The 58,390-nt window shown below is 44.9% G+C and overlaps 5 protein-coding genes across 10 annotated transcripts; 1 reads left to right on the top strand and 4 right to left on the bottom strand.

Annotated features, from left to right (window-relative positions):
- Nucleotides 1-6,299: 6,299 nt before the first annotated feature.
- Nucleotides 6,300-7,425, bottom strand: Gpx1 (glutathione peroxidase 1). The gene is made up of 2 exons (XM_036193278.1): nucleotides 7,089-7,425; nucleotides 6,300-6,869 (listed from the first exon to the last, which is right to left on the bottom strand). Exons 1-2 carry the CDS (start codon nucleotides 7,332-7,334, stop codon nucleotides 6,510-6,512), a joined length of 606 nt encoding a protein of 201 aa, XP_036049171.1. The 5' UTR covers nucleotides 7,335-7,425; the 3' UTR covers nucleotides 6,300-6,509.
- A 1,331-nt stretch (nucleotides 7,426-8,756) lies between these two features.
- On the bottom strand, nucleotides 8,757-39,152 carry Rhoa (ras homolog family member A). Of its 3 annotated transcripts, none has more exons than XM_036192734.1 (6): nucleotides 38,759-39,152; nucleotides 29,734-29,807; nucleotides 16,926-17,083; nucleotides 13,237-13,357; nucleotides 11,263-11,393; nucleotides 8,757-10,045 (listed from the first exon to the last, which is right to left on the bottom strand). In XM_036192734.1, the coding sequence occupies exons 3-6, from the start codon at nucleotides 17,079-17,081 to the stop codon at nucleotides 9,872-9,874; spliced, it is 582 nt and encodes a 193-aa protein (XP_036048627.1). In that variant the 5' UTR covers nucleotides 17,082-17,083; nucleotides 29,734-29,807; nucleotides 38,759-39,152; the 3' UTR covers nucleotides 8,757-9,871. The 3 variants fall into 3 exon arrangements, with proteins under 3 accessions (XP_036048627.1, XP_036048628.1, XP_036048629.1); XM_036192735.1 differs by lacking the exon at nucleotides 38,759-39,152 and adding an exon at nucleotides 38,222-38,519; XM_036192736.1 differs by lacking the exon at nucleotides 29,734-29,807 and having other exon boundaries at nucleotides 9,300-10,045; nucleotides 38,759-38,962.
- Tcta (T cell leukemia translocation altered) lies at nucleotides 38,944-42,124 on the top strand. Of its 3 annotated transcripts, XM_036192737.1 has the most exons (4): nucleotides 38,946-39,172; nucleotides 39,291-39,589; nucleotides 39,882-39,984; nucleotides 40,846-42,124. In XM_036192737.1, exons 2-4 carry the CDS (start codon nucleotides 39,367-39,369, stop codon nucleotides 40,886-40,888), a joined length of 369 nt encoding a protein of 122 aa, XP_036048630.1. In that variant the 5' UTR covers nucleotides 38,946-39,172; nucleotides 39,291-39,366; the 3' UTR covers nucleotides 40,889-42,124. The 3 variants fall into 3 exon arrangements, with proteins under 3 accessions (XP_036048632.1, XP_036048630.1, XP_036048633.1); XM_036192739.1 differs by having other exon boundaries at nucleotides 38,944-39,589; nucleotides 39,930-39,984; nucleotides 40,818-40,880; XM_036192740.1 differs by having other exon boundaries at nucleotides 38,954-39,589; nucleotides 39,930-39,984.
- An 862-nt stretch (nucleotides 42,125-42,986) lies between these two features.
- Nucleotides 42,987-48,876, bottom strand: Amt (aminomethyltransferase). Of its 2 annotated transcripts, XM_036194067.1 has the most exons (9): nucleotides 47,568-48,876; nucleotides 47,301-47,468; nucleotides 46,778-46,858; nucleotides 45,687-45,818; nucleotides 45,223-45,301; nucleotides 44,792-44,937; nucleotides 44,201-44,381; nucleotides 43,712-43,867; nucleotides 42,987-43,613 (listed from the first exon to the last, which is right to left on the bottom strand). In XM_036194067.1, the coding sequence occupies exons 1-9, from the start codon at nucleotides 47,655-47,657 to the stop codon at nucleotides 43,435-43,437; spliced, it is 1,212 nt and encodes a 403-aa protein (XP_036049960.1). In that variant the 5' UTR covers nucleotides 47,658-48,876; the 3' UTR covers nucleotides 42,987-43,434. The 2 variants fall into 2 exon arrangements, with proteins under 2 accessions (XP_036049960.1, XP_036049961.1); XM_036194068.1 differs by lacking the exon at nucleotides 47,301-47,468.
- A 273-nt stretch (nucleotides 48,877-49,149) lies between these two features.
- Nucleotides 49,150-54,026, bottom strand: Nicn1 (nicolin 1). The gene is made up of 6 exons (XM_036193110.1): nucleotides 53,813-54,026; nucleotides 51,781-51,957; nucleotides 51,078-51,191; nucleotides 50,595-50,666; nucleotides 49,722-49,826; nucleotides 49,150-49,648 (listed from the first exon to the last, which is right to left on the bottom strand). The coding sequence occupies exons 1-6, from the start codon at nucleotides 53,942-53,944 to the stop codon at nucleotides 49,607-49,609; spliced, it is 642 nt and encodes a 213-aa protein (XP_036049003.1). The 5' UTR covers nucleotides 53,945-54,026; the 3' UTR covers nucleotides 49,150-49,606.
- Nucleotides 54,027-58,390: the final 4,364 nt, after the last annotated feature.

The following is a 58,390-nucleotide window of genomic DNA, read 5'->3' as shown; positions in this document are numbered from 1 at the left end:
AACTGAGGAAGGGATGAGGTCTGCACATTTTAATTTTTTTCCTGGGACAAAGATTGTGTGTCCTGAAAACCTTTCTCCAGTGAGTTCTGCACAGGTTTAGAAGCACAGATCTTCTGAAGGAAAAAGTAGGCCTCCATAAAGGAGGAGGTCAGGTAAGCTGGTGAGTCTCCACTTCGCAGGCAAATCCTGTCTTGAACAATAAGGAAAATAAGACAATTCTTGGGGATGGGCATAGGCGGGGCTCAGTAGGAGAGCCACAGGCAAGCATGTGCAGGCCCTTGTTTCTTAGCAGCCCTAAAAAAACAACACCCAATTCCCTTACTTTCCTACAATCTGTTATAATACAGATCTTAAAAAAAGATATATTTATTTTATGTGTAAGTGTGTGCGCCCTGCATAAGTTTATGTGTTCCACCTGATGCAGGTGCCCTCCACGGCTAGAGGGCATTGTACCCCCTAGATTCTAGGGCCTAGAAGTAGTTACAGGCAGTTAGGAGCCACCTAACAGGACTGCTAGGAACTGTCCTTGGTTCTCTGCAAGTTAGCCATCTCATCAGCCCCTGTCTATGAAACCTTGTAACTTGGATTCACTCTGGCTTGTCTTGAAATTGTTCCTTATGGTATAGGATCCAGCTTTCATCAGTGGAGTTTCCCAGAGAGAAAGGGAACTCCTCAGGCCTCGTGATTTGGGCCTATGTCTCTCCTGTACTGTTGATTGTTATGCCCAGATCTCAGGGACCCCCAAAAGACCACCCGTACGTAAAAGCAAAGAGCCTTTATTCCCTTCAAGCTCTGTGAGCTTGGTCTCCCTCTGTCTGTCCTATGTAGCAGTGTGAGCAGAGGGCCCCAAGCTTAGGTGGGGTGGGATTTTTAACCATAGCAGAGGTCGAGGGGAGGGGATTTCTAGAGTTCAGGACCCTGATTGGCTGACAATTGACTAGGGGTATCTGTCAAACAAAAATAGGTGTGCTAGACTCAGACATCTGGCCACCTTATGTAATGGTTGGGATGTTTGGGATGTCAGGTATTTCCTCATCCCTGGGTGGTATCAGTTTAAGGCTTTTCCTGGATCTGGGTGTTGCCTTCCAGTAAGCCTGTCACAGAAGCTGTGTCTAGGCCCCTAAACCTATCATGGCTCCTGTGTGGTCAAGCTGTTTTGGGGCCCCTCCACATTGATAAGACCTTGTCTCCGAACAAGGGGTGGAAAGACAGCTCAGGGTAGAGTACTTTTGCCCTCCCGAGGACCCAGATTCCCAAGTCAGATATCTCATAACTGCCTGTAACTACTGCACCAAAGGATCTGATGTGCCCCTCTGGCGCCCGTGGGCAGCTACACAGAAGTAGCAGACACACACACACAGACACACTCACACTCACACTTGAATAAAAAATAAATCTGCCGGGCAGTGGTGGCACATGCCTGTAATCCCAGCACTCGGGAGGTAGAGGCAGGTGGATCTCTGTGAGTTCGAGGCCAGTCTGGGCTACCAAGTGAGTTCCAGGAAAGGTGCAAAGCTACACAGAGAAACGCTGTCTCGAAAATAAATAAATCTTAAAAAATGAAAGTAGCAAATCAAAAAGTCTTTCATAAACCACTCCCGTGGGAAGTTGTGTGACAGGAGTCATTAAAGGATGTAAACTGCAGACTGTAGGAAAGCCAGACAATGTAAAAAAACGATGACTGAGTAGCATTTGAGTATGGTCCCCAAGATATGCTGGAAGGAAGCACAGCTATGAGGAATCTTTCTGACATACGCAATTCAGGATCAAAGAGTGGGGATCAGGCCAAAGGGACAGCAAAGGGACAGCACTGACTATTAAAGACCTAATGAGATGGAAAACCAGACAGGAAGCGAGTGGGGCCTGAGGCTTGCCTTGAGCGGCAGGCATGCATTGGTGAGTTTGGAGCGGCAGGCATGCATTTGGTGGTTTTGGAGCGGCAGGCATGCATTGGTGGGTTTGGAGCGGCAGGTATGCATTGGTGGGTTTGGAGTGTAGTGTCAGGCATTTCACAGCTGAGATGCATCCAGGACGTAGACCCATTATTGTGGCTTGGGGAGAAGAAACTGATTAGTGCTGGGATGGGAAAAGGGTAACTGTTCAGTGACAGTGAGAACAGTAACTTTTTAATGTTGAGTTTTAGCTAATTGACATAATTTACCCTGCATGGGACATCTGTCCTAGACTTATAAAAGAGATGTTGGGAAAGTTAAATGTGTACTTAAAACAACCTTGAAGCTAAGAGTGCTAACCATTAATCCCAGCACTCGGGAGGCAGAGGCAGGTGGATCTCTGTGAGTTCGAGGCCAGCCTGGTCTACAGAGTGAGTTCCAGGAAAGGCGCAAAACTACACAGAGAAACCCTGTCTCAAAAAAAAAAAAAAAAAAAAAAAGAGTGCTAACCCGTGCCAGTCTATTATCCCACCTTACAGAAGTAAGTTGAGACTGAAGGATCTCAAATTCCAGACCAGTGTGACTGCATAGTAAGACCTTGAAAAAAAGGGGGGAGGGGGAGCCAAGGGTCTGAAAGGTGGTGGCTCATCTGCTGCCAAGCCTGGTGACCTGAAGTCCTTCTTGGGGATTCACTTCCTGGCAGGAGAGGACTGACTCGCAACTGACTTCAGAGACAGCTCTCTTCTGGCCTACACACACAAAATGAATAAATGTAACTAATTCAATGGGAGGGCCAATGAGATAGCTCCCTGAGTAAGATGTCTGCCGCAAGCCTGATGACCAGAGCTCGATCCCTGAAACCCACATGGTGGAAAGAGCTAATTCTTGTCTCCTGACATGCACACACATAATAAATAACTAAATAAAATGTAACAAAAAAAGAAAAGAAAAAAGTAACAATGTAGCCTGTAATCCCACTATTGGTGACCTGGAGGCAGAAGGGTTACATAGCAAGCCAGAGAGCAGTCTTGCTTCCAGGGGATCCTGTCTCAACAAAATAAAAGTATAAATAAATGTAAGACAGCCTAATTCTGTACTATGGGAAGCCAATCTGGTAGTTCCTTTTATAATAGTTCTTTGATGGGCTGGAGAGATGGCTCAGAGGTTAAGAGCACTGGCTGCTCTTCCAGAGATTCTGAGTTCAATTCCCAGCACCGGCATGACAGCTTACAACTGTCTGTAACTCCAGTTTTAGGGGATCTGACACCTTCACACCAATGCACATAAAAAAAAAAAAAAAAGAAAAAGAAAAAGTACATACAGATAGAGCACTCACATACATAAAATAAATAAAATTAAAAAAAAAAAAGAGGGGTTGAGCTGGGTGGTGGTGGCAGTGGCGCACGCCTGTAATCCCAGCACTCAGGAGGCAGAGCCAGGTGGATCTCTGTGAATTCGAGGCCAGCCTGAGCTACAGAGTGAGATCCCGGAAGGAAAGGTACAAAGCTACACAGAGAAGCCCTGTCTAGAAAAAAAAAAAAAAAAAAAAAAGAGGGGTTGGGCATTTAGCTCAGTGGTAGAGTGCTTTGCTGGGTTCCAACCTCAGCGCCTGGTATATAGCTCAGCGCCAGAGTACTTCTCAACCATGCACAAAGTCCTGGCCTCCATCTTCAGTACTACAGAATAAAAGACTTTGCAAAACATTACCATTAATCTTGCTATTTATGGAAAAAGAAAGCCGTTGGTGACATTAGTTTAGAACCTACGTTAAGGGTGGCAGCTTCTCTGTTCTTTTTTTAGTGTTTTCTCCTACACCATTTATGGTAGTTTTCAGGAAGTAGGGCATGTCCCCAGAACCAATTGAGAGGGGGAACCTCACTTTTATAAAAATGAGAAATGTGTTGTTTGGGGAACTACATTGGGATAGAAGACATTTGAGCAAAAACTAATTTTGCCAGAAGTATCTGACCTCTTTTAATCAATTTGTCGTTTTAGCAGACAAAGGAAGGCAGCACTTTTGCTAGAATTGATAAAATGGAAGTTTTTGAACCTGATTAAGTAACCACAGGGCCCACTGACTTTTCAGAAGGTCTATGACCTAATGCTGCTGCTGCGAGTTCCCAGAGCAAACAGTGCCCTGCAGTCTTGTCGGCCAGAGGTCAAGGTCCTCCAAGAGCTCAGTACAATGCTTGTTTCAACTGCTGAATCAGGAGTTTGTTGGGCACAGGGCAGGGCCAGAAGCAGTTACTGGATGGAATGTGTGTGTGTGTGTGTGTGTGTGTGTGTGTGTGTGTGTGTGGTGTGTTGAGGGGAGGTGTTTGCTTGGAAAAATACTGAAGTGGTAGTGGGCAGTATTCTGATTGTCTCTGAAGACGGGATTGAAAAAGAGTTTCCTCTGAGGGAGAATGAATGCTGCCTGGTGTCTGAGGATGAACGCTCCCACCCAGGATCAGCCACGTTAGGAGGTTAGAACTTCCCTGTCCTGGCAGCCCAAGGCATTAACTAAGAGGGAAAACAGTGGGGGAGGGAGGGGTGAGTCATCACCCAGCCTGAGGGAAGAGGTTGAAATCTTAAAGTTCCTGGGCTCCCATCCCTTTCGAGAGAATGGTTCAGCATACTGGTCTTATAAGGGTAAGGAGAACGTGGAAAAAAACCTATTCTTCCTTCTGGATGAGAGATCACTGAGAAGAACAGACTTTCCAGTTAAGTAGCTTTGAGGGCTACAGAACATGTTAAAAACATATTTAAACATTAGAACATGTTTAAAAATTATATTAAAAACTCTCCTTTAATCCCAGTGCTCAGGAGCAAGAGCCCATGAGTCTGAGGCTAACTTGATCTATAGAATGAGTTCTAGGCCAGCCAAGGCTACATACAGTGGTTTTTTTGTTTTTTGGGTTTTTTTTTTTTTTTTTTTTTGGTTTTTTGAGACAGGGTTTCTCTGTGTAGCTTTTGCACTTTTCCTGGATCTCACTCTGTAGACCAGGCTGGCCTCGAACTCACAAAGATCTGCCTGCCTCTGCCTCCCGAGTGCTGGGATTAAAGGCGTGTGCTACCACCGGCCAGTGTAAAAAAAAAAAAAAAAAGTGTATATATTTTTGTGTGTACTAGGCATGATGGTACATGTCCATAATCCCAGGATATAGGAAATAGGCAGACAAGTCCATCAGGGGTTTGAGAACAGACCTGATCTCCAAAAGAAACAGAGGTAGACTGCACCATGGGACGAAATGGTTCTCACCTGTAATCCCAGCATTTGGTAGTTTAGGAGGATGGTATTATAGGCTAGCCAGATGTTGTGGCAGTCAATAATCTTGGCACTCAGGAGACAGAACCAGAATTGATGGGAATTGGGGGTTACCTTAGGCTTCCTAGTCTTTTTATTTTTTGGCTACATAGTCTTAAAACAACAAAAAGGGCTGGGAATATGGCTCAGTGGTGAGAACATTGTGTGTGTAGTAGGTATGAGGCTTTAGGTTTAGTCCCTGCCTAAATGCACACACACATTTCTTTAGATGCACACTATAGGTGACTTCATATTGCCCACAAATCTCTGGGTTCATAGTCCCAAGAAAAAGCTGAACTTGGTTACTGAAGAGTCCCCAGGAGGCTGTGATAAGAAACAGCTCCAAGTGTGTCTTGAGATAATAAAGGGGTGAGACCTGAGGAACAGCCAGTCCTATTCTAGACCTAAATGTGGAAGTGCACCCCAGTGTTAAGTACTACACCTCCACCCGAAACAGTACAGTGTAAACTCTACATGTTTTGTCAAAAAAAAATCTCCCCCCCCAATAATCCAGGTTGATCTCAAATGTTCCTCCCCACTGTAGGTATGCCCACCACCTTTCCTCACTCTGAATCCATCAACCCCCAGCAGAACTTAAAAGCACTGGGTAGCAGTGTAGAAAGACAGCCGAGCTGTTAACGTTCTACGAGGCTGTGGTAGCTGTGTAAAACAGACTCATGTGGGTCTTAACACCTGGGCAAAGATCTGTACTCTAGAGGTTTTTTTCAGTTTTGGCCTTTCTCCCAGAGCTGAGGGTTGAACCCAGGGTCTTTTCATTTGAACTCTCTACCACTGAACTAAATCCCCACCCCCTGATTTGAGTCTTAAGGTAACAAGGGGCACATGGTCATTTCCGAATCCAACAAAACTCAGAAAGGAGAAGTTGACTGTTGGTGTCAGGGCGGCCCTAACCATTAGACAGTTAGCCCCAGCCTACTGCCTTCCTCTTTCTGGAGTAAGGACTCTGCTGTAACAGGAACTTGGTACCACCCTTAAGCATGTCCTGGTAAAGGGAGAAAGAAAAGCTTAAGATGCAGTCAAAAGGGATGTTGAAACTTGGGTACTAAGTCCTTATCCCTGACAATGAGGTTATAAAAAAGGTGACATTGACACAGGACACATACAGTTCTTGACATTCAGCTCTTTATTAGTGGTGAAAATCACCTTTGTTTAGGCAGAAAGGCAGCGGGGATGGACAAGACCAGCGCCCATCCGAGGGATTTCCCTGGAAATCAGGTGTTTCTCCATGCATATTTAGAGATAACACCATCATGGAAGAACTTCCCCCAGAGTGCAGCCAGTGATCACCAAACCCAGCTGCCAGGAATGCCTTAGGAGCCGCTGGGCTGCTGGGGCAGCAGGGCTTCTATGTCAGGTTCAATGTCGATGGTGCGAAAGCGGCGGCTGTACCTGCGCACTGGAACCCCGTCGGGGCCCACCAGGAACTTCTCAAAGTTCCAGGCAATGTCGTTGCGGCACACTGGAGACCAAATGATGTATTTGGGGTCGGTCATGAGCGCAGTGGGATCGTCACTGGGTGCTGGCAAGGACTCCCGCAGGAAGGTAAAGAGCGGGTGAGCTTTCTCACCATTCACCTCGCACTTCTCAAACAATGTAAAGTTGGGTTCGAACCCCCCACCCGGTCGGATATACTTGAGGGAATTCAGAATCTCTTCGTTCTTGGCATTCTCCTAGGGGAAACAAAGGCATTAATGGTTTAGGATGTCAGAAAACACGGACCTTCTAACTGCAAACCAGGAGTTTTCCATGAGTCACCAGGAAGTTGCCCTCCTTACACAACCCGCAGGACAGGCCTGAATTCCAACTGCGACCAGCACCAGAGGGAAAGTGAGCGGGTGTCTCGCCTCTGGGAGCCTTGGGCCCATGTCCGCCCCACCCTGCCCGCACACCTGATGTCCGAACTGATTGCACGGGAAACCGAGCACCATCAGGCCACGAGGCCCGAGGCGTCTTTGCAGATCGTTCATCTCGGTGTAGTCCCGGGTCGTTGTGCCTCAGAGGGACGCCACATTCTCGATGAGCAGCACTTTGCCACGCAGGGAGCCCAGGCTCACAGGCTCCCCGCCCGCCAGCGGGCGCGCGGAAAAGGCATACACGGTGGCCTGAGCCGTCGCGGAGAGCCGAGCTGCACACATTCTGCAAGAGATGCGCAACTCAAAACAGAACCCAGACTAGCGCCGTCTGAGTGCAGCAGCTCCCTTTAACTGGTTGATGCTGGGGTCACGTGGCATCCGCTTTTTCCGGCCCACAGCCCGCACTAGGTCCCAGGGTTCCGCCTCATCCGGCCTCTACCCTCCCCCAGCTAAGGACAGGCCAGAGGGTGCGGCCGGGCTGAAGCGCCTGGCAGAGCCTTGGGCATGTCTGGTCTAGCTCAGGCAATGTATTACTAATTTGGAGGCAGCCGCCTAGGCTCCCGCCAAGGCCGGGATCCCCCAGCTCTGGCTGACTTCTCGACGGTTTCTTAATTAGTTTAGGGTTCCACCTAGGAAGCTGGCCGCTGTCTCAGCAGCTGAAGCAGCTCATGCATAGCTACTCCCTTACATTGTGCAACTTTACCCTCCCAGTCATAAGGTTGTTCAGGGTTGGGGTGTTTTTTGTTTTTTTTTTTTAAATGTGCATTGCTGTTTCGCCTGCATGTCTGTCTGTGTGAGGGTCTTGGATCCTGGAGTTACAGACAGTTGTGAGCTGCCCTAGGAATCAAACCTGAGTTCTCTGGAAGAGGAGTCAGTGGTCTTAGACTGCTGAGCCATTTCTCGCCCAAAAATTGTACAGCTTTAAAACCAGAAAGAGCTGGCCTGGAACTCAGAAATCCACCCGCTTCTGCCTCCCAAATGCAGGGATTAAAGGCATGTGTGGTTCTTTTTGTGGGGGTAAAGGGGCCTGGAGACAGGGTTTATCTGTCACCTTGGCTGTCTTAGAACTAGATCTGTAGACCAGGCTGGCCTCAAAATCAGACCCCTGCCTCCTGTGTGCTGGGACTACAGAACTAAGGAGTGTACCACCACGCCTGGCTCTGTGGTGTTTGTTTTCCGAGACAGTGTTTCTCTATGTAATCTTGTTGTCCTGGAGCTAGCACTGTAGCCCAGGTTGATGTGGAACTCTCAGAGATCTGCCTGCCTCTGCCTCTGCCTCCCAAGTGCCGGGATTAAAGGTGTGTGCCATCACTGCCCGGCTGTGTAGTGTTTTTAATAGCACTTGTGGCTGTTTCAGAGAGTAAACTGGAGGCTAGACAAGAGAGGCATTCAGTTCCAAGGCAGCCCTTATCAGTAACCCCCCCCCCCCAGAGCACTTTTAACATCAACACCTCTGGTGGTCCTTCCTGTTTTTCTGCCCCCAGGTCCCCGCTTCATCTCACTATGGCATTCCTCTCCTCTTTTTAGATTTGAATGTGTACAGGATAGTCATTTTATATTCTTGGGAGGAGCCAGGTTAGTGAGTGTGAGAATGGAAGGAGCTGGTGTGATGCAAGGCACCTCTCCAGGGAGAGGTGCCGCCAGTGAGGCTGTCTTCCCATCCTCCTGCCCCTAGCCCAGTTGAAAGCAAAACACACACCAGGATACAGGAAGTTTAGAAAACTGCCTTTATTCTATTAGTTGGAAAAATTAACTGGTACAGAAAAAAAGTTTAGTCAGCTGGAGAGAAGAGAAAACCTCCCTTGCCACCCTTAAGAACTGGTGGCTCCTCTGGGAGGCAACTTGGATACAGTGTGGATAAAGGAGCACTGTGACTTAGAGAGAGCCAGACCCTGCAGTCCAGGTGAGAAAGGCCATGCCACCTCCAAGGAGTAACTGCCTCAGGCGTGAAACCAAAGTTCTATTCACTTAGTCCAGTCTGGAAAGGGGCACTGGGAGGACATAGGGTTGAATAGGGAAGATATGGCCATTTTTATTAGAGAGAGTGAAAAAAATGGGAATTTTAAAAATGAAATTTCCATCTGACTTTATTTCCAAATACATTTTCTTAAAAAAAAAAAAAAGAAAAGAAAAAAAAGAAAAGAAAAGAAAGAAAAAGAAAAAGAAAGAAAACAACAATACACTTTCTGTGGGAATGACAAATATCAGTATTAGGAAATCCAATTATACAAAAAATACTACATCTAGTCTGGGGTAGATATATTTATTTTTGGTAACATACATTAAGTGGCACTAATTACACAGTAACTATAAGGTAACTAACATGAGACCACAGAACTGTAACTCTGCCACAGCTGCGTGGACTTGGGCCTTTCTGGCTGAGCAAGTTTCAAAAAACTGGATGCCTTGATCTGTTAAGGAGGAAAGCCCTGAAGTAGTGACTCACCAGAGTTCCTTGCAGCTGACAGATGAGAGGCAGGACATGTTAGTTATAAAGTAGTTACAGCCTAATTCACAAAAGTTACCAACTGTTTCTTTCTAGAAAGAAGCAAGAAGTTAAGAAATTCTTTGACTTAGCGCCTGGTGTCAGGTGGAGTGCAGAGAGGGCTGTTAGAGCAGTGTCAGAAAGACCCTGGCTGGGCAGACAGGTTGGACATCATTAATAATCATGGTTGGCTTCTAAATACTGGTAGCAAGATGACTTCTGATTTGTAATCTTAGGTAAATTATAGATAAATGAAAAGGCCAGTAATCATACACTAAGATTAATAAACAGCACTTCAAAATTAACCGCAGGAGGGCTGTGCTTGCACAAGGCTTCACAAAATGAGGCACCCAGATTTTTTCTTCCCACGTCTGGCTTGCAGAGCAGCTCTTGTGGCCATTTCAAAAACCTCTCTCACTCCATCTTTGGTCTTTGCTGAACACTCCATGTACCCGAAAGCGCCAATCCTGTTTGCCATATCTCTGCCTTCTTCAGGCTTTACCGGCTCCTAATAGAGAGAGAAGAGTGTTTCAGCTAAGTCTTACTCATAGAAATATACAGCATTTAAGATTTTTTTCCCAATGGTTTTGTTTGAGACAGGGTATCACTATGTTGCTGAGGATGACCTGCCTCAACCTCTTAAAGAGCTGGGACTACAGGTACATGGCACCACTCTTGGCTGAAAAAAATTCAAGCAACCCAGATTTAAACTGTTTTATAAAATTCTCAAACTTATATGCATATCTACAAAATATTATTTCTATTAAACCTGCTCTCTCTCTTTCACTCTTTTTCAGGATAGGGTTTCTCTGTGTAGCTTTGTGCCTTTCCTGGAACTCACTCTGTAGACCAGGCTGGCCTCGAACTCACAGATCCTCCTGCCTCTGCCTCCTGAGTGCTGGGATTAAAGGCATGTGCCACCACCGCCTGGCTAAACCTGCTCTATTACAGGCAGAGAGAGGAGGTCACAGAAACTGGGAGACTGAGTAAGGAATCCAGAGCAAGCTGTAACCTTTATTCCCAGCCCAAGAATAGTTTATTGAGTACAGTGCAAGGGAGCAACAAATTAGATAACAACAAGAGTACGTACTGCCTGTATCTAGCTTTACAGAGACCAAAAACCCACAAATGGCTAGTGCCTGCCCATGACACTTAGGTGAGGAGTGTTCTTGTGGGTTGAAGACATCAACACTCCTTCACCAGAGAAGCTCTGACATCAGAGCCCCCGGTATCTGAAAGGGTGAGGTTTATTTATGACAATGGAATTTGGACCTTCTCTCTGGACGAGTAACTACCTTTAGGATTTCCTGGTCCTTTGGCCACTGGACAGAGAAAGGAGGAGTCTGCATTGAAAGCAGAACTACTGCTGGGGTGGTTCATTCCCAGAGTGGCAATCCTTAGGAGCAGGGCTAACTCCTAAGAGACACCTCATCTCAGTGAATAAGGAGCCTTAGGGAATCCCTCCCCATGGTCAGGCCCCAGCCAGGAAAGGCTGGGTGGGCAGAGAACAACTTCCGGGATTCTAAAACAGTACGGTTTGTGAGGGTTTCTTCTGGGTGATAAAGTTTAAAGACCACGTACTATAGGAAAGCTAGGTGTAGTGGTGCAGGACTTTAATCCCAGCCCGCAGGAAGCAGAGAGGTAAGCAGGTCTCTAAGTTCCAGGTCAGCCAAGGCTACACATGAGACCCTACTCACTCCAGCTCCTCCTACCCACACACCATACCTGCTTCATCTTGGCTAACTCCCGTCTTGTGTGCTCATCATTCCGAAGATCCTTCTTGTTCCCAACCAGGATGATGGGCACATTAGGACAGAAATGTTTGACTTCAGGAGTCCATTTTTCTGGGATGTTTTCTGAAAGAAAAAAAAGTGTACAGAATTTGATAATAAATTCTAATCCCATTTGAAGACCTCCAAGAACTCTAGGTGAAACTATCAGGGCATTTTCTTTCCAATGTTTCGAAAGCACACTGGAGGCTGGCAAGATGACTTAGCAGGTAAAGGTGCTTGCCACAACGGGGACCCAAATGTTTAGAAGACAACTGTCTCTTAATGTCTTCCAACCTTCATGCATGTCATGGCATGTATACACACACACACACACAATTTCAGGCCCTAGCTGGGTGGTGGTGACACACACAACCCCAGCACTCGGGAGGCAGAGCCAGGCAGATCTCTGTGACTTTGAGGCCAGCCTGGGCTACAGAATGAGATCCAGCACAGGCACCAAAAAGACACAAAGAAACCCTGTTTCAAAAAAAAAAAAAACAAAAATCAAAATAAAACAAAAAAGGCAGGCAGCCAATTTTGGTCCTAGATATACCACTGCATTAGAGACCTCTTACATTTAGTTATCATGTGTGCATTTGTCTGTCTGTCTATGTGTCTGTGTGGAGGTCGTCACTGTGTCACTGTGTGTCGAGATCAGAGGACAACTTGCAGGTGTGATGCTGCTATCATTTTAAAGTCCCAGGAATTGAACTCAGGTCCTCAGGCGGGGTGGCAAGCACTTTTACCACCTCTGCAGTCTCACCAGGCCCAAATACACATTTATACACAACACAACACCTAGAAGGAATGGTAGGGCACTTTCTAAGCATGTGGGAGACCCTGAGGTTTAATTCTAGCAGTGTGAAAACACTTTTTTTTGAAGCTGAGGATCGAACCCCAGGCCTTGCGTTTGCTAGGCAAGCGTTCTACCACTGAGCTAAATCCCCAACCCTGTGAAAACACTTTTAAAACTCTATCACTTATTACTATTACTCAAATCTATTACTCATTTACTAGTGTGTACCTGTATGGGCACACACGTGCTACACAGTACATCTGTGGAGGTCAGACAACAATTTGCAATAGACATTTCTCTCTTATTGTGGAGGCGCTGGGGACCCAATTCAGGTCATCAGGTTGGTTACAGTTGACTGTTTACCTGTTGAGCCACCTCACTGGCCCCCGCTACGTGAACACACACAAGTCAAGAGACCTAGAATGAAATGAAACCCATAGGCTCACGCCCTAATCACAAGGCTCCAGAACGCTGAGTACCATAATTCCTTTTCTATATTTCTTTCTTTGTAAAGATTTATTTATTTATTATGTATACGGAAGAGGGAGCCAGATCTCATTACAGATGGTTGTGAGCCACCATGTGGTTGCTAGGAATTGAACTCAGGACCTCTGGAAGAACAGCCAGTGTTCTTAACCTCTGAGCCATCTCTCCAGCCCCTGTATTTGTTTCTTGAGACAGGGTTTTTGTGTAACTGCCCTGGCTACCCTGAAATTCACTCTGTAGACCAGGCTGGCCTCAAACTCACAGAGATCCACCTGGCTCTGCCTCCTGAGTGCTGTGATTAATGGTATGTGCTACTGGGCTGGAGAGATGGCTCAGAGGTTAAGAGCACTGATTGCTCTTCCAGAGGTCCTGAGTTCAATTCCCAGCAACCACATGGTGGCTCACAACCATCTGTAATGAGATCTGGTGCCCTCTTCTGTATACATAACAAATAAGTAAATCTTTAAAAAAAAAAAAAAAAAAAAAGGTATTTGCCACGATTAAAGGCATGTACCATCACTACCTGGCATGATTCATTTTCTGAAGGAATGTTTTTCAACCACTTGATACCCAAAAAGATCCAAAAAACAGAACTTTCCCATCTAAATAAACAGTAACAACCAACCAGACTACAAGGCTACTCACCTAAACTATCAGGGCTGTCGATGGAGAAACACATCAGAATAACATCAGTGTCTGGATAGGAGAGAGGCCTCAGGCGATCATAATCTTCCTGTCCAGCTGTGTCCCACAAAGCCAACTCCACCTGTGATAGGAAAAACAACCACAGAAGTGCAATGTTATTATTATAAACCATTTTTCAAATAAGGGTCACTCACTATATACATTCAAATAGAAGACTGTCCAAAATAGTAAAAACAGCTATTTATCTTTCTGAGAATCAAATCCAAATACAGGATATTTAAACAGTATTATTTTATCAAAATAGCAAATTTATAAACAGAACAAAAGTGCTACAATTTAAAATGTCCAGTTAATAAGACACTGTAGTTTATAAAACCCTGTACAAAGAACTAAGGACAACTCCAGTTGAGAGCTGGAGAAGCAGCCTTCCCCAGAAAAGGGTGCACCAACTAGTTATCAATTCCAAATGGTCAGCTCTGAAAAACAAAGTTAACATTATACAGACTGAGTACGTCATATTTATGTAATTAGAAATCACATGCATTTGAAGAGAAAGAAGGGATATGTGGGAGGGTTTAGAGCAGCAAGTCTCAACCTGGGGTCAAATGACCCTTTCACAGGGTCATGTATCAGATTTTTAAAAAAAGATTTATTTATTTATTATATATACAGTGTTCTGTTTGTATGTATGTCTGCACACCAGAAGAGGGCACCAGATCTCATTACAGATGGTTGTGAAGCCACCATGTGCTTGCTGGGAATTGAACTCAGGATCTCTGGAAGAATAGTCAATGCCCTTAACCACTGAGCCATCTCTCCAGCCTGGATATTTTACATATCAGATATTTACATCATAATTCATAACTAGCAAAATTACAATTATGAAGTAGCAACAAAATTTTATGGTCACAACATGAGGAACTGTTAAGGGTCACAGCACAGCATTAGGAAGGTTTAGAAGGAGGAAAGGGAAGGGAGAAATAATGTAATTATAATTTCAAAAAACTAAAGGAAATAATTTTTACAAAAATATTTATTAGATTCACATTATGCTATGAAAGAAAGGACACTCAAGAAAGTAAATCAGGAGCTGGAGAGATGGCTCAGAGGTTAAGAGCATTGGCTGCTCTTCCAGAGGACCTGAGTTCAATTCCCAGCACCCACATGGTGGCTCACAACCATCTGTAATGAGATCTGGTGCCCTCTTCTGGCCTGTAGGCACAGGACTGTGTACATAATAAATAAATAAATCTTAAAAAAAAAAAAAAGTAAATCAATCTTTGAGTAATAGATTAAGTAATTTTTGTCATTCAGTGGCTCCTGAGTCACTCTGAACTACAGTACCTATGGCTACACTTTCAGATCAAACTCCCTTATTTCAGAGGCCTTTTCTTGAATGAAGAACTCTCCTGTCTTTCCTGGGTAAGTCCTGTTTAAGGTTAACAGGACAGGAATGGTAATTATGGACCATTACTCAAAGACTTTAGTAAAAAGTACTAATTTATATATATTTTTTAATCAAGTTCTAAAAGAGAATCTAGGGCCTCATGCAAACTAGGCAAAAACTCTACCAACTGAGATACATCTTCAATCTTGTCAATAAATTTCCTATGGGCAAGATCCTGGTTAATCTAAGATATCCAGGCTAAGATAGAGAACATATTGTTGGCTCCCAAAACTATGTTTTTAGTGGACAGTTATAAAAATACAATACCTGACAGTTACTTTATACAAATAGAATGTCATAACAAAATCAGTAATATTCACTAGGCCTTTGAGAAATGAGCTTCAAAAATACTAACCTAACCATACTTTCTTCAAATTAGTGAAAATATATATATATATATATATATCATACTAATCCTAGACAAGAGGGGTACTACTATATGACAGCAGTCAGTCAAAAAGATCTCAGCAAATTTCCACCTAGTTTATCACAAATGGGGTACTATATATGACACCTGCCAAAAACCAGTTTCCTTGGCCAGGTGGTGGTAGCTCACTCCTTAAATCCCAGCACTTGTGAGGCAAAGGCAGGCTGATCTCTGTGAGTTTTGAGGCCAGACTGGTCTATGGTGCAAATTCCAGGATGGTCAGGCTACACAGAGAAACCCAGTCTCAAAACACAAACAACAAACAAAATCAGCCTACTTATCAGGTCCACAGAAAAACTTGCTTCCAAGCATCCATGCATACTGAGGTGGCAATATGCTGCAATGGTGGTCCTAAGTTGTTTAACTGGCCTTGATTACAAGGCCTTTGTCCCAACCTTCTGACAACTACAGGCCTATACCACCAGGATTATTTCATTCTAGGTGGCAGGGTTTTACTATGCAGCCTACTCTGGCCTCTAACTTGCAATCTACCTGCCTCATGCTGGGATTATGTGTGTGTGCCATGTGCTAGACTGGAAAACCTTTATATTTTGTTTTGTTGTAGATATAAGTTCTCATATACTTCAGACTAGCCTCACACTTGCTATTAGCCAAGAATGACCTTAAATTTCTGACTTTCTTGACATGCTAAGCACTAGGATTAGAAACAATGTGTGCCACCACATCTGGTTTATGTGGTGCTGGAGGTTGAACAGAAGGCATTCATTCTATCAGCTGAGCTGTATCCCCAGTTCCATTTACTCACCTATTTATGTATTTTTGTATTTATTCATTATTTATTTAATGGGCAACCTCTTACTCTCTAGCTGAGGTGGCTCTGCAACTTAAAAATACTCATTCTTGCCAGGCAGTGGTGGCCTTTAATCCCAGCACTTGGCAGGCTGATCTCTGTGAGTCTGAGGCCAGCTTGGTCTGCAGAGTGAGTTCCAGGACAGGCACCAAAACTACACAGAGGAATCCTGTCTCGAAAAGCCAAAAAGAGAGAGAGAGAGAGAGAGAAAAAAAAGAAAGCAAACAAACAAACACCTCATTTTTATATTATGTGTGTATGGATGTTTTACGTGTTATGTAATGTGTGTATGTATACATACCATGTATGTGCCTGATGCCCATGTGGGTGCCAGGAACTCAACTCAGGTCCTCTAAAAGAACATTTCTCTTCCTTCCTTCCCTTTTTCCCTTCCTTCCTTTTTAAGATAGTGTTTCTCTGTGTAGCATTGGCTGTCATGGAACTCACTCTGTAGGCTGACTTCAAACTCACAGAGATCCAACTGCCTCTGCCTACCAAGTGCTGGATTAAAGATGTGTGCCGCCACCACCTGGCCAAGAGCATTTAACTTTGTCATCTTTCAGTCCCCTGGATTTGGAACTTACATATAGGGTTTCAGACATGAAATTGCCACGCCCAGCTTGTATTCTCTGTATTCGAATCTACCACACACACTAGTTGGGAATTACTGCACATACCTGTACAATTATCTCATGCAGTGGGCAGAGAAGGACATTCCTGAATATATGAGACCCCATTTCAGAAATAAACAAGACGCAGCCTAGAAAATCAGGGATTCAAGGCCAGCCTTGGTTCAACAGTGATATAGAAACCAGCCTGTGCTATATGAAACTGTCTCACAAACCAACCACTAATAAATCAACCAACCCAAATCCCAAAAGAAAGGTGGCAGGAAGAAAATGGATTTCTAACATTTTTGCTACAGTGTGTACAAAAAAAGCCTAATTCGATTAAATAGGCACCTAACATACAAAACCATCAGTTATTATGGAACTTGAACTCACCTGCTTTCCATCCACTTCGATATCTGCCACATAGTTTTCAAACACTGTGGGCACATAAACCTCTGGGAATTGGTCCTTGCTGAAGACTATGAGCAAGCACGTCTTACCACAAGCTCCATCACCAACAATCACCAGTTTCTTCCTGATGGCAGCCATCGCTTAAACGTAAAACAAAAGGTATTAGCTTACTTCCAGCATCAAGCCATAGGTCTACCTAGTCTGTTCCAGGCCAGTGTAAGCCGTAGTATATGTTATCTCAAAAGTAAATTTCACAAATCACAGTGGGACATGACTTTTTTGTTTTGTTTGTTTTTGTTTTTGGAGATAGGGTTTCTCTGTGTAGTTTTGGTGCCTGTCCTGGATCTCACTCTGTAGATCAGGCTGGCCTCGAACTCACAGAGATCTGCCTGTCTCTGCCTCCCAAGTGCTGGGATTAAAGGTGTGACCACTTTGGTCTACAACAATCAAGGCAGGGAAACCCTACCTCAAAAAAAAAAAAAAGTATGGTGGTATATGCCTGTATTCTTAACACTTGTGGGACTACCCCAAACTTGAGCCTGATCTACAATTATCAAAATCTGGTTAGGACTATACTCAATTAGACTTGGAATTTCACGCCTCTTAAAATCAAATGTGGGCAGCACGATGACTTAAGGCATAAAGGTACTGCTGCTGGGCTGTAGAGAGGACACAGCGTTTAAGAGAACTGGCTGTTCTTTTAAAGGACCTGGGTTCAATTCTAAGTACCCACATTAGTTCCAGGAAAAGGGTGCTTGCTGCCAAGCATGATGACCTGAGTTCAATGCCCAAAACTCACTCTCACACTCTCTCTCTCTCTCTCTCTCTCTCTCTCTCTCTCTCTCTCTCTCTCACACACACACACACACACACACACACACACACACACACACACACACACACTAGCTACCCTGTTACTATGGCAGGGCTCCAATCACATCTTGCCCACAGGCCTTCAGGGTATTCTCAATGCCAAAATACCTGGCATTTAAGCTCTTCTAAAATTATAACACAAAACATTTCTCTTCCCATCTTTTTTCTTATTCTTTGAAAAAATTTAAAAACTACATTGACTCATTCATTTGTTGAAGGGAAAGCAAACATGTCAGAGAACAGGTGGTGAGTGGTCAGAAAGCAACTTCCAGGAACTTTCTTTGCTACCATGTGCTTTCCAGGGATCAAACTTAGTTTGTCAGTTTGGAGACAACTGTCTTTCCTTACTGAGCCATCTTGCCAGCCAAGTCTTCCACCTTTTTAAACCACACACCTTTATCTACTTACTAACTAGCCTTGAACATCCCTTTTTTTCTTTTTCTTTCTCTCTTTTCTTTTTCTTTCTTTCTTTTTTTTTTTTTGTTTGGTTTTTCAAGACAGGGTTTCTCTGTGTAGCTTTGTGCCTTTCCTGGAACTCGCTTTATAGCCCAGGCTGGCCTCGAACTCACAGAGATCCGCCTGCCTCTGCCTCCTGAGTGCTGGGATTAAAGGTGTGCGCCACCACCGCCCGCCTTGAACATTTCTAACTCCCCCAGGGCAAAGAAACAGCTTTACTGAAAACCCCTTCCCAGAAAGAAGGACCCCACTTGCCCATTCAATTTTGTTCCAAATACCCATTTCTTTCCCTAAACCACCCTTTCCCCAATTACATGTTGCCTCCAAGTGCAGCCCTGGGCCTTTCTTAGAGCTTATATCATAAAACCATGGCTTAGCTGGACATAGTAGTCATGAATGACTTCAATCACAGCGCTAGGGAGGCAGAAGCAGATGGATCTCTGAGTTTGAGGACAGTCTGGTCTACACAGTGAGACCCTGTCTCAAAAAAATAAAATAAAATAAAATAAAATAACAACAAAACCCACCCACTCTGACCTATCCTACGAAGGGAGGCAGAAGTCTTCTTTTCTTGGGCTTGACTTACACTCATCCTGAAGTCTAGGTTCTTTGTCTCAGGATAAGGAGCATATAGACCTATCCATCTGCACCTCTCCTTACTTTCCATTGCATCCAGCATGTCATGAACACGATCGATGATATAATCATACATACATACAGAAGGAATAAAGTCACAAGAAGGACATGCTTTAAAAAACACTGATAGAGCCGGGCAGTGGTAGCGCTCGCCTTTAATCCCAGCACTCGGGAGGCAGAGACAGGCAGATCTCTGTGAGTTCGAGGCCAGCCTGGGCTACAGAGTGAGTTCCAGGAAAGGCGCAAAGTTACACAGAGAAACCCTATCTCGAAAAAAAAAAACAAAAACAAACAAACAAAAAAACCACTGATAGAATATCTGGCTTGTTTATACTTATCACCAGCTTTCTCAAGGCAATGATCTGTTGTTGAGACGGCCTGGAACTCAGCATGTAGTAGAAGCCAGCACAGATCTCACTGCCTCTACTTCCCAAGTGCTAGGATTAAAGTATGTACCACCTTGCTGGTTTTTGTAGTGGCTGTTTCTCACAGGGCTATGAATACATTAAATTTTTTAACAAAAGAAAACAAAATTGTGAGACAAGAAAGAATCAGAAAACAGTTGGGTAGTAGTTGCACTCAGGAGGCAGAGGCAGGTGGATCTGTGCAAGTCTGAGGCCAGCCTGGGCTACATAGAGTTCCAGGGAAGGCACAAAGCTACACAGAGAAAAAACAAAAACAAAACAATAATGCAAAGATGTGTTGCATTTGTTTAACTCTATAAAGCTGTGCTACTTTGTCTGCCTAAAACACCCGATTGGTCTAATAAAGAGCTGAACAGCCAATAGTTAGGTAGGAGAGAGAAATAGGCAGGTCTGGCAGGCAGAATAAATTGGAGGAGAAATCTAGGGAAGAGAGGAGGAGGACACTAGGGGGTCAGCCCACTTAGCCAGCCATGGAGTAAGAAGGGAAAAAAGATATATAAAAAAAGGTAAAAAGCCCAGAGGCAAAACATAAGGAGCTCACGGCTGTCTGGAACTACAGTTCCAGGTGATACGAAGCTCTTTAGCCAGTTGTGGTGGCACACACTTTCAATTACAACATTTGAAAGGCAGAAGCAGGTGGATCTCTGTGAGTTCGAGGCCAGCCTGGTCTACAAAGTGAGATCCAGAACAGCCAGGACTACACAGATTAAAAAAACAAAACACAAAACTCATATAGGGTTGTGTGTGGCACTCCATCAACTGACTTACATCTCTAGTCCTTTTTCTCAAAAAAGTAAGACTGTAACAGTTGACAGTGACACTGAGAAAGGATTTGTACTAAAAAAGAAGTTACACTATTCTACAAACAAGGTAATAAATTGTAGAACTGCTAGGCAGGAACAAGGGTCACCTTAGAAGACAGAGGGCAATAGTCAAACATGAGACCACTTACTATACCCTGGCACTCTACTGCAGGTACAGAATTAAGTGAAGAGTTGGATTTAACCATGGCTGAAATTTCACCGGATAAAATAAGAAAGGAGGAGAAGGCTGAAGGATGTAGCTCACCAGGTAGAGAATTTGTCTAACACACGCCTCCAATTCCATGGCCACCACCACAGAAACCTAGTGTAGAGGCACACATGAGACACTGTCTCAAGGGTGAAAGAGAGGTGGGAGGAGAGAAAGAAATTGGGGGAAAGGTTAAAATACTGAAAACAAGGAGATGATAATTAGAGCAATAAACTGAAAAGGAGGAGAATGACAGGATGGCAGATCAATTAACTCTTAAGTCCCTGTGTGGTGGAAGCATTTCAGTGTTTAAATGTTTGAGTACACAATGACGGTACAACTCTAGTGATCACACATCCTTCTGTAGCATCTCCATTTACCAAATGAGATGACAAACACAAATTTTAAAATGCACCGACTTGAAAACAATTTGTAGATCAAAGGGATTAGAAACAAAGTATATCTATCTTAGCTTACTATGCTTTGTTTGTTTGTTTTTTTCTTTTTTCTCTTCTAGTTTTTCCAGACAGGGTTTCTCTGCTTAACCACTCTGGCTGTCCTGGAACTCCTTTGTAGACCAGGCAGGCCTGGAACTCAGAGATCCACGTGCCTCTGCCTCCCGAGTGCTGGGATTAAAGGTAGGCACATTCACCACCTGGCTTCATTTATTTATTTTTGAGACAGATCTCTCTATGGTCAAGGCTGTCCTGAAGCTTGATATGTAGCCCAGGCTGGCCCTGAACTCAGAGTTCTCCTGATTCTGGCTCCCAAATTCTGGGGGTTAAAAGGCATGCTCCACCACGCCCAATCTGTCTGTCTGTCTGTCTGTCTCTCTCTCTCTCTCTCTCTCTGAGTGTGTGTGTGTGTGTGTGTGTGTGTGTGTGTGTGTGTGGTTTATTCAAGACAAGTCTTACTATGTAGTTCTGGCTGGCCTCAAAACTCTGAGATCCACCTGCCTCTGCCTCTCTCTGGAGTGGTGGGATTAAATGTGTGTATCATCACGACCCATGTACAAGAAAAGCAGGCTGAGTAAGCCAATGGGGAGCAAACCAGTAAGCGTGCTTTCCTCCAGTCTCCGGCCCCCAGCTCTTGCTCTGGCTCCTCTTAATGATGAACTATATGTGACTTGTAAACTAAAATCAACCCTGTCCTTCCCAAGCTACTTTTGGTCATGGTGTTTACCACAGCAACAAGAAGCAAACAAGAACACTAGTCCAGCCAATACTGGTCACTCCCTACAAGGAAGTAAAACAAGATTTACTAGGCCAGGCAGACCTTTAAACCTTTAATCCTAATACCAGGGAGGCAGAGGCAGGTGGATCTCTGATTTGAGGCCAGTCTGGTCTACAGAGAAAATTCCAAGACAGCCAGGGCTGTTACACAGAAAAACCCTGTCTAAAAAAAAAAAGGGGGGGGGGGGTAATCTGTTTTTGCAGAGGACCTGGATTTTATTCCAAGCACTCACATGATGGCTCACAACCAAACCCTAACTCCAGTCCCAAGGAATCTTATACCCTCTTCTGACCTCTGTAGGTACGTAGGCATCAGGTATACATGATTCACATCAATACATAAATATATTCAGGAAAACCATTTATATAAATTTTTAAAAATTACAATTAAAAACCACAGAGCTTTGTAAATGAGATAGATTCGTAGACACTCTTGTCACAAAAAGTTATATTTGATCCTTGAATCCCACAGTAGAAGAGGACTAACTTGAAAGCTATAACAGCTAATGCTTATGGTTTTTTGTACACACCACTGTCTGATCTATAGTGTCTAATAACAAAGAGCTATATTTTAATTCTTATATTCTCTATAATACTTAGCAGGGTCAAAAATAGCATTGAATAAGTATGTATAAGATTAAGAAACGGGCTGGAGAGATGGCTCAGTGGTTAAGAGCACCAACTGCTCTTCCAGAGGTCCTGAGTTCAATTCCCAGCAACCACATGGTGGCTCACAACCATCTGTAATGAGATCTGGTGCCCTCTTTTGGCCTGCAGGGATACATAATAAATTAATTAAAAAAAAGAAAAACAAAACACCTTTCCTTAAAAAAAAAAAAAAAAAAAAAGATTAAGAAACTTAGCATTTCCAAATAAACAGATATAAATGTGTTGTTGGTATATGAAGAAGGTTTTAGGTTTTTTTTATTTTGTTTTGAGACAGGAGTCTCATTATGTAGTCATGGCCTGGAATTAACTATGTAGACCAGGCTGGTCTAGAACTCAGATCCACATGCCTCTACTTCCACATTTAGCCAAAGAGTTTGTTGTTTTGGGGACACTAGAACATGAACCAAGGACCTTGTATATGTAAGAGCTCTGCTGACACTGAGTGACAATCCCTGTCCTTACTTTTTTTTTTTTGAGACAAACTAGGCATGGTGGTGCATGGCAGGAAGATCTCGGAGTTGGAGGCCAGTCTGGTCTACAGCGTGATTACAGGACAGCCAGGGATATGCAGAGACCCTGTCTCCAAAAATTAAAAGAACAAAAGAACATACCCAGCCCAAAGTAGCTTGAAACTCAAGGCCTTCTTGCCTCAATCTTCTGCTTACTGGCATTACACATGTACATTTGTTAGAGGTGGTTTTAACTTTTTCTGTTTGTTTTTTTCTTTCGAGACAGGGTTTCTCAGTGTAGCTTTGGAGCCTATCCTGGAACTCACTCTGTAGCCCAGGCTGGCCTAGAACTCACAGAGATCCACTTGCCTCCACCTCCTGGGTGATGGGATTAAAGGTGCGCGCCGCCACTGCCCGGCAGTTTTTAACTTTTGCAAAGGACACTATCAAATAAATGTTCAGATAATAAAGTTAGACACTACTCTTCAAATTTACTAAGTTACTGCCCTTCTTTTCTGAGTCTTAAAGTCTCATTATTGAAACATGAAATTACTTCTTTCCAAACAAGACCTACAAGTAAGTAGGAAGCATGTGTCAATCACGGTATTAAAATTTCTGTAGTTGGGCTGGAGAGATGGCTCAGGTTAAGAGCACTGGCTGTTCTTCCAGAGGTCCTGAGTTCAATTCCCAGCAACCACATGTGGCTCACAACCACCTGTAATGAGATCTGGTGCCCTCTTCTGGCCTGCAGTCATACATGCTGTATACGTAATAAATAAATAAATCTCAAAAAAAAAAAATCTGTAGTCCTTACAGTCATATCTAAAACAAAGTCTGAATATCTAGTTATCATCTCAGATATGACAAAGCTGTAAGATGAATACACCTTTAGAATATTCTAGAAAGCAGGCTTTTACCAAAATGAAGTTCATTATGAAAGATTAAAGCTCTTGTTATTAACAGCTAAGCACTGAAGACTGCAAATACTTTTTTCATAAAGTAGAAGAGAATTGGTTACTAAGATAGGGTATTTTTCCTAAAATGAGACCAATCTTTTCCTCCAACACTTCTTTCTTGCACTGTAGGAAGCATTCCTAGGAAAAAGAGAAAGGGCCTGGAAATCATGTTGCTATTCCTATATCTGATTTTGTCATAGTCATGGTAAATTTACTGTACTTGGAGGGAGATGTGATCAGATCTGGAATAGATTAGCTAACACACTCCTACAAAGAGGTACAGGTTGACTCTCCTGGGCTCCACCATTACCACCTAAAACACCACTATACTTGACCAAACATTTCATTTAGATTTCAATTCTGACATGTTTTTCACTAGGACACATCTATCACATGACTACCAACAAAACCAAACATCAGCTGCATAAGCAAGTTCTGTATAATCAGCTATAATTTAGGTTTTACTAGAATCTGATTTTAGTTATAAATAGTTAGATAACAACAGACTAGAATGTCAGTGGTTTACAGCAATAGTTAATCAATCAGCTCTGATTAGATTGAGAGTACCCTAATCTCTCACTTTGGTGTTTTCAGCATCAGTTTCCTTTATTTGTCAGATGATGGTAACAGAAATAGTACAAAACACAGCCAGGGAGATGGTTCAAGGGGGTAAAGGCTGGCCTTGACCCACTTATTCTGGCACCTCTACCCCCAAGTGCTAAGAATACTGGCATGTATCATACCTGGCTCTTCTAGAACTTAATTAGCTGGATAATTTTAATGACTTTTTAGATTCAACATAGATCATAATACTTTTTCTTTTTTCTTTTTGGTTTTTCAAGACAGGGTTTCTCTATGTAATAGTCCTGGCTTTTCTAGAATTTGCTTATGGAGACCAGGCCAGCCTCAAACTCACAGAGATCTGCCTGTATCTGCCTCCCAAGTGCTGGGATTAATACTGTTTAACACTGACAACCTATCTATCTCTTCAGTAATTTTTAGCTTATTTTTGACATATCAGAAGCCAACAAATACATCTGAGGTGGTCCTACTAGTTAGTAATAAATGCATTAAAGACACTTATTAGTCAGACATTATCAGCAGGCACAAAACAGTTCTCCAGCCAAGAAGCAGAAGTGGAAATAATTAATCTGAATTACTATGCCTCTACAGGATCAAGATTTTAGGAAGATAATGAATAATTCCCATGTAGATAAAATAACCATAGCTTTAAAAATGACTAATTCAGCATACTTAAGATAATTATAATTTTACCTCATGTATCTTCAAAAGGCTAATTATGCAGAAGAAACAGTGATGATTACAGCAAGCTTTCTACCATTTCTAGACACTTGGACACCAAACAAAATGCAAAACAATCTCATTTTTCAAGGGCTCAATAATGAGGTCGGGGTTTAATTCAGCAGCAGTGCTTCCTTCTGGCACATGTGGAAAGCCTTGGGTTTGAACCTTAGCACTACAAAAAATAAAGTGAAACCTCTAATATTCAAGATATAACATTAAAAACTGAGGTTATAACTTATCCTATTGACATTATTTCAAGTATGTAATTCTGAGGCTTTATCTCTCAAACATGTATGCTAAAATCTATACATCTTTGTTTTTTTTTCCTAAATAAAAAGAAAATATGTATGATGCTGATGACTATTAGAAAAACAAAAGTTGCTGGGTGTGGTGGCTCACACCTTTAATCCCAGCACTTGGGAGGCAAAGGCAGGCGGATCTCTGTGAGTCCCAGGCCATTCTGGGCTACAAAAGTCAATTCCCAGAAAGGCTCCAAAGCTACACAGAGAAACTCTTTAAAACTCTTTTTTTAAAATCACATGACTCAGCTAGGTGAAGTGGTACATACCTTTAATCCCAGCACTTGGGAAGCAGAGGCAAGTGGATCTCTGAGACCAGCCAGGTCTACAAAGAGAGCTCCAGGGCCGGACAGTGGTGGTGCACACCTTTGATCCCAGCACTCGCCAGGCAGAGCCAGGGGGATCTCTGTGAGTTCAAGGTCAGCCTGGGCTACCAAGTGAGTTCCAGGAAAGGCACAAAGCTACACAGAGAAACTCTGTCTCAAGAGAGAGAGAGAGACAGAGAGAGAGAGAGAGAGAGAGAGAGAGAGAGAGAGAGTGTGTGTGTGTGTGTGTGTGTGTGTTTTCCAGGACAACCAGGGTTACACAGAAACCCTGTCTCCCTCTCTCCCAAAAAACAGCCTGATATATATACATTAACACTTCTTCCGAACCTGGATTTTTTTTTTCAGTATTAATTTCTTTTAAAATTTATTGATTTTTATTTTATGTGTATGGGTGTTTTGCCTGCATGTATGTCTGTCCACTCCTCTGGTGCCCACAGAGGCCAGAGAAGAGCACTGGAATCCTGGAACTCCTAGTTACAGAAGGTTGTAAACCCCATGTGGGCACTGGAAACTGAACTTGGTTCACTGGTTCTCAACCTGTTTGAAGACCTTTTCACAGGTGTTACATGTCAGACATCCTGCATATCGGATAACTACATTATGATTCATAACAGTAGCAAATTACAGTTATGAAGTAGCAACAAAGTAATCTTATGGTTGGGGTCCCATTAGGGAGGTTGAGAACCAACACTCTAAAAGAAGAGCATGTGCTCTTAGCAGCCAGGTTCTCTCCATCCTCCAATGTTTATTTTTTTAAAGATCTTTTTTGTGTTTTATTTTATGTGTAGGTGTGTTTTGCCTGTGTGTCTCAATGTAAACAGAATAAAAAACACCTTGGTTGAATTCTGGGTAGAGTGTTGACTGCAGACAAGAAAATAACCAAAAATTCTGGAGACATTAATTTCAGGAATTCTAAAACCCGCAGCCTATAACTACTACTGTCAACACAAGTATCTATCCTTCCCTACTGGTTAAGCCCATGCTTAGAGCTCCATCGTATTTCAAGGCCTTTCCTCAGCTCCCAGTGTGCCTTCTTGCAGCACCTCACACTTCTATCAGCCTCACATATGTTCCTCCAGGGTTTCCTTTTGCCAAACCTATTAACATAAGAACATTATCTGTCTTGTTCACCATTACTGGACAAGTACATAACAGGCAGTGCTCAAATAAATCAAAAAGATCTGTGTGTGTTTCTGTGTGTGGCGAGTGCATGTGAGTGTGCAGGTGCATGAACCCAAAGGCCGCCGCCTTCCTTTACTGCTCTCTGCCTTAGTGCCTTGAGTCTCTGGCTCAACTGCAAGCTCACTCTTTGGGCCAGGCTGGCTGGCCCAGGAGCTCCTAGGGTCAGCCTACATCTGCCTCTGCCTCAGCCCCTGTCAGGGTTACAGTCCAGCACAGTCATGCTCTGATTTTCTTTCATGAGTGTATGTCTGTGCTGCCCGTGAAAGCATTCTTACCCACTGAACTCTCTCTCTAGCTATGAACAAACCAAGTTTTAGAATCAAACAATCCTTACATAGTCAATCGATGGCACAACAGATTCGTTTTTTAAATTTATTATAGGTCAGTGAAAAATGCAAAAATAAATTATGTAAAGAAATGTTTATTTTGCTCAGTATAATTGTGTGAGCCTTTAATCCCAGCACTCGGAGGCAGAAGTAGGTATGTCTCTGAGAGTTTGAGGTCAACCTGGTCTACATAGTGAGTTCCAGGCAAGCCAAGACTATATTACAGTGAGACCCTGCCTCAAAAAAATGTTTTTAATGTTTGTTTATATATGCAGGAGCACATGGAGGCCAGAGGTCAACCTCAGTGGTCATTCCTCGGGAGTCTTACTACTTGGTTTTTGAAACAAGATCTCTCACTGGGTCCTGGGGCTTATCCATTTTAGAAAGGCTGACTGGTCAGAGAGGCTCAGGGAACAATTGCCCGTCTCTGCCTCCCTCAGTGCTGGGATTACAAATGTAAGCAACCATTTTCATCTTTTTATGTGGGCACTGGGGACTGAAGTAAGGCCTTCTCATGCAGCAAGCACTTTACTGAGCAAGCTATTGCTCCAGCCCCATGGCATACGGACCCAGGGACACTCCTGTGATTCCTGAGAAGGTTGATAATGAAAGATTCAGAGTCGGATCTGAGGTCAGCCTGGGATACACAGTAAGACACTGTAAAGGGGATGGAGAAATGGCTTAGTGGTTAATAGTACGGGCTGCTTTTCCAGAGGATCCAAGTTTGATTCCTAGCACCCACATGGCAGCTTTTAACTATCTAATTCCAGTTTCATGTTATCTGGTGCCCTCTTCTGGTATCTGTAGGTATTGTACAAACAGTGCAAAGATACATAAAGACAAAAACACCAATATACAAAAAATGTACACCTTTTCAAAGACACTGCAAAAATAAAAAAAGGAGACAAATCAGGTGTGGTAGCTAATGCCTGTAATGCTGGCACTTTAAAGGGTAAGGCAGGAAGGAGGATTGCCTAGACTGCAAGGCTACAGTGAGTTCTAGGAGAGCTTATGTTACTATGGGAAATGCAGTCTTAAGACACAAGTGCAAGGCAGGAAGTCTTGCAAAAGTCAAAATGAAAAAGTAAACATAGTATTATTAGCAAGCAGCTTAGTAGGTGGAGGTGCCTACCACTAGGCATGTGACCTGCCTTTGATCACATGGAAGAAGGAAATCAACTCCCCACAAGTTATCTTCTGTGAATTATAGGATAGCCAGAGTTACATAAAGAGATCCTTTCTCAAAAATAAAAAATAGCCAGGCAGTCACAGTGCATGCCTTTAACCCCAGAACTTGAGAGGCAGAGGCAGAGGCAGGTGAATCTGAGTTTGAAGCCAGCCTGGTCTACAGAGTTAAGTTCTAGGATAGCCAGGGCTACACAGAAACCCTGTCTTGAAAAACAAACAAAAACCAATGGGTGGTGTTGGGGCACGCCTTTAATCCCAGCACTCAGGAGGCAGAGGCAGGGGGATCTACACAGAGAAACCCTGTCTTCAAAATACCAAAAAGAAAAGAAGGAAGGAAGAAAAAAGGAGTGGGTAAGCAAGAAATAGAAGCCTAAGAGGAAAAGACTTTTCTTTTTTCTTTCTTTCTTTCTTTTCTTTTCATTTCTTTTTTTTTTGGTTTTTCGAGACAGGGTTTCTCTGTAGCTTTGGAGGCTGTCCTGGAACTCACTTTGTAGACCAGGCAGGCCTCAAACTTACAGAGATCCGCCTGCCTCTGCCTCCCCGAGTGCTGAGAAAGACTTATTTTCTAGGGGCTGGTAAGATGGGTCGTCAGTTAGTAAAGCACTTGCAGTACAAACCTGGGAACCAGAGTCCCAGCACCTAGGAGGCAGAGGCAGGCAGATCTCTGTGAGTTCAAAGCCAGCCTGGTCTACAGAGCAAGATGCAGGAAAGGTGCAAAGTTACACAGAGAAACCCTGTCTCAAAAAAGAAAAAAAAAAAAAATTAAAACTCCAAACGGACAGGATGGTCTGTTTTCTTCAGATGTGTTCCTATATAGTTTTTAGTAACCATTTATCAAATAAGTAAAGATAAAACCACAAACTACTTTTACCACTCGTCACACCATGACAAAGATCTCAAAGGTAACCAAATCCAGCAGCAAGGTATGTTCACTGCTAGGCAGATGAAGCAGAAAAATCATGAGTTCAAGACTAGCCTGGCCTATCCAAGAGCCTACCTTCAAAAAAAGAAAAAGAAGAAAGGAGACAGGACCAGTGAGCTGTCTCAATGGGTTAAGATGACCACAATCAAGGCTGATGGGAGGAGAGAACCAACTCTTGCATTTTGTCCTCTGATTACACATTCCTCCCAAAATACATATAAACAAATATAAAAGAAAATGGAGTTGGTGGCTCATCAGATAAACGCCCTCGCTGCCAAGCCTGGTGACCTTTAATTCAATCCCTGGTACTCACCTGGTAGGAGAAAACTGACTTCCACAGTTGTCCTCTGAATAATGGAAACAATATAAATTTCTAGAATATTCTAGAAATAGTAATAGAAAAAATTAAAATGCCCTCAAGATTGGAGGACAAGAGAATCACTAATAGTAATTATTAATAGTACTCACAGCTCCACAAATTTTTGTATTAAAAATGATCTCCTGGTATGAGGAAAGGAAATATTCACCTACATACCTTACAAAGACGCTGAAAACACAGCTTCCGTGACAGTGGTTATACAAAGTACCTGGAAGTTCTCAGATGCAAGGCTGTAAAATTAAGAAAAATAAGTTCATTTTATAATGACAAAAACAAACAATGGCTGGGCGGTGGTGGCACACGCCTTTAGTCCCAGCACTCGGGAGGCAGAGGCAGGCAGATCTCTGTGAGTTTGAGGCCTGCCTGGTCTACAGAGTGAGATCCAGGACAGGCTCCAAAGCTACAGAGAGAAACCTGTCTCGAAAGCCAAAAAAAAAAAAAAAGAATTCCTTTGGGTTTGGGTTGGGGATTTAGCTCAGTGGTAGAGCACTTGCCTAGCAAGTGCAAGGCCCTGGGTTGGATCCTCAGCTCAAAAAACAAACAAACAAACAAACAAACAAACAAAACAATGTAAATGTCAGTCCAGATAGGAAAATGTGCAGGACTACGCAATAGCATTTGAAGTACTTTTCAATGACATCCGTGGCCTGAGATTCTTTGCCATTGCCCTTAACCACTACACAACTACAACCTACCACTTTATGGCAGTGGTTATCAACCTTCCCAATGCTGTGACCCTCTAATATAACTCATGTTCACATGTTGTGGTGACCCCCAACCATAGAATTATTTCATTGCTACTTTGCTACTTTATCACTGTAATTTTAGTACCATTATGAATCGTAATGTACCTATTTCTGGAGTTTTGTCAAAGGGGTCAAGATCCACAGATTGAAAACTGCTGCTTTATCAATCAATTTTGCAGAGGCCTACCCATTCCATGGCTTTTTATTTTTTGGTCACTGTTGTTATTAACCTCAATTGAGTTGATTTGCTGCCCAACCCAAACCACCTCCACTAACTTGAGAGACACACAGACTCATCACAATTAGATGCAACCAGGGTAGGGAGTGAGGAGGTGGGGAGGGGGACACAAAAGAATCCCACCTGCTAAGCCATCATTTGATGAAGGCAGTCTTTAACATCTCTTGTAAAGCAGTATTAGGGTCATTGTACCTCTAGAAGCAACACTCTCCTTGGCTATAGTGGTAGGATATGGTGAAACCAAATATTGAACACACCGGACCTTTTGCTCAACTTAGTGGTATCAAGGGAAAAGCAAATTTCCAATAAACATCATAAAAATATATCATTTATACCACCCATAACCTTTTTTGTTTTAAAAAAAAAATTACTTTTAGCCAGGTGGTGGTGGCACACGCCTTTAATCCTAGCACTCAAGAGGCAGAGGCAGGCGGATCTCTGTGAGTTTTGAGGCCAGCCTGGTCTCCAAAGAGAGTTTCAGGAAAAGCGCAAAGCTACACAGAGAAACCCTGTCTCGAAAAACCAAAATTACTTTTAGCCAGGTGTAATGACACATGCTTTTAATCCCAGAAGACACGGGCATATTTCTGAGAGTTTGAAGTTTGAGGCCAGCCTAGTAGATGAGTGAATTCCAGAACAGCCAGGATTATACAAAGAAACCCTGTCTTGGAGAAGAAAAAACAAAAAACAAAACAACAATAACAAAAAAACTTTTAAATATATTTTTAGTTGAAGGCATGGCATGATGGCACATATTTATAATCTCAGACTTGAGTTCCAGGTCAGCTAGGGCTACATAGAAACCCTGCCTGATGGGCGGTGGTGGCACATGCCTTTAATCCCAGCACTCTTGAGGCAGAGGCAGATGGATCTCTGTGAGATGGAGGCTAGCCTGGGCTACAGAGTGAGTTCCAGGAAAGGCGCAAAGCCACACAGAGAAACCCTGTCTCCAAAAAAAAAAAAAAAAAAAAACAAAACAAAACACAAGGGTTGGGGATTTAGCTCAGTGGTAGAGCGCTTGCCTAGCAAGCCCAAGGCCCTGGGTTCAATACTCAGCTACAAAAACAAACCCAGATTAAAAAAAGAAAAAAGAATTTAACTGAAATAGAATTACATAACTTTCCCCCTCCCATGCATCCCATAACCTCTAAAGTCGATAGCCTTTTTTATTATTGTTACATACATAGTTGTTTGTATATGTATGCACAAATATATAACTACAACCTCTGAGTCTTTTTGTCGTTGTGTGGACACTGTTTCAGAGCTGGCCACTTCTGCAATGAACAACCAATAAGGAAAAGGCTAAGTCTCCCTCTCCCAGCAGTCATTAGCTGCCTGTAGCTCTTTGTCTAAGGTATGACCCCATGCCATGAATTTTTCCTTCCACGTTAGCATGTCCACTGATGTTGCTATCAACCTTATTTTTCAAATATAATACATAGTGTCCTTTTAGTGTAAATCCTATACACAAATTTCCCCAATTAAGAAAAAACTTTTTTATATTTATTTATTTCATTATTTTGTGTGGTGAGGAAGGTTAGAGGATAATTTGGGGGAGTCAGTTCTCTTGCATTATATAGTTTTCAGGAATTTAAAGTCAGGGTTCCCATGGCAATCACCTTTACTTGCTGAGACACCTCAACTGGTCTGTACCCAATGCTTTTTTTTCTTTTTTGTAATAGAGTCTCACTGCACAGTCCTGCTTGGCCTGGAAACTCAGTACATATACAAAGATAGCCTTAAACTCAAGAGATCCCTCTGTCTCTGAAGTGTTGGGATTAAAGGAGTGAACTACCATATTCAACACCAAAGTTTCATGACAATATTACTTTCTCCCCAATTATTTGTATGTGTGTATACATACATGTGAATGTGTATGAGCATATGCTATACTGCACATGTAGAGAGATCAGAGTATGGTATATTGGAGTTGATTTTCTTAAATCCCTTTAATCCCAGCACTTGGGAGGCAGAGGCAGGGGAATCTCTGTGAGTTCAAGGCCAGTCTGGGCTACAGAGTGAGTTCCAGGAAAGGAACTAGAGCTACACAGAGAAACCCTGTCCCGAATCAATCAATCAATCAATCAATCAATCAACATGTAGGTCCCCAGGATGGAAGTCCAGTGGTCAGGCTCAGTGGCAGATACCTGTACCTACTGAACAACTTCGCTGGCTCTGCTATACAAATCTTTTTTTTTCTTTTCTTTTTTAAGTACATTAGTGTTTTGCCTGAAATTATATTTGTACACATGTGTGCCTGGTGCCCTCAGGTCAGAAACACCAAATCTCATAGAACTAGTTATGGATGTTTGAGAGCTGCCATATGGGTGCAAGTAACTGAACCCAAGTTCATGCAAGAGTAGTGTGTGCTCTTTATCAAGAGTGTCTCTCCAGTCCCCCATTATATAAATCTTTAATCACTTTACAAGTGCCCTGTGCTGGCTAGTTTCATGCCAACTTGACACAATCTAAGAGTCATCAAAGAGGAAGGAACCTCAATTGAGAAAATGCTTTCATAAGATTTAGTTGCAGGGAGCAGGGCATGGTGGCGATATGCCTTTAACCCCAGCACTAGGGAGGCAGAGGCAGGCAGATCTCTATGAGTTCAAGGTGCCAGCCTGGTCTACAAAGCAAGTTCCAGGACAGCCAAGGTTGTTCCACAGAGAAAACTCTGGGGTGGGTGGGTATGCGTGTGGCATTATTCAGCTGCAGGCAAGCCTGTATGGCATTTTCTTAATCGATGGAGGAGGGCACAGTCCACTGTGAATGAGGACACCTCTGGCCTGGTGGGTCCTGGATTCTATAAGAAAGCAGGCTTAGCCGGGTGGAGGTGGCGCATGCCTTTAATCCCACCCAGCACTCAGGAGGCAGAGCCAGGTGGATCTCTGTGAGTTCGAGGCCAGCCTGGTCTACCAAGCGAGATCCAGGAAAGGTGCAAAGCTACACAGAGAAACCCTGTCTACAAAAACAAAAAAGAACCCACAACAACAAAAAAGGGGCTATAACTTTAACTCCACTGAGTATAAATCCAAACCACTCAGGAGATAAGAGACAGGAAAATCAGAAGATTCACAAAAAGCCAGAATAGTCACATACATCGGCATTCCTGAAACCAGGGAGAGAGGCAAGAGAATCAAGATTTTTTTTTAATTATTTATTTTTGTTTTATGTGCATTGGTGTTTTGCCTGCACATGTCTGTATGAGAATGCCGGATCCACTGGAATTGAAGTTACAGACAGTTGTGAGCTGCCATGTGGGCGCTGGGAATTGAACCCGGATCTTCTGAAGAACAGCCAGTGCTCTTCACCAGAGCCATCTCTCTAGTCTCAAAGATGAAGAAATCTACGGTTATTCTTGGCTACGTACCCAGTTTTAAGTCATCCCAGGTTCCATGAGACCCTGTCTCAAAAAAAATTTTTTTTTTAGATATTATTCCCCAACTTCAAAACAGAACAACAAATATAACACCTAATAAGCATCTTATCTCAGAACACTCCCAAAGTCAGACAAAGCTTGGTGGCTCAAGTCTATAACCTTAACATTCGGGAGGCTAAGACCAAAGACTGCCAGGATTCAAAAGGCCTAAGCTACACAGTGAGTTCCAGGCCAGCCTAGGCTATAGTGGAAGGGTTCCAAAGAACAAACCCGATGGCTATGTTGGCGCATACGCCTTTAATCCCAGCACTCCAGAGGCAGAAGCAAGCAGATCTCTGAGTTCAAGGCCAGCCCTGATCTTCAGAGTTTTCCAGGACAGCCAAGGATATACAGAGGAATCCTGTCTTGAAAAATAACACAAAACAAACGACCTCAAAGAATAAAACAACAAACTCAAAGAATTTCCTACATCCTGAAGATATACATGATCTGGCCTCTGCCCATCTCTCTAAACTCATCTGTCCCCCACTCTTTCATTAGCTGCTTGTTCTCCTCCTGAATTTAAGACACTGTCATAAATAAACCTGAACATATTTACTCTACCTACCCCGACAGGGGGAATGAAACTGTGCGGGCAGATGCTAGGAATAGCAGCACTTGGGAGGTGGAAGTCAAGGACTGACATGCGTTTAAGCCCAACGTAGCTCTATGAGCAAGATCCTTTCTCAAAAGATACCCGCCTCTCTCCCCAAATCAAGTTTAGTTTGGTATGAATTGCATATTACTTACAATTAATAGTGCTGTACCTCATACTTTGATCACTTAGTATAAAAGGGCAGTCAGAAGAAAAATTTTAAGTACGCCTAGATCATTTGGAGCAAACACCAATAAAGTGAAAGCAACATCCGAATAAACAGCTTTACTGCCAGCCTTGTTTTCACTCACATGGTTTGCATAGTTAATATACAAACCTTTGCTTAAAATACTGCAGCAGCATAGGTTAAAACGAGTCAGGAATGGTGGTTGACACCTGTAATCCCTGCGCTAGGGAGACTGAAGCAGGACAACTATCTCAATTGTGAGGCCAGCCTGGACTACACAGAATGCCAAGCCAGACAGAGATACATATAAGACTGTCTCAAAAATCAAACAAGAAGTCACTTGAAACTTTAAAGGGACTTTAAAGCTGGGTGGAGGGCTGGGCAGTGGTGGTGCACACCTATAATCCCAACACTCAAGAGGCAGAGGCAGGTGGATCTCTGTGAGTTCAAGGCCAGCCTGGTCTACAGAGCAAGTCCAGGACAGGCTCCAAAGCTACAGAGAAACCCTGTCTCGAAAAACAAAACAAAACAAAACAAAAAGCTGGGTGGAGATGGTAAATGCCTTTAATGCTAGCACTTGGGAGGCAGAGGCAGGCAGGATCTTTGAGTTTAAGGCCAGCCTGATCTATAGAGCAAGTTCCAGGGTAGCCAGGGCTATACAGAGGAACTCTACGGGGGGGGGGGGGGGGGGGGATAGGGATTTTACAATAATTACTAACTTCAAACCACTTTTGAAATTTATTGTCACAAATATCTAGCGTCACCAAAACACACCAGTGTACTACATGTCTAAATGTTGTAAGCTAGGCACGGTAGCTCACACCTGCAAGCCCAGCACTTAGGAGGAAGAACTGCTACAAGTTCAAGGTCAGCCTGGGCTACACAGTGAGTTTCCAGGCCAGCCTCACCTATAGAGTGAAAACTCTGTCTCATAAAAATAATAAAATATGGTTACATATGGGCCTGATGGCATAGGCCAGTAATCCCAGTTACTGGGGAGACTGAGGAAGGCTGAAAGTTCAAATCTAGCCTAGGCTGCATGTGAGTTCATGGTCATACTCTGACAGTGTAATGAGACTATCTCAAAACAAAAGTAAAATCAGGGTCAGGGGATATACTTCAGTAGCAGAGCCCTTGCTGAGCATGTGCAATGCCCCGGAAGTAATCAACCCGTTAATTAAAATATAGAGAGGCTAATAGTATGGCTAAGCAGTATAATGCTTGACTAGCATCAAAGTTAGGTTCAATTCCCAGAACCACAAAATTAGATAAGTAACATATTTATCACTAATGACTGGGTGTAACAACTGAGGCCCACTGGACAGAAGCATAAAGAGAATATTATTAGGAATCCCCTCCTTTGTTTTGAGGCAGGATTTTGTAACATAGCCCAGGCTGGCCTCAAATCTCCCGGAGTGCTGATTACAGGTTTGTCACATGATCTGCTTCCAATGCTGAAATTCTGCATTTATGAGCACCTTGTCATCATTGCTAGTGGTTATAATGCAGCAGAACCAAAAGCACTGTCTATTCTATAGAAATCCACTCATCTCAAATGAGTATTTCAGTGAGGTGAACCAATGGCTCTTTAGGACGAGTCAAAAGAATAGTCTTAACACTCAACCTCCTCTTCTTCTTCTAATAATTTACACCCCAACAGACCAGGATGAACTCTTAAAAGAAGTGAATGATGGACAGAGAAGGTGTAAGGACTCTGAAAACACTCCAACACAACCACCACCCCACGTGCACAGGCCATTGCTTACTTGATGCATGCATTCTCACCAGTTCTGATCGAAATTGAGTCAAAGGGCCTGTAGTCGCCTGAAAACATTCTAGGAGGGCCTCATTCTGTTGTCTTTGCTAACAGTGAATTCCTGAAGGCTGGGTCCTCAGGAAAACTAACAAACTCAAAGGCAAGGCTAAGAAAGGACTATGTCAAATGTAAAAAAAAACTTGAAATTCATTTGGTAAATGGATTGACTAGACTCTCCCTAAATATGCACAATTTGCAAGGTGAAGAAGAGCAGGAGTGTAAACGGCAACTCCTGATTTTAGCTGAGAGTACACGAGAGAGAATACTTCACAGAAAAAGTTCTAGTCTACTAGACACATGACCTTCAAGAACTTAAGTCTCACCAGGAATGGTGGCACACACCCAGTGATCCCAGCACTATTCAGAAAGGAGCATTATGAAAATGAGAGGCCAGCTACAACTACAGAGCAAGAGCTAGGGCTCAAGTCAGACCCTGTGTCCATCTTTTTTTTTTTTTTTTTTTTTTTTGGCTTTTCAAGACAGGGTTTCTCTGTAGCTTTGGAGCCTGTCCTGCAACTCGCTTTGTAGACCAGGCTGGCCTCGAACTCAGAGATCCACCTGCCTCTGCCTCCCGAGTGCTGGGATTACAGGCGTGCGCCACCACCGCCCGGCTGTGTCCATCTCTTTTAAGTCTTTGTCAGGAAGTTCTGCCATTATCAGACCACTGTTCTCTCTGCAGAGTACTAATAAACTTTTCTCTTGAAAAGAGCCCCTGAGCTCAGTCTCCACACCTACAAATGGAGTTGGCCTATAATCCTGAAGATTTTTTTTTCCAGTCAAAAATACTACACCTAACGGGAAAATATCGACAGATTAGATCTATTCCCATTCTCTTCTTCATGGAGAGGCTATGTAAGTTGAGCACTGGACTTTGACTCAAAGTTATAGGGCTGGAATGAAGTTCAGAGAAGCAGCACCTGCCCATTATGCCCCAAGCCCCAAGTTTAATTTCAAGCACCAAAGAGGAAAATAAAACAGAAAAAACAAGCTCCATATATTTTATGTCCCTAAGAAACATCACTGCTCCACATAAGTAGACAAATCCTCAAAACAAAACAACTCCTCTGAGAACATTCAATACCTAGCCTTGTATTTTTAGTTAACAATGATATTTGTGTTAAATGCTCAAAACGTAAGTATCACTACCAAACTAGATACATACACATTTGAGCACGTGACACTAAATGGCTGAAAATTCTCACCACATACAACATCCTAAAGTATGAGTTTTCCCCGCTCCAGGTTTGCCAGGAGAATATAATCTGATTATGTATAACCTGCAGAAAACACTTATTTCAAAAGGAATGTCAGAAGACAGAAAGAACCAAGTGAATAACCAACAGAGTAAAATTAGAAAATACAAGTAGAGCCAATTCTGGAACAAGAAAAATCGGTGCCAATTGTCCACTTTATGCTACTGAACGTAAATTACAAAAAAAAAAAAGGGTGCAAAAAGTGCAATTTCATGAAAACGACCTGAAAAGGGGACCCATCATTAAGTGACTCTTAAAGTGGTAACTTTAAGCAGAAATACATCTGTTTTGATGCAACCTCTCCAAATTATTTTTAAGATATTTTTTCAGCTGGAAAATAGCTTTCCCCCATACAGTCTTAACCGCTAAGATTTCAAAACAGTCTTTTACTTACACAATCTCTAAGAATACGGCATTGAAAACAGAAAATCCACCTCAAGCTTCACTGTCTTCACCCGGTATAAAACGGTGATTAATGATCCACACTACATGCAAAAGGCAAAATGGAGTTGTACAAGAGTTTCTTGCCTATTTCAACTCCCGCTTCAGCCACGCGCGCTTCACAGTGGCAGGCTACCCCGGCGCGGTCGCGGGCCGGCCGGGAGCCCCCGCCCAGCCCGGCGCAGCCCTGAGAGGAAGCGACGCGGAGGGCGGACGGGCGGGCGGGCGGGCGGGCGGCTAGGGCTCCACCAGGCCCGGCCGGGCGGGGGAAGGGGGACTGGAGGCGGCGGGGCGCGCTTCCGGGGACTGCGCGGGCGGGGCCGCCGCCTCGGGCGCGGGGCCCCAGGTTAGGGGCCGCGGCCAGGGGCTGCCGGCCGAGAGCAGCAGGTGGGGCGCGACCGCGACCAGGCGACGGGCGGGTGGCCGGAAAAGTGCCGGCCGGCCGGCCGGGCCAGGAGCCGAGGCGGCTGGAGGGAATGCTCCTGCTCACCTCAAGGCGACGACTCCGAGTCCGGCCTCTTCGCGCTCAGGACGACTGTCCACGAGTCCGCAAGCTCGGAGACCGGGACCGGCAGCTCCGCGGGAGACGGCGGACTAAGGAGAGAACCGACGGAGGACCGCGGGCGGCGGGCGGGGAGCGCGAGCGAACGAGGGCGGGCGGTGGCGGGAGGGCGGGGAGCGACGTGCGCGCCCCCGAGCGCCCTGCGGGCTCGAGCTGGCGCCAGTCGCGGCCCCGCGCACGCGCGCACACTCACAATTCATCCACGATTGCTCAAGAGCGCAACCACGCCCTAAAAGCAAGACTCTCGGCCAATCATTGCAGCCGCGTGGAGCATCACGGGAACTCCGGGGCTATAAAAGACCGAGTTGCTATTTTATACTCACCGAATCACTCATCCTTTAAGTAAGCGGGGTGGGGATGGGTGCGCCTGCGCCATTTTAAAGCCCTGCCCCAAACTGCCAACACTTCGCGCAAGCGAAGTAGATCTTCCTTGCCTGATATTACGCGTGCGCTCCTACAGGCCTAACCCCGGAAGACCCTACGCTTGCGCAGTGAGAAGTACGGTGACCGTACACCCGGTGGGGCGCTGGCCAGTCATGGCGGAGCCTTGGTCTGGGCAGTTTTTGCAAGCTCTGCCTGCTATGGTGCTCGGAGCGCTGGGCACCCTGGGCAGCGAGTTTCTGCGGGAGTGGGAGACACAAGACATGCGAGTGACTCTCTTCAAGCTGCTCTTGCTGTGGTTGGTGTTAAGCCTCCTGGGCATCCAGCTGGCGTGGGGGTTCTACGGGAACACAGTGACCGGGTTGTATCACCGTCCAGGTGAGGCTCCCTACGAACCTCCGTGGCCTGGCTGCCCCTACCACCATCAAGCTGTACCACTTGTTTCTCCTGTGTCCGCGTAAACGGCCACTGATCCCCAAGAAGCCTCGTTATACCCAGACTTACACCCCCATATCATTTTACACCAGAATCCCCACCTGTCCATCATCACATTGTTAACTGTTTCTCAAAAACCCTTACCAGAAAATACTACCAGTCCCTAGTGTCCCATCCCCAATCTTTTAAACTGTACTGGTGGCCCCTGACCTGACCTGAGCTAATGCCTGCTCAGATCCCCACCCTCAGCCTCCTGCAGCTCTGGGTGTGTTCCTGCCTCCAGGTCTGGGTGGCCAGAATGGATCCACACCTGACGGCTCCACACATTTCCCTTCATGGTGAGTAAATCTCTGTCTATCCCAACCCCATGCTTGGCAGGCAGAGGACACTCCAGTGCTGGTGACAGGGAAGAGAATTCTCAGGATGTGAGTGCACCAGCTTAGTGGCCTTTGCAAGAATCCTCCATTTCTGCAGGTAGAGCTCAGGATTGGAGTTGGGTGTTCACCAGTGCATGTAGAGCCTCTTATTAGCATATTCAGTGGGGATGGATGGTGGTGCTACCATCATTTTAGAAAGATGAAGCGGCAGGTCTGTTGGAAATAAATCCCTTGGTTGGGAAGGCCTTCATTAGGAAAGCAAGAGCATCTATCCTAAGCAAGTACTGTAACATTGGAGCTGTAGCTCCCAGCCTAACAGCCTCTATTCTTAGCCCACTACCTCAGCAAGTCAGCCTCCTCATCTCTGAAAAAAACAGCTTACTTATCAAGACATTTCATTCAGCCAATCTCTGAGCTTCTACCAGATGGCAGAGGTCACAGCAGGTCCAGAAGACAAGGACAACCCAGACTCTGCTTACAGGGGAAGCAAGAGATTTAGAGGGGAAATAAGTACAAATGCAAGGCTGCTCAGGGGAGCCCCCCATCCCCGCACACCATGACACCTAAACTGAGACCAGAGAGAGAAGACAGCAGTTTACTGGGTAAGAAAAAAAATTGGTAAACAGGCCCAGTACTAGCAAGGACAAAAGTGACATACTGGGAAACACTAGAGCATAGGGGGACCCTAGAGCAACTGAAGGACTGATTCAGCAAGACAGTGGCCTAATCTAATTTGCCTTTGTGACTGCTTAATGGCAAGTATGCATGGATAGACTATTCTGCTATCCATGAAGTAACCTTGCTCCTCTCCATTATTTTCAGGGAAATGGCAGCAAATGAACCTCTCAAAACCCACAGAGAATAAGGGAAGGCAGCAGCAGACGGGTCTCCAGAGACATCACTGGGTCTGCTGGTTCCTATGTTGCATCCTGCTGCTGCCCAGACCCCCTTGGACAACTGCAGAGGGCTTGGGGTTGGGGGACTGGAGTACCACAGTGCTTCCAGGGTGAGCCTCCATTCCGACAGCTCCAGGTACCGGGCAGGTGAAGTTTGTCTCCACCCTGGTGTGTTGCCCTAAGACTTCTGTCAAGGGCGGGACTGAGAAGCATTCTGGTGGAGGAGGTCAGCAGCCCCTTTCCACTCTTGTCCTTTTTCCTGGCCTCCTCGTGCCCTTGGAATATGATCTTATAGAGATTTGTCTTCTAAGAGGAATCTCGAGGATAATCAGTTCTAAGACTTGTAAGGCAAGTCTGTTCTCCCCTAAGCCCTGATTTCCTTGGCTTTGCTTTGTAGGCAAGAAGCCAGCTAATCCTGGCTGTACTAGAGCACCAAACATGTACCTCTCTGACCTAACTAGTCTTCTAGGTCTGAGGCAGGCAGAGGAAGTTATCATTTCCTAACTGACTTATTTCTCTGTTCTTTGGGGGCAAGTTGAGTACCTGAAAGACAGAGTGTACTAAGAGTCCCTGGTATTAGCTACCAGCTCCACTGCTCAAGTGCCCATGGGGAGTTTTGGTTTGTACCTTGTTCCCTCCTAGGGAGGTACTAAGCAGTCATTGTGCCCTACCTCCTTATTACTTCCCATCTTGACAAGGGCCTCATCTTAAGAGCCTGCTAGTATCATTTCAGCCCCTAGGAATATCAGTAAGAGTGAGCCACAAGCCAGATATCCCTGGGCCCTTCACAATGGGTCAGAAGAGGTTTCAAAGGGGTGGGTGACAAATGTCCCCAAGGAAACACCATTTCCTGAGACCACTATGGTTCCTAAAAGCATTGTGGCCCTGAATCTGTCTCCTCTAATGGTTGTACTTCTGCCTGTCTCTGCTGATCACTAGCTACCTCAGGTGTCCCACTGTCCCTGTTATATGTCACATAGCCTTCTGGCAACCTTTTTCTACAAAGACTTTGTAGCAGGTGTACTATAAATGAAACCGTACTGAGCTCCTCATGCACAAGTACCTACTCCAGCAATGTATCTGTATGGCAGAAAGATGTTCTTCACAGCCTCAGGTCCACCCACTGACATCACTACAAAGAGTCAAGGTCTCACATTCCACCCCAGGAGCAACTGAAGATGTGGCATATTAAACATAGAAGTGTATCAGTTGTGTGGTTATTCCAGCAGGACAAGGGTGTGTGCACATGGGCAACTGGTAAGGGATCTTGGGTGTGCTGTCCTCAGAATCCAAAATACAGTAATTTGCAGAGATGGAGACTGATGCCAGCTCCCTAGAGTGGTGGTAGGTTGTCCAACAGGGGCAATATCCCCATTAGGGGGAGGGGTTGGGAGAGTTGGGTTAGGGTCTCATATTGTCCAATCTGGTCTTCAGTTCAACATATTGCTGAAGATGACCCTGAACTCCTAACACACTGTCTCCAACTTGAAGTGCTAGGATTACAAGGGTATGCCGCTACACCACTTCTATATCTCTGTTAGTTCCTATATACATGGCCCCTTTCAAGGAGAGCCTCTCAGAACCTGTGTTGGAAGCCAAGAAGACAAGTATTGGCTTGGCAGCCCAGGAACCCAGTGAACAAAAGAATAGAGACCATGGCAAGGAAGAAAGAAGGAAACTTTCTTATGATTTATTTTTATTTTATGTGCATTGGTGTTTTGCCTGCATTTATAACGGTATGAGGATGTCAAATCACTTTGAGCTGGATTACAGACAGTTTTAAGATGCCATGTGGGTGCTAAGAATTGAACCAGGTCCTCTGGAAGGGCAACCAGTGTTCTTAACCACTGAGCCATCTCTCCAGCCCCAAAAGGAAACTTTCTTTGATTTTCGCCCCCAAGAGTTAGTAAAGTACAGCTATTCACAAGAGCTAAGGTCAGCCCAAGTACCAAGCCTGCCATGTCTTGCTGCTGCACAGCAGGCTGAGTTGACTAGGGAATGTGGAAGGGTGAGTCTGTGTTTGCTTAGCCAGCCCTAAGTTTGCACACAGGAACAATCAGCCAACACTGAGTCAGAAGTCATTTTTATCCAAGGAAAGGCAGGGTATGCATTCATGGGGAGCAAAGTGGAGGAGGTACCTAAGCTCACACTGCCCAGAGTAATAGCCCTTTGAAATCAGAGAAACCATGGTGAGGTAGGTTGGGCAGGTGCTGTCCTCCAAAGGCAAATAGATGTTTGTTCTATAGCCAGCACCTGGCAGAATAAGGTTAGTGGGATTGCGGGCTAAAATAGAACGTCAATTAAGGTGATTTGTTATTTTAAAAAATTGGGCACTAAAGTTAGGATAGCTTGATGGAGAAGGAGAATAGATGGGATGTTCTCCCGACCCTACCCAGACCACAGCAAACCCCATTCAGCTTCTACCCCATGAGTTCTGCTTCACTGTTCTGACTAAGCACTATGGAATGCCTTCTAGGGCAAGACTTCTAGGGAAGGGCTTTTCCATGGGCCATCTTCACTTGAGAGTATAGTAGTTCGTGGGCACAAAGGGCATTTTGCTAACCACCGTCATTTGCTGCTTCCGCCGAACCTCCACCAGTAGCTGTGTCCCTGGCCGACTGTACTTGAATGGCACATAACCCATTGCCACATTCTTCTTCAGGCTGGGTGAAGGGCAGCCACTGGTCACTGTGCCTGTCCAGGAATAGGCCATAGGTTAACACCACCCTGCCAGCCCAGTATCCCTCCCCTGGACACCCTGCCAGCCAATGTCCCCAACCTAGACCACTTACCAATCACAGTGCCTTCTGTGCTCAGGATAGGACTGTGTGCTCTCATTGGGGCCCCTTCGCATATCAACCCCACACGTCTCTTCTGCACCTCACCCTTCAGCTGGGGAACAATGATTTTGGCTCCTGGGAAGTCCATAGCAGTTCGGCGTCGCTTTCCTGGAACAGAATACACCAGATGTAAGCCAAAACAAAGCCCTGGACACAGGAAGTCTTTACTACCAAAGCCCCAAGTGTCATCCATGCAGCATCACTTGGGCTCTATTCTTCCCCTGCACTATAGGCAGTCAACCATCTCCTACCCCCTGGAAGCCATACTTAGGGTCCTCAGTTTATAATAGGAAAGCCACAGTAGCACCTTCAGGGAATGAAGGCTCGGCAAGGCTGAGTTACTTGTTCCAGCATATACAACCTTAGGAGTAGTTATGGGCTGGCTGGCCTCATTAAAAGGTGTTCTAATCTTCAGGACCCTTGAGGGCTGGCCCAGCTCACCCAGTGTCCAGCTGAGGCTGCCCTCCACAGGTGTAGTCTGTTCATCAATGTCATTCCCATACAGACAGAGGCCTGCCTCCAAGCGCAGGCTGTCTCTGGCTGCTAGTCCTGCCAGCTTCACCTCTGGGTTTTTCAGTAAAGCAGATGCCAAGTGGACTGCCCCTGCTGCTGGCACTGAGATCTGCACAAAGGACCAGAGAGGAGATGGGCAGTCACCCTATGTCTTGAATCCTGTATTTCTACCACTTTTTGGTTGTACGGAAGTGAAACATTCTACCCCATTTCCCCCTACCCCCACCCCTCTTTCTGAGACAGGTAGCCCAGGCTGACCTGTAACTTAGGATTCTCCTGTCACTACTTCCAGGATACTGGGATCATAGGCATGTGCCACCCCATGCCAAGCTTTACAACTGTATTTTTTGTTTTGGGATTTTGTTTTGGCTTTATTTTCTCTGGGATAAGCCTTACTTAGCTTGGAACTTACTATGGAAACCCAGCCCACCATGAACTAAGATGTTCCTGCTTCTATCTCCATAAGCACTGGGGTTACAGGTGTGAGAAACCATGGGGAATAACTACTTCTCGACATACCTCCACACCATCTTCTCCTGTGTATCCACAGCGGGTCACGCGACAGCCAGACACACCAAATACCTCCATCACAGCACTGGTCATGAAGGACAGTTTCCTCAAATCATCTGTCACACCAGCCTGTAGCACTTGTGCTGCAGTGGGTCCTGAGCCCAAAGAGAATAGTCCAGGATCTTGGACCCAACACCACCTAGACCACAGCCCTTGCTTAGGAAGCAGAACAGGTCCCAAGCAATCCTAACTGTGCAAGAGGGGAGAGAATGCCCTTGTCCCTAGCCCCCATGGACAGAGAGGAGAGTAACGATACTTTGGAATTATGGCATACAGATGTCACAGCATCCATACCTTCCTCTTGGGATATTATCCATGTTAAGCAGCAAATAAAGTCAGGAAGGCAAGGGCTGGCTCTAGCCCCAACCTGGCTCTCTTACCTTGCAGAGCTAACAGGGCGTTATCTACCACCTCCAGGCCTACATCATTGCCCCTGTTCTGGAACTCCTTGACCTTGTCCTGAAATGAAAAACAGGAACATATCAGTGTTTGAAACCATTACTGAGCACCTACTATAGGTTGGACACTGCAGAACTGGGCAGTTAGATAGCAGGCTGGTTACCATCTTACAAGTCACACAGCTGCTAAATGGTTAAGGATGACCTAAGCCCAAGTCTGTCACCTCATCTACCCTCACCAGGGGATGCTCATTTCAGGGTCAGGATCAGCTTTATCTCCCACCTTCTCTAGTCCCCATCCCCAAACCCTGTTGTGCACTAGAGAATACCTACTCTTCAGTCTATTGGCTGTTCTTTTATTAAGTCATTTTCTGAGCCTCTGTCTGCACTGAGCACTGCTTTATAAACAAAGATTACAAAGTACTTAGAATAAAAGGCAGCTATACCTGCATGAGAGCCAAGTCCTTGTCCCAGCAGCCAGCGTTGGACACTACATACAGGTGCCCCTCCGAAGTATTGGTCACAATCAAGTCATCTAAGATGCCTCCAGCTTCATTGGTAAACAGTGACAGTATTCCCTAGCAGTAAAACAGAACATCCTTGTCTCCAAGTCCAGGAAGCCAAAACCAAGTGTGAGCCAGAAACATTCTTAGATTCACTCAGTTACTACAAATTCATGAACACAGTTCTGGGTAAAGTGTGCAAGGTAAGGCTCAAATCTAGGGTCTTTGATTTTCATTTGTCAAGTAAATTTTCACTCCTCCCACTTTAGGGGACCTCCCCCGTGAGTGGGACCTTTGGCTCCCTCACTACTCAATTCTTAGAAATCCATTTCATGCTCTATGACAACTAGGAATTACTGCTTCCCCCCCACACCCTGGTAACTCCACCCATGTGCCAACCCCCAGGATAAAAGCCTCAAAGACCATCTTCATGATCCCACAGGCTCCCAGCACATTCTTTAGCAATGGGTTCGAAACACTGTAAGGCTGGCCTTCTCCTTCCAACTGGATGGCCAAACCTGAGATTGATAAGTCACGTGAGCCATCTAGAGATCTTGTAAAAACTTAGGTTCTGGCTCAGCAGGTCGAGAGCAGTGCCTAAACATATTTCTAAGACAGTCCTAGAAAATGGAGAGGCTGCTGGTTTAGGGATCATGCTATGAATGTCAAAGATATGAGAAGCATGAGGGGTCAAAGCATATAAACTTTGGTTTTTGGCCTTTCAAAACCAAATGTAGTAAGGCTGGGATAGTGCTTTTCCAAAGCTGGCTGGATATCTGGAAATGACCCAAAGACTCCTTCAAGATAGCAAGCCCTAGCTGGGTGGTGGTGGTGCACACTTGTAATCCCAGGCAGGTGGATCTCTGTGAGTTCGAGGCCAGCCTGGTCTACAGAGCTAGTCCAGGACAGACTCCAAAGCTACAGAGAAACCCTGTCTCAAAAAACTTAAAAAAAAAAAAAAAAAAAAAAAAGCAAGCCCTGAGAAGCTTGAGACAAGAACTTAGCACTGACTGAGAAAAATAAAATGGGCCCACCTGGTTAGGCCTTAGTTCCGCAATGTCTCCAACCACTATACTTTCCATCAGCTTCACTCGGTCACAACCAAATATCTTGGTCTAGGGAAAATATGGAAAGTCACTGTATTATCTGCAGGCTAAAAGGCTGCTAGGCAAGAAAGCATCCTTCAGTTGTCCATACTATATAGTTCAGCCCAGGAGTGACTGACTATATTGGGCTCTGGAGATAGCAAAGGTCCTACCTTCTTATTTCTGCTATCCCTCCCAGCCTCCGGGGACTGAGCACAATCTAAGAATCCAAGGGTACCTAGCACCTTGCTAAGATACCCAACCAATGTCCAAACCAGTACCCGGCACAGCAGATGAGAGCAGGCACTGCTCTAGCAGACCCAAGGGCAGGAGAGATCAGAGATAAACAATGGGACCTGAGTTAGTCAGCCCTCCAGTGTTCCTAACACTGCTCTCTAAGATATCCTCCCACAAAGCTGAGGAGTACAACGCTGTAGATGGGGAGGAAGGCCAGATCCCACCACTGGCTCACCTGCAGCATGTGGGACACATCAAAGAGAGAACAGTGCCGGCGTGTATGCAGGTGTGAAACAACGTGACTGTCCTGGTATTGTACAGGCAGACTCCACCCTGCAAACGCCACCATTTTTCCTCCATGGGCCAGGTGGAAGTCATAGAGTGGAGTCCTGCGGAGCACATCCTGTGGACAGCCAGCCTTAAAGCCACCAGTGCCCAGGCCCATCAGCTTCTTCCCCCACCCTCCAAGACCAGTAATAAACCCAAGTGCCCTTCATCCCACCTGTACACAACTGAGTGGGCGGCTCTGGACCAAGGATTGTGCCTGCAGACGAAAACCCAGAGGGGCCACCACGCTCACTGTCCGCTGCATTGTCACCGGCAACTGGTGCAGCCGGCACACCAAGGCCACTATTCTGCCAGGCACGCTGGGAGATGTAGTCCGAACCCCTGCTTGGACAGGTCTTCCTAGCCTGCAGGGGATAGGAAGGGGGGTGGGAAGCCCATAGGGCAGGCTGGGATTTAAACAGAGTGCAGACTCCTGATGGCCCCAGGCTCTTCCTCTAGCTAATAAAAGCAAGTCAGGCAGTTCAGAGCAGAACAAGCTGCCTAGAACCAGAATTGGGGGTTAGACCTCCCAGCCTCCAGAAGGTCAAAGTTCTACAAATGGCCGGAAAGCCGGAATTACACATTCAGGTCAAATAGCTGTGGGAGGTGGAGCATTCACTAGAGGGTGAAACCCTCTGGGCAAGCACAGAATCTCCCAGGCCTGTCTTCTTATTGTGGTCTCTTGATCTCCCACTGGGCACACACAAGCAGCAAACACAGTCACGTAGTCTACAAATATTTATTTATCTTGCTGCACAGTAGGTCCAGTGCTGGGGTTTAGGAACACAGAGATGAATTATGCAGGCTCTCTGCCACCCCAGAATCCTCTTTACTCATGCATGCTGCAGACCATTGTTCCCTGAACACAGCACTGTGGTGAGCACAAACTTAATGGGCTTAAACAATGATCTTGCAGGTGAAGACACTACCTTCAAGAAGGCTGATTGGCAAGAATGAAGGGTAGCTACCACAGGCTAGACTTTTCCAAAAACCTGTTGCACATACACATGTTCAATTTTCCAGGTCCAAGACACCTTGCAGCACTGTCAGGAAGAACTAGAGGGAAACTGGATTTTATCACAGGAAAGAGCAGCAGCCTTCATCGTTTAGTGGTTGCTCTGGGGCAGTGGAGGACCTCAGCCCCTCAAAGGCATCAGTGAAACCTTCACTTGGACACACTACCCCCAAGGTTGACCTCTCTTCATCCTAAGCATGACTGGCAGGGAGCAACTGGGAAGAGGGTCATTGACTCTTCCTGCTGAGTCTGATGACAAGTAGACTGGAAGTCTCATTCTCAGGCCCCAGCTGTGCCAAAATCACCTTCCCAGAACTGACAGAGAACACATTTCAGGAGCCAGCTCAGAGACTCAAGCACTCACGGTCCCCCAAACCCCAGCTCTGTCTCCTAGGCTAGTAATAGACAAATTTAAAGAGAAGCATTTTCTTTTTCTTTTCTTCCCCCATCCCCAAAGACAGGGTCTTCCTGTGTAGCCCTGACTGGCTTGGGATTCACTGTGTAAAACCAGGATGGCCTTGAACTCACAAGTACTGAGATTAAAGGTGTGTGTGCCTTTAATCTAAGACATTTTCTTTTTTTCTTTCTGTTTTGTTTTGTTTTGTTTTTTGAGACAGGGTTTCTCTGTATAGTTTTGGTGCCTGTCCTGGATCTCGCTCTGTAGACCAGGCTGGCTTCGAACTCACAGAGATCCACTTGGCTCTGCCTCCTGAGTGCTGGGATTAAAGGTGTGCACCAACACTGCCCCGTGACATTTTCTTTTTTATGGACACAGTACAAAAGAAAAAGGCCACTAGCAGAAGCCGAGGGATGAATAGGGGGCATCTCTTTCTCAGGCTTCCAGGGTCATGAGTGTCAAAACAGCAGAGGCCTTCCTAGGCTACATGAAACAGCTTTATCTCAACAATGGGGAAAATGGAGGAAGACAGGGGTGTGCATACTGGCAGGAAAGGAGGCAGGATGAACTCAAGGATTCTAAGTAGAACCTGTAACTTTTGAGAGGAAAAAACTGAATATGCATGTCAGACAAAGGCAGAAAGTGCCCCCACTAAGAATTCATGCTAAAACAACGAGGTGAACGCAAGAATTCCTTTGACCCAGATAAAACTTGGATGTAGAGGGAACACACTTCAGCCTCCAGTGGCCAAACCACTCCTGGATGGGCCCAGAAGGCCAATGTCTCAAGTAGAAGCTGCTGCTCATGTGTAGGAGAGCAAATTCAGATCATAGCAGCCATCCACCTGCAACACAAGAGACTATCAGTTCCAAGCTGTGCAAAGCAAATAAGCCAAGCAGAAGGAAGAGATCACTCACATCAAAGCGGCCGATCCTTGTGGAAGTGTGACTAGCCCGAATCATCTCTGTCAGTGCCCACATCTGCTGCACCTCAGAGGATACTCTGCTGGGGTCTGGGAGACCCTGTGCCCGAAGGAAGAAATAGTGGTCATGAATTTCTCCCCAGCAGTGCCCTCAGAGATATAAGATATGGCGCACTCCAGCTGCAACCAGTAACATTTCCAAATAACTTATAGAATGTGCGATTGGGGCCTGATGTGCATCCAGTAAGCAATTCATGCCTACACCAGAGATGACTCAAATCCCACAGAACACCCAAGAAGAAAAGAATCATGGGCCCTGGGTCCAGTCTCAAATTTTTGTGGTGTTGGAAATCAAACCCAGGATCTTATCTTTTTTTATATAATTTATTTTATGTGCATTGGTGTGAAGGTGTCAGATTCCCTGGAATTGGAGTTACAGGCAGTTGTGAGCTGCCATGTAGGTGCTGGGAATTGAACTAGGGTCCTCTGAAAGAGCAGCCAGTGCTCTTAACCACTGAGCCATCTCTCCAGCCCCTTATGAACTTTTTTTTCTTTTTCTTTTTTTTTTTTTTTTTTTTTTTTTGGTTTTTCAAGACAGGATTTCTCTGTGTAGCTTTGTGCCTTTCCTGGAACTCGCTTTGTAGACTAGGCTGGCCTGGAACTCACAGAGATCCGCCTGCCTCTGCCTCCCGAGTGCTGGGAGTAAAGGTGTGTGCCACCACAGTCCAGCTCCAGGATCCTTTCTTACTTAAAGTATTCTACCACTAAGTTGCATCCCCAGCTGGCTTTAGGATAGTCAGAGGCCCTTGTGTTTATTCTCTAGACATCAGAACCAAGTACATGTGGTTAACACCCAGTGTTAGCTTACCTCAAGGCGGGGAGTAGGCTGCTCACTGGACACTGGGTGGGAAAGCCACTTGGGGAAAGTCAAGGAGGGGCTCTGCAAAGCAAAGGCATACTGTCCTAAGTGGGGCAGAATCTGAGAGCCTGGCGCCTGAGAGCAAAGGCCCCTTGAACCTGAGACACTGAGAAAGCTCAGTATAAGATCAAAGGATCATTCAGATTACTAAACTGTTCTGCTAAGTAGAAGGAGAACCCAGGAACATAAGCAAAAAAGTATATCCCAGCACCTAAAAGTAGTGGGTGGTCTCAAAGGCTAGGGGTTACTAATACAGAACCCCACCTTTGATTATGAACTTGAACATTCACACTCCTCCAACATTCATGAAGGCTTCCTTCTGAGTCTCACTATCCTTGCCCACCACCCATCCCAGTGCCCCATCTCTCCTAGCTTGCTAGAAGCTTTTTAGGTAAAGGGCTAGCCAGTAGTAGGTTTTAGATAGTCACTTGCCTTCGGTCCCTGATGGTAGATTTGCAGTTCTTCTACTGTGAAAGACAGCCACAGTGGTGATGGCTGCTGCAGGATCAGACGCAGCTCTAGTACTCTGGTCACATCACACAACATCTGATACACAGAAAAATGAGACACTGAGCAGGGATTGGTGGTGCATGCCTTCGATCTTAGCATTTGGGAGGCAGAGAAAGGTAGTTCCTTTTTCTGAGTTCAAGGCCAACCTGGTCTACAAAACAAGTTCCAGGAGAGCCAGGGCTACACAGAGAAACCCTGTCCAAAACCAAAAAATAAATAAAAATTAAAAAAAAAAAAAAGCTGGGTGGTGGTGGCACAAGCTTTTAATCCCAGCACTTGGGAGGCAGAGGCAGGCAGTTTCTTTTTCTGAGCTCAAGGCCAATATGGTCTACAGAGTAAGTCGAGGGACAGCCAGGGCTACACAAAGAAACCCTGTCTCGAAAACAAAACAAAAGATGACATACTGAAGACTCAGTTCATTCACAGGAACCTCCCAATCAACAGTAAACCAAATGCTTCCCAAGCCTTTGGGACAGACAGACAGTGGTCCCTCCAAAGCACCTGCATGAAAGTCACAGCCCAGCCCAATTCTGCCCCACTCTTCCTTCCCTCCTGTTATTCTGCCCAATCCCTAGGCAGGAAGTCCTCATCTAGGATTCCCTGGCCATGCTGAGACCCAGCTGACCTGGTGCTTGAACAGTGATACATACTCCTGGGCTCCCTCCTCACTGTGTGGGTCAGGCATCAAACAGTAGTCCCGCAGACAAGTTACCCACTTGGATGGTGTGTGCAGTGGAGTATGTTGACGAACACGGATGCTCAAGAAAGCTGTGTAGTAATTCTTAAATGTGATCTCCTGCAACTAGAATACATCCAACCCATCATGAGAAATGAGGCACCCGGCACAGTGACATAATCTTTCATTTGGAATTTACACTTTTGCTAAGCAAGTCAACAATTCCTGGGGCCAAATATAATTTTGCTTTCCTAAACATGCTCACAGCCCAGTAAGTCATGCAAACAAACCATGCCAACATATCTGAGATGGTATCAGAGGTCAGAACCCTAACCCTGAAGAAAGCAGAAAATGGACATATGAAGCTGGAAAGGGTGAGCTTGCTAAGTGAATAACAAATGTAGGTAAGCAATACATTGGGCTAATGATATAGCTCAGCTGGTCAGTGCTTGCCTTATCTAGCATGCTTGAAATTTTTTTTTTTTTGCTAGATGCTCAGTACTGCATAAATCAGGTTCATGATGCATACCTGTAATCCCAGTGGTTGGGAGACAGAGATAGGAGGATCAGAAGTTCATGATAAGCCTTAGCTATTCTTGACCATTCTGGGATTCATAAGACACGCCCCCACAAAAAACCAAAAGTAGCATATTTTTAAAAGTAACAGAGTGAGAGAACCTAAGAATCTAGTATGGAAAAGAATTGTACTTCAACCTGGTAATACAGAGGTTCTCTCCCTCTGTTTATCTCTCTGTCTCTGTCTCTCTCTTAACTAAGAAGGAATTAGCATACTAAAACCAGAATAAGAATAGTAGGATAGGGGGGCTGGAGAGATGGCTCAGAGGTTAAGAGCACCGGCTGCTCTTCCAGAGGTCCTAAGTTCAATTCCCAGCAACCACATGGTGGCTCACAACCATCTGTAATGAGATCTGGCGCCCTCTTCTGGCCTGCAGGCACACATGCTGTATATATAAATAAAAATGAACAGTAGGCTAGTTTGTTGAGCACACTGCAGTGCCCGGGGGAGGCAGTGGGCTGGGTAGACCTACAGTATCAACTGCCATAGCAGTAGTTTTCGTCACTGGACGCCCATCAGAATCGTCTATGAAACGTAAAAAAATATATAGATATCGGGGCTGGAGAGATTGCTCAGTAGTTAAGAACACTTGATGCTCTTGCATAGAGCCAGGTTTCGTTCCCAGAACCTACATGGCCCCTTTCAGCTGTTCATAACTCCAGTTCCAGGGGATTCAGAACCCTCTTCTGACCTCCACCAGTACTAGGTATGCACAAAGTATACAAGCATACATGCAGACAAAACACTTATACACATAAAATTAAACATTTAAAAATAAAAATATAGATGTCAAAGAGCCACCTCAAACACACTGACTCAGATTTTCCAGGGACAGGTTAATTAGGTTTCCCCCAGCCAGTGGTAAGTAACATCTTGGGAGATAACCACATGTTGTAACACAAAGCACATAAGGTCAAGAGAGTAGGTGAGGCACAGTCACAGGGTGGCTCAGAATGCTATGCCGTTAGAGGCGTGCTTTGTTCTGTGTTGAGGTCTTGCAGTGCCCTGTCACCGAGAGCTGAGATGGAAGCGCAGCTAGGGATTAGAAACAAGTCACTAGGAAGACCTAGATGAAGGATGAGTTGCACCTGACCTGAGGCAGGAGCCATTGGAATGGGGAAGTTTACATCATTATTTAAGGGTCCCAGCTATGATCAAGACCAAAATACCCTCTCACTTGTACTGAAGTTCATAATTGTATTTTCAGTGGTGTCCTGGACAGGAGGAAGAGATGCTGAAGAGAACAGGACAGGAAATTCTAGTCTAATAACGGCTGTATATACTACTGAATAGGGCCCGTTCGCAAAAGCAAGGGGAACTGCCGAGGTTATGAACGAGTAAATGCCTAGGAAACGGTTACTAGGTCTTCCCCGCCCTTGGTCGCGCCTACTGGGGGTCGCTCACCTCGAAAGGCGCGACGTTGGGAAAGGTGACATCGACGACAAGCACGCCAGGCCGACCTTGGTTGGTCCTCATGTCGCCCACTTGCAGGGCTACGGTGCTTTTCACATGACAGGGCACCAATACACGAGACATGATGCCGGCCGCAGCGACCAAGCGCAATCACCGCTAACTGCCTCCAACTACTAGCCTTTACGGGCGTCACCTATCAAACCAAAAGAACTACAACTCCCAGGAGACCTTGCGCTTGCACAGGCTAGCCAATCACCGGCGCTCAGGGCGGGTCGAGAGTCGGAAGTGTCTGAGGAAGTTCTTCCTCAACCAATTACCACGCGTCTGAGAGCCGCTCCCCGGCCGCTCCCGGCAACCGTCGAGCCGTTCTTTATCCAAAGGATCCAGAATGCTTTAGGCCCGCTTAAACCTATTTAAGATTCTGCTACTTCGTTAGGGGAGTAGTCGGTTAAGATACGTAAAGCCGTGAACACAAATGAGCATCACCCTGACATTAATCGAAAGAAACGGGGAATACATTTTACAAAAGAGCTCATAGCTCAGTTGGTAGAGTGCTTACCGAGCATACGGAAAGCCCTGGATTGATCCCGAGTACCCCAAAAAACGAAGGATGTTGCCTCAGGCCTGTAACTCCAGCTGTTTTGGAGTCAGAGGAAGGAAGATAAGTTTAAAGTCTTCAACAATATTATGAGTTCAAGGCTGCCCAAAGAGAAAAGATACCCTGTCTTAAAAAAATATTGCAGAGGCTGGAGAGTTTAGGGGTTAAAAACACTGGCTCTTCTTTCAAAGGACCTGGGTTCTGTTGCCAGCACCTGCATGCATGGCAAATAAAAGCTGTCAGTAACTTTGGTGCCAGAGGATCCAAAGCCCTCTCCTGGCCTCCAAGGGCACTGAAGACCTGTACGTAGCTGTAACGTGCAGGCAAAACACAATACATACAAAATAAAAATAAATGAATCTTAAAAAAAACAAACAAACAAAAAAAAAAAACCCCAGCTAGGCAATGGTGGCACACACCTTTAATCTCAGCAGCAGAGATAGGTAGATCTCTGTGAGTTCGAGGCCAGCTTGGTCTACAGAGCGTGTTCCAGGACAGTGAAACACTGTCTCGAAAAACAAACAAAAATTGGCCTGGGTAGTGGGGCACACCTTTAATCCCAGCACTAGGGAGAAAGGTAGGCAGAGCTCTGAGTTCCAGGACAGGCTGGTTACAGTTCCTGTAACCCTATCCCAAAATAAAATAAAAGCAAAAAAGGTGTCTTTTTAAAAAAAGATGGTGTGAGCTCGAGGGTAGTGGTGTACACCTTTAATCCTAACACTCGGAAGGCAGAGGCAGGTGAACCTTTGAGTTCGAGGTCAGCCTGGTCTACAGAGCAAGTTTCAGGACAGGCTCCAAAGCTAAACAGAGAAACCCTGTCTTAGACAAAAAGGAAAAAAAAAGAAGAAGGAGGAGAAGAAAAGGAAGGAAGGAAGGAAGGAAGGAAGGAAGGAAGGAAGGAAGGAAAAACAGATATTGGGCTGGAAAAATGGCTCAGTAGTTAAGAGCATTTGGCTGTTCTTCCAGAGGCCCTGAGTTCAATTCCCAGCAACCACATGGTGGTTCACAACCATCTGTAGTGGGATCTGATTCCTTCTGGTGTGCATGAAGACAGGTCACTCATATACATAAAATAAGTAAATATTTTTTAAAAAGAAAACAGATATTTACGCTATGATTCATAACAGTAGCAAAATTACAGTTATGAAGTAGCAACGAAAATAATTTTTATGGTTGGGGGTCACCACAACATGAGGAACTGTAGTAAAGAGTCACAGCATTAGGAAGGTTGAGAACCACTGTTCCAAAGGACCTGGATTCAATCCACAGTATCCACAGGGTGGCTCACAATTGTTTGTAATTCCAGTCCAAGGGGATATGGCATCTTCTCCTGGCCTCTGAACAAATACTTTTAAAAAATACAAACCAGGTTGGGGATTTAGCTCAGTGGTAGAGCACTTGCCTAGCAAGCACAAGGCCCTGGGTTTGATCCTTAGCTCAAAAAAGAAAAAAGAAAAAGAAAAAGAAAAAATAGCCAGGCGGTGGTGGCGCACGCCTTTAATCCCAGCACTAGGGAGGCAGAGGCAGGCGGATCTCTGTGAGTTCAAGGCCAGCCTGGTCTACCAAGTGAGTTCCAGGAAAAAGGCGCAAAGCTACACAGAGAAACCCTGTCTCAGAAAATGGAGGGGGGGGAGGATACAAACCAGATCAGATACAATGGTGCAATCTTTTAATCCCAGTGCCAAGGGGTCAGAGGCAGAAGCAGGCTAATCACTAGGAATTTGAAATTCGAAGTCTACAAAGAGCCCTGTCTAAAAAAAAAAGTGGTGTGTGGTGTGGTGATTTACTACTGTAATCCTAGCTGTACTGTAAAATTTAGTTAAAAAAAATAAATTAAGAAGCCAGGCATGGTGATCCTTTACTTAACCTAGGATTTGGGAGGTGGAAGCAGAATCAGAAAGATCAGAGGATCAAGGCTAATCTCAATTATGTATCTAGTGTCAGGCTAGCCTGGGCTATGTGATGTCCTACCTAAAAAAGGAAGAAAGTAAACCACTCTATAAATATGTTGGTTGGGGAAGAGACAAATAATTGGTTTGGAATTTGTTTGGTTTTAAGACAGGATCTCACTATGGATGTGGGCGAGGCTAGCCTCAGAGATCCACCTGCCTCTGCCTCCTAAATCCTGGGATTAATGGTGTACACCACCACACCAATCTACCAAGCTTTCTTTTTACTTTTTATATTGAGATACTTGGGAGCATTTAAGATACTGAAGTATACAGCCAGGCAGTGATGGCGCGCCTTTAGTCCCAGCACTTGGGAGGCAGAGCCAAGTGGATCTCTGTGAGTTCGAGGCCAGCCTGGGCTACAGAGTGAGTTCCAGGAAAGGTGCAAAGCTACACAGAGAAACTTTGTCTCAAAAAACCAAAAAACAGGGGTTGGGGATTTAGCTCAGTGGTAGAGCGCTCGCTTAGCAAGCACAAAGGCCCTGGGTTCGATCCCCATCTCAAACAAAAAACAAACAAACAACCTCCCCCCAAAAAAAAGACATTGAAGTATAGGGATTAGGAATTTGAGGCCATGAAGCAGGAGAGATGGCTTAGAACTTAAAAGCCCTTGAAGCTTTTCCCAAGGACTGAGTTTAGTTCACAGAATTAAACTCATCAAGCCGGTCACAGCTGCCTATAACTACAAATGCCCTCTTCTGGCCTCTAAGGGAAATTTACACTTCTTGTGCACATACCCCTACACAGACACACATACATACATATAATTTAAAATTAAGCCAGGCAATGGTGGCACACTCCTTTAATCCCAGCACTAGGGTGTTGGGGAATATTTTTTTTATAATGCCCCCCCTTTTTTTTAAAGATTTATTTATTTATTACATATACAGCATGTATGACTGCAGGCCAGAAGAGGGCACCACATATCATTACAGATGGTTGTGAGCCACCATGTGGTTGCTGGGAATTGAACTCAGGACCTCTGGAAGAGCAGCCAGTGCTCTTAACCTCTGAGCCATCTCTCCAGCCAGGGAATATTATTTTAAGGTGTGTTACTTTTGTTTATGTTGCATTTGTTTAATTCTGTGAAGCTGTGTTATTACTGTGCCTAGCTAAAACACCCACTAATAGTCTAATAAAGAACTGAACGGCCACTAGCAAGGCAGGAAAAAGGATAGGTGGGGCTGGCAGGCAGAGACAATAGATAGAAGGAGAAATCTGGGAATAAGGAGGAGGTAGCTAGAAAAGGAGGAGGACTCTAGGGGTCAGCCACCCAGCTACACAGCAAGTCACAAAGTAAAAGTAAGATTTGCAGAAGTAAGAGAACAGGAAAAGACCCAAGGAAAAAGGTAGGTGGGATAATTTAAGTTAAGGAGAGCTAGCAAGGAACAAGCCAAGCTAAGGCTGGACATTTAAAAGTAATAATAAGTCTCTATGGGTGATTTATTTGGAAGCTGGGTTGCAGACCCCCAAAGAGTAAAAACAACCAACAACACTAGGGAGGCGGATGCAGGCAGATCTCTGAGTTCAAGGCCAGCCTGGTCTACAGAGGGAGTTCCAGGGACAGCCAAGGCTATACAGAGGAACCCTGTCTCAAAAAATTTAAAAACAACAACAACAACAAAACTGAAAGAAAGGAGTAGGAAAAATGGCTCCACAGTTAAGAGCACTTGCTGCTCTTGCAGAATACAGAGTTTTGTGCATAGATGTTTTTTCTGCGTATACATGTGTATGCCATGTGGGTACCTGATGCCTGTAGAGATCAAAAGAGGGCGTCAGATCCTCCGGAACTGGAGTTACAGATGATTATGAGCCACCATGTGGGTGGGGATTGGTGTCTGGACCTCTAGAAGAACACCCAGTGCTCTTAACCATTGAGCCCTCTCTCTAGCCCCCACAGCTCTTCTTTAAGAAAACCACGTCCATGCTCTCAGGTGTGTCTTGTCTTTCCTTTTGAGTACCCTCCTTTTTCCTAACCCTTGGGTTTAATAGTTTATTAGTTGGGTGGTGGTGGTGCATGTC

This window comes from Onychomys torridus, chromosome 7 (assembly GCF_903995425.1).
Source record: "Onychomys torridus chromosome 7, mOncTor1.1, whole genome shotgun sequence".
In the NCBI taxonomy this organism is placed as follows: domain Eukaryota; kingdom Metazoa; phylum Chordata; class Mammalia; order Rodentia; family Cricetidae; genus Onychomys; species Onychomys torridus.
This window is presented reverse-complemented; position numbering and strand designations above follow the sequence as displayed.

What these genes read in the sequence shown, in the direction of transcription:
- Rhoa (XM_036192734.1), bottom strand. Translation starts at nt 17,081, where the DNA reads ATGGCTGCCATCAGGAAGAAACTGGTGATTGTTGGTGATGGAGCTTGT. An exon ending in TCGAAGTGGATGGAAAGCAG is followed by an intron (nt 13,358 to 16,925) that starts GTGAGTTCAAGT and finishes TTCCTATCACAG; the next exon opens with GTGGAGTTGGCTTTGTGGGA. An exon ending in AGTTAGCCAAGATGAAGCAG is followed by an intron (nt 10,046 to 11,262) that starts GTATGGTGTGTG and finishes TCTCTCTATTAG; the next exon opens with GAGCCGGTAAAGCCTGAAGA.
- Tcta (XM_036192737.1), top strand. Translation starts at nt 39,367, where the DNA reads ATGGCGGAGCCTTGGTCTGGGCAGTTTTTGCAAGCTCTGCCTGCTATG. An exon ending in CGGGTTGTATCACCGTCCAG is followed by an intron (nt 39,590 to 39,881) that starts GTGAGGCTCCCT and finishes ATGCCTGCTCAG; the next exon opens with ATCCCCACCCTCAGCCTCCT. An exon ending in TCCACACATTTCCCTTCATG is followed by an intron (nt 39,985 to 40,845) that starts GTGAGTAAATCT and finishes CATTATTTTCAG; the next exon opens with GGAAATGGCAGCAAATGAAC.
- Amt (XM_036194067.1), bottom strand. Translation starts at nt 47,657, where the DNA reads ATGCAGCGGACAGTGAGCGTGGTGGCCCCTCTGGGTTTTCGTCTGCAG. An exon ending in ATGTGTCCCACATGCTGCAG is followed by an intron (nt 46,859 to 47,300) that starts GTGAGCCAGTGG and finishes TATTTTCCCTAG; the next exon opens with ACCAAGATATTTGGTTGTGA. An exon ending in CAGCCTCAGCTGGACACTGG is followed by an intron (nt 43,868 to 44,200) that starts GTGAGCTGGGCC and finishes ATTCTGTTCCAG; the next exon opens with GAAAGCGACGCCGAACTGCT.
- Nicn1 (XM_036193110.1), bottom strand. Translation starts at nt 53,944, where the DNA reads ATGTCTCGTGTATTGGTGCCCTGTCATGTGAAAAGCACCGTAGCCCTG. An exon ending in TCTACCATCAGGGACCGAAG is followed by an intron (nt 50,667 to 51,077) that starts GCAAGTGACTAT and finishes TTTGCTTTGCAG; the next exon opens with AGCCCCTCCTTGACTTTCCC. An exon ending in AGCCTACTCCCCGCCTTGAG is followed by an intron (nt 49,827 to 50,594) that starts GTAAGCTAACAC and finishes CTTCGGGCACAG; the next exon opens with GGTCTCCCAGACCCCAGCAG.